At 33.9% G+C, this 72,089-nt stretch overlaps 5 protein-coding genes across 6 annotated transcripts; 3 read left to right on the top strand and 2 right to left on the bottom strand.

Moving 5' to 3' along the window:
• Positions 1-15,016: 15,016 nt before the first annotated feature.
• LOC133184954 (magnesium-dependent phosphatase 1-like) lies at positions 15,017-25,380 on the top strand. The gene is made up of 6 exons (XM_061320053.1): positions 15,017-15,070; positions 15,162-15,222; positions 15,500-15,610; positions 15,793-15,900; positions 23,122-23,207; positions 23,806-25,380. The coding sequence occupies exons 1-6, from the start codon at positions 15,034-15,036 to the stop codon at positions 23,898-23,900; spliced, it is 498 nt and encodes a 165-aa protein (XP_061176037.1). The 5' UTR covers positions 15,017-15,033; the 3' UTR covers positions 23,901-25,380.
• Positions 25,381-28,042: 2,662 nt separating this feature from the next.
• Positions 28,043-43,856, top strand: LOC133184793 (dnaJ homolog subfamily C member 5-like). 2 transcript variants are annotated; one of them, XM_061319958.1, is made up of 6 exons: positions 28,043-28,177; positions 28,668-28,749; positions 30,113-30,169; positions 37,520-37,672; positions 39,314-39,445; positions 41,631-43,856. In XM_061319958.1, the coding sequence occupies exons 1-6, from the start codon at positions 28,155-28,157 to the stop codon at positions 41,874-41,876; spliced, it is 693 nt and encodes a 230-aa protein (XP_061175942.1). In that variant the 5' UTR covers positions 28,043-28,154; the 3' UTR covers positions 41,877-43,856. The 2 variants fall into 2 exon arrangements, with proteins under 2 accessions (XP_061175942.1, XP_061175880.1); XM_061319896.1 differs by having other exon boundaries at positions 39,314-39,454.
• Positions 43,857-45,131: 1,275 nt separating this feature from the next.
• Positions 45,132-47,163, bottom strand: LOC133184686 (uncharacterized). The gene is made up of 4 exons (XM_061319795.1): positions 47,060-47,163; positions 46,046-46,657; positions 45,602-45,664; positions 45,132-45,251 (listed from the first exon to the last, which is right to left on the bottom strand). Exons 1-4 carry the CDS (start codon positions 47,108-47,110, stop codon positions 45,156-45,158), a joined length of 822 nt encoding a protein of 273 aa, XP_061175779.1. The 5' UTR covers positions 47,111-47,163; the 3' UTR covers positions 45,132-45,155.
• Positions 47,164-48,723: 1,560 nt separating this feature from the next.
• Positions 48,724-50,225, bottom strand: LOC133182252 (dopamine receptor 2-like). The gene has a single exon (XM_061317025.1). It carries the CDS (start codon positions 50,223-50,225, stop codon positions 48,804-48,806), a length of 1,422 nt encoding a protein of 473 aa, XP_061173009.1. The 3' UTR covers positions 48,724-48,803.
• A 6,324-nt stretch (positions 50,226-56,549) lies between these two features.
• LOC133184578 (uncharacterized) lies at positions 56,550-67,048 on the top strand. Its single transcript, XM_061319697.1, has 4 exons — positions 56,550-56,643; positions 65,165-65,773; positions 66,194-66,256; positions 66,657-67,048. Exons 1-4 carry the CDS (start codon positions 56,593-56,595, stop codon positions 66,750-66,752), a joined length of 819 nt encoding a protein of 272 aa, XP_061175681.1. The 5' UTR covers positions 56,550-56,592; the 3' UTR covers positions 66,753-67,048.
• The last annotated feature ends 5,041 nt before the right edge of the window (positions 67,049-72,089 follow it).

The raw sequence follows: 72,089 nt of genomic DNA, 5'->3' as shown, positions 1-72,089 counted from the left end.
AAATTTTTTTTTATACTTTTCAATTTTTTTTTCTGTGCAATACAACTGGTCCGACGGACTATTGGAGGGTGATAATTAGCTAGTCCCTCAAATAAACACAATGCCCCTGACCTCGGACCACCATATTTTTAAACCACTGTCAATTTTACTAAATGGAAAGCCTGCACCGTAACAGTTTGGCTCTCTGGACAAGATGCCCTCAAACCAAGTCAGTAAATGTATATTGGTATACATACACCTTTAAAAATTGCGCTTTCTTTCTATAAATCTATACCTATAAACTTATAAAGTATAAATTTTTCCAATGTATTATTGAGACTTTGGGCCGCTATCACGTTTTTACGTCATACTTTAGCGTAGGTAGGATCAGCTTATCTTAGTTGCATTCGTTGGTGTTCGATTGATTGATTGTAGGTTCGTAAGACGCAATTTCAGTTTTGGGAGGAGGAGGACCTAACAAATTCTTACAAGGAAAAAAAGTCATGTGACCTTTCTTGAGGGGTTACGACCGTAAATGAGCTAAGATTTCTCATGTATAGTTTACACTGGCAAAAACAATATTAAGGGTACACCTGTAAATTACTATAGTAAAGTGTATACTGACAAAGTTATTAGGAAGGTGGGGTTACCCCACCCCACCCCACCCCTTTCGGGTGCTACAGGCCTGGTATCATACCGGTGTATGTTATCTTCAACAGAGATGACTCTTTCAAGGAGAACAACACTGCTAAAAACTGGACAATATATTAAAATCAGAGCTGGAGCAAAACAGTTGGGGTATATGTGATAAATAAATGACCCCATTTAAAGGTCAAGGCTACAGTAACAATATAGATGACGTGCTTCTATCCTTCATTATTACAGTTTTAGTAATTAGACTGAAACGTAAATTGCATGTGTAATGAAAAAATTACATGTTTCAAGATAAAAGAATTTTTTTATAACACGTATTTTCATTACAACCCAGAATTTCTTTCAGATTTCTGTTAGAAACACTGGCCTATGGTCCACGCATTGTAGTCCTTTTTGAAGGGCAGCAACTTGTTTTGTACTTTTATGGGGTACAAATGTCAACATTTTTACAAAGCCGTTTCTAAGACTTCAGAGAACCTTGAATCAGATTTAAATGCATAAAATGAAAATTGTTGCACAAAAACCATAGCAAAAAACTATACTCAGAATAAGATGTGTTTGTGAAACACTGATGCCCCCGTATGGCGACTTACAGCAAAGGTAAACTTTCTCAAATGCAAATCAAATATGTTGGTACCCAAAGTAAGATCTAATCTCGAGGAATATACCTGTGAAATATGAGAGCCCTAGCAGAAACCATTGAATAGATATGGAAAAGGTGAAAGTTTTTCAAAAGTAAGTCAAACATCAAGGTCAAGGTCAAATTGTAAAAAATAATGGTGTCTAAGGAAAGGCCTTCTCACAAGAAATATACTGGTGAAATAGGAAAGTTGAAGGACCAATCGTTCAAAAGTTATGACCAAGGTTTAAGTTTTCCAAAAGTAGGTCAAACTCCAAGGTCAAGGTTAATGGATTACAATTTTTAGTATCCAAAGAAAGGTCTTGTCACAATGATTACATATGTAAAGTTTGAAAGCCCTAGCACCAATGGTTCAAAAGTTATGGCCAAGGTTAAAGTTTTCCAAAAGTAGGTCAAACTCCAAGGTCAAAGTTGTTGGTATTCAAAGGAAGGACTTGTCACAAGGATTACACATGTGAAGTATGAAAGCCCTAGCACCAATTGTTCAAAAGTTATGGCTAAGGTTAAAGTTTTTCAAAAGTAGGTCAATCTCCAAGTTCAAGGTCATAGGGTCAAAGTTGTTGGTATCCAAAGGAAGGTCTTGTCACAAGGATTACATATGTGAAGTATGAAAGCCCTAGCACCAACCGTTCAAAAGTTATGGCCAATGTTAAAGTTGTTCAAAAGTAGGTCAAACTCCAAGGTCAAAGGGTCAAAGTTGTTGGTATCCAAAGGAAGGCCTTCTCACAAGGATTACACATGTGAAGTATGAAAGCCCTAGCTCCAACTGTTCAAAAGTTATGGCCAAGGTTTAAGTTGGGTAAAATTTTGTAAAACTAGGTCAAACTCCAAGGTCAAGGTCAAAAGGTCAAATATGGTGGTACCCAAAGAAAGATCTTATCACAAGGAATACACATGTGAAATATGAAAGCCATAGCTCCAACTAATCAAAAGTTATGGGCAATGTTAAAGTGTTTGCGGACAAACAGATAAACAGACAAACAGACAGATAGACAGACGGACGGACAGGGCAAAAACTATATACCCCCGAATCTTCGATACAGGGGCATAAAAGGGGGGGCGGGCCCCTGCCTCCCCCCCCCCTCCCCGCGTTCTACGGGCATGTTCATTAAATATGGTCACGTGATAATTAATTAGTGAATTAAGTGTACGGGGGATTTTCCATGACTTTGTAACTTTATATATTGCCACTGTACATACACGACAAGCAAAGTGTTAGACTTACAAGGAATATACCGGTACTAGTATACATTTAGCAGAACATATTAAAAAAAATCCAGATAAAATGTATGATGAAATAGGACATGGACGTGTTTTATGTGTACATACATATGCATTAAGTAACAAAATTAAATGTGCATGTATATAGATCTGTGTTTTGACTTTTATATCCTATTAGATGTGTCATTTAGAATATGCATGCAAATTATATAACTCATGGTCGACTGTGGTATATAGTTCAAGAATCAAGATTCTGTTTAAAATGGAAACGCCCTAATTAATGATTAATTCTATATAAACTAATCAGTTTTAAAATACAATGTCGTGACATTTCATATTACATGTAGTCATACCACAGAGTCAAAAAATTGGTCCACAAAAAATACATTACGCCAAGCGCCTTACACTGTACCGTGTTATCATTGCATTACTTACATTGCCCTTTCGAATATTCCTATCCCAAACTACATGTACATGCAACAAAACACTGCTTGTGTAGTATTTTTCAACGAAATGTCCAAAATTATGTAATACACTGAGTGCCAAATTCTATATAAATAACTACTTTCACAGTTTTGATGTTTAAATACAGATTTTAAACAAATATACATTGTACGTCATATGTGTATCATAAGCTTCGTAAATCTTAACAAAAGTAAACGTCTACGCTTCTTAAAAAATACCTATAGGCAGAAAGCAAACAAACAAATCAATATCCATACTGTCACGTCAACATTTCAGAAAATGCCAAGAATTTTTAAAATAAATATTTATACCCTAAATGATTCATTTTAGGATGAACTGGGTTATGACATAGATAATTCAATTTGTTACACGAAACAGGCGGTTTCTTATATATTTTTAGCATTTAGAATGTCTGATTTGTCAACCGATCTTCTAAAAATACTAGTACTATCATTTGAATTCTGAGTTGTTGAAAGAAAAAAAATCGTCCTTACATCTAAACAACAGTAGATATTTGGTATTTTGAGCGTTGGTAGTTGTTTCTAAATCTAAGTCTGTGACTTTGTCTTGCAATGGAACTTTAACTTTTCTCAATTCCATAATAAAACAAATTTCAAATAGACTCTCTATCAACCACATTATACATCAAGTGTTTATCGTACATGTAACCTAAATGTTGCAGTTGCTGGCGATAGTTGTGTAATTTGATAATTATAGATATTTCTATTCTTTTGCGAAGGAAGGGTGTTATTAATTTGTGGAAACTCAGTTACATGTAGTCTTGGTATTTTGTAATAACCATATTTATTTTGACAATGATTAAGCAAAGCATCTTTTTTTGTCAAAAACATCTTTTTTGAATCCACTGTTGTTGGACCAATTTAGAAAAATTCAATTCGTGATCTCGAGCATTTGGCATTTCCTTTCTCCTGGAGTGTATACATGTACTTCTAGACAAAATGTTTATGATTTGGAATGCGCAAGCAAAATGCAGTCGAATAGAATGTAAGCAATAACTTTTACGTTTATAAACAGACTCCAAGGCATGACGTAATACGAACAATTAATTAAATTTTCTTTAAAAAAAAAGAAAGAAAAGAACACGTGCATTTACAGATGCACTGTGAGTGAGGCTGTTGAGGTGTTTCGACACATAAATTTCAGGGGCGGATCAAGGATCCCCCCGCGAGGGGGGGGGTGGGGTGTAAGAATTAAATGACAGAAGAAATTCACAACTCTTAAAGTTGGTGTGATCTTACAATAGAATAAATGTATCAAAACTTCCTTATTTTGCAGAAAAAAAATCTGACAGGTAATTTCAAATTTTACATAACAATATGACATCATATACTTGTATCAAAAATATAAAATATGACATGAACTACACTATTAATTCACCAGTATCCAACTTGCATGCATATTCTGCAATAAGCGCTATCATGTAGCTTATGCAGAATCAATGTTTGTTGCGATCCTCATTAATTACATTGTCGTCGTACATGTGTGTACAGAAGCAAGTATGTAAACTAGTTTTACTGTATACTTGTTTATATACCAGACAAAATGTCAGACTCATTGGACCCACCTGTCACTCTGATCGGTATGGATTGCAACAAATGTTTAATGCCCTGCACTTCTATACTATATGTGTAATAATATTATAATAATTTTACTGTAAATGGGGAAAATATGTATTCAAAAATAGTGAAAGAAACCAAATAAAACTGCATTTTTGTGATCAAATTGTATAGATATTGAGAGTCAGTTTCAATATACAAACTCAAAAACAGATTTTCGGTACAAGACAAAAGGGAAATGTACAATTTGTTTAACAAAAAGAATGAACTTTTATATGAAACTAAGGTTGCTCCTTTTGATAGCAGCGTACGTTTTATGCTATGCAGCGGAAGTGTTGGGTTTTCATAAGATTAAGCGCATCTGCAATAGAGATAGAATAATACTCCTAAAAATTGTAGAAAATGTGATTTTTGTACTATGGGCGATTTATAGAAGATGAACTCACTTAATTAATACTTATATACCAAAAGTATGAAATTTAATTACCGGTATGTCACAAAATGTGGGGTAGGGTCGTAGGGGTGTGACGGTACATATTGTCATTCTGTATAGTAGTATATTGTTTTGATAAAATGTGCCTACCTCCATTACACATATTATCACCCCATAGTTTTTTTTATTATAATTTATTTAATTCTGCATGCAAAGAAATTTCGTCAGGTTTAAGTTTAAGGTGAACTCTATAGAAGCGGAAGGAAGACCAATTAGTACTGATATTCCCCAAAGAGCAATGCGAGACAATTCATGGCAGCAGTATTGAGGAGCAGATTTTAAGATTTTCAGCTTTTTGTGATAGTCTAAAAGCAGAAGAAATTAAGATCCACTCTTCTAAGCTCGATAAGAATCGTTGATTGATTGTATATTGTTTTACGTCCCATTTCATTCATATAGAGATGTCACCATATACCAATTTAGTCCCACAGGTACTTGTGGACAGGAACCCCCCCCCCCCCATATTCAACCCCGGGGTTTGTTGGACATTTTTTTCACAAATTATTTATTGCACTTATTCATCATGTGTACCATAGGAAAAAATCGTGAAAACCCCAAAATAATCGTTCCACACAAAAAATACCCCACTTTACATCTCTCTTATAATGTATAGTGTGGTATTTTTGTGTGGAACGATTATTTGGGGGTTTTCACGACTTTTTCCTATGGTACACATGATGAATAAGTGCAATAAATATAATTTGTGAAAAAAAATGCCCAACAAGCCCCGGGGTTGAATATCGGGGGGGGGGGGGGGGTTCCTGTCCACAAGTACCTGTGTTTAGTCCTATACCCGACATTCAGGGTCATTGACCAGTGAAGGATCTTTATCGCACCTACGCCTACCGTGAGATGGGACCTCAGTGTTTTTGGTTTTATCCGAAAAACCCTGACTTTCACTTCTATTGCAGGGCGCTTGGCGACGAAATAGTCACTACCTATCTTGACGTCTTAGATTTGAGTTGACGCGGCGCGGCGAACAAGAATCGAACCCGAGTCTCTCGATCACGAAGCAAACGCCCTAAAACTAGGCTACCGTGACCAGTCTAAAGAATCGTTAAAACATGAAACATCTGCGATGGAACTCTTGACCTTTGACCTTAGAAAAATTGCTGATAGCAATGATGAAAGCAAGTAACTTTGACCTTGACCTTAGGGTTACAAGAAACCTTAAATCAGCTTTGATTTTTATCTAATTGTCGTTTGTTATATCTATAAGTTTTCCTTACTTTCAACTTAACCCCCGTTCCTTCTACTCAGCATAGAATATTTCTAAAAAAAAAAATTCAAACAAGACCTCGTATCGACACAAATGATCATTGAAATTAATCTTTAAAAAATTGAATAATTAAAATATTTCACAAGAACAAAAGTCATACTTAAATTAAATACAAAAAAGGACATTACAATAGTCTCTAAAATGTATTTTCATTAAAAAAAAATCATTTCAGTTCTAGAAATTTCTGTATGTCCTCTGAAGCCTCTCCTTCCTGTGGGTGAGAATTCCTGAAGTAAAATCAAAATTCATTTAAACAAAAATATTTTTTTCAAACATGATTGGGGGAAAAAAATACAACTAAACACGTTTACACATGATATCAACTATTAATACCTTTCTTGTTACAGATTCATAATTTTCCTCCAAAGTTCTTGAACAATCGTATGGACCAATCACTGTTTCTTTTGGCATAAAATTCCTACTCTACACGAGAGAGAGAGTTAGCCATATAAGCGTGTTTGTTATAATTCTGGAGACCTATACCAAAGGAAATCGTATTTTCAAAGTGTCACCTCTATGAGGCGAAGTTAGAATATATGTCAAATGTGTACATGGGAGTTTTCTTTGAAATAATTCACTTTGAAGAGAAAGAGCTTCCTTGGAACAAAACTTTCAGTGGTTTCATCGTTGTCATTTTAACTTCAAATTCACTTCCGGAGTTGAATGCCTTTTCATATGAAATAAAAACTTGAAAATGAAGAAGGAACTCATATGAATGTTAATCAAAGCATATATCTAATATCATGAAATATGGACACCTCCTCCACCTCCAAAAAAAAAAAAAAAAATTAAAGGTCTTTAATTGTTCTCTGAAGAATTGCTCCCAGCAGAGATATAAATAAAAAATGTTTTTAATGTCTCTGTTCCCAGTTTTAATTTTAAACATGTTATTGTTTATGTAGTCTTTCTAATTCTTTGATCACCTCCGATTTATTGAAAACGGAAGACATTTTTCCCTAGTAATTTTAGAAACAGATTTTTAGTCAATCAAAATCCAAAACATTTTACCGCCAGAGTTTAGTACAAACCACTTTCACGGTGTGAGACGATTTTTTCAGTCTTGACACTATTTACGGAGATCAAAGAAATTAAAGAAAAGAACATGTATGCCATATACGGTTGTGTAGATAAATTATCGTAGAAGAGAATATGGAAATAAACAGTTTGCCAACTGGTTCATTTTCTCTGAAAGTGTGACTGCGATTCTGAGGAGTTAGATATCTTGTTTTACTGTTATACTATTGGTTTGAAAAAAAAAAAATATTACAGAAAAATTATAATAATGAAGTGACTGTGGGCTTGTCCCAATATTTATCTTCGAACAATATTTACTATAAAATACACGTGTATTTTATCACTGTTTATAGTGTAGGGGTGGTCAAAAGCAAAAAAAAAAAAAAAAAAAAAAAAAAAAAAAAAAAAAAAAAAAAAAAAAGGACAAATTGATCGTAACAAGCCCCTCGACAAGTATCGAAAAGTTAAAAAAAAAAAAAAAAAAAAAAAAAAAAAGAGGGGGGTCGATAGATAAAAGGATAGATATAAACAACACTTTAATTTTCAGAGATTTAAACAAAAAAATACTAGTGGCTTTAGTCAACAGTAGGCAAAACAAGCACCTGACGTTACTTATTTTTCTTTTAATCAAAAATATACCCCCTACCTAATAAATTATGTAGGGGTATATATTTTTTTATTGAAAGAAAATTTAAAATAAGCAACGTGAGGTGCCTGTGATAGGCACATAGTTTTATTTTCCATAAAAACACTACGATGTAATTTTAATAATAAAACGTAAACAAATTTTGTTTTTCACTATTGGAAATGATTTTTTTCGTTTGCCGAAACAAGTGCCTGTGGACGAGTCCCTGTGACATACTAAAATAAACTTGCAATTGAGGTGATATTAAAAATAATGCATATAATGAATAATCATTTGACTAAGTTCTATAAGAGATGGTGTCGCATAATTTACGTTCCGGATACTTCGCGTTCCGGCCGGAACCTTAAAATCATAATGTTGGTTCCGGATTTTACTGTAAGTTTGGTTCCGGCCATGGCTGCAATCTTCGAATCGCGGTATCTCTCAATTATTATCTGCCAGATTTCATTCTACACTGAATCATAGAAGTAGTTTTTTCCTTGAGGATTAAGCATGGCGCAGCGGCATGCCATTCTCATGTGGCGCAATGTTCTTTTTATAAGGCGTCATGCCCTTTTTGTACAGCCATTTTAAAAAAATAAATGAATTAAATAGTCCAAGTAAAGATCGTGAAATACGCTTTCTGATACATATACACCGAATAAAATTTGGTCGCAAGAAAGGCTTTGTTTATCTAATGCATACAAATTAAGTCCCTTTGTTTATTTAGTGCATGTCAGGTGTGAATTTCTCGCTTGAATGCACGCTGACCCGGTATTTACAGGGTAATGAGGATAGAAGATAAACTAGACTGAGATTACAAAACCCTAGAAAGAAGCATAATGTCAAAGATAGATTTGATCAGTAAATTTTAATTTTATAATCTGATAAAGTAAAGAATTAAATACAAAATGTTATATGTATTTACAGAGATGCATTCTCTGTTTAAATGATATTACAAGTGTTGCAAATTCCACAATGTCGAGCCTCGAATACATGGCTTCCATTCCTCATAGATATTATCACTTGGCATGAAAATATGATTTATATTCCATTAGAAATAAACAAACATAAAAAATATAATTCACTGATGAAGATAGTTTTATAGTTTTGTGATAAATTAACAATGGCTATTTCAGGAATATGTGGTTTATTCTGCAATGAAACAAACATGAAAACATAACGATATGGTTTATTCCCTTAGAATGAACAAACACAAGTAATTAATGAAAATTATGTTGTTGTTGTTTTTTAAAGACCGTAGGAAGAAAAAAAACAAGGTTGAAATATGAAAAGTAAAGACCAGCAATGTTGATTTTGAAAATAGCAGTGAGGTAAACTGAATTAGCTCAAATATTTTAGTAAAATCAAGGTTTTAGCAAATTTTAAATGATTTTTTTTTTTTATGTTTTAAAGGCCTTCAAATGGACTTTTCTGTAACTTCGATGCATATCCTACCCACCCACCCCTTAAGATATTTGGGAAATAACTTTTATTCCTTGGTGTTTTTTATACATAAAACACAATAAGAAAATGACAATTTTCATGACACTTTAAAACTTTATCGTTTTATACATACCATTATGTTTAATGAATATCAAAATTTGTGGAGAAAAAAAAATTGAAAATACATGTAATTATACATGTAGGCAAAAGGCAAGCGGCAATAATGTAACACCCCTCCATTTTTTTAAGAATCTCAGCCCCCTCCCCCAAATTTGAAAAAAAGGAGGTTATAACAGCTCCAAAAATAAAAATTATTAAAAAAATTGTTAGTTAATTATCTGAGCCCCCCCCCCCCCTCCAAAAAAGGGAGGAGTTTAAATTATAGCATCTGCAAAAATGTAAAATTGTAAATTAATTTTTTTTTTTAATTAAAAATAATTATCATTCCAGGTTACAATTTCTGAGACTAATATCAAACATTTTTGTTTCCTGTTCATTGTATTCCACCTTATAAAAAGATAATAGTAAAATAAATTAAGACTTTTTTGTAACTAAGTTGTTTCTGTTTCACTTTATTACGAAGATAAAAAAGTCCGGAACCATAATTATTGTCAGAATTAACGTTCCGGGTTACAATTGCGGAGAGTATTTTCAAACATATTTGTTACATGTACTAGGTTGTTTCTTTTCCACTTTATTACAAAGAAAAAGTAGCCCGGAACCAAAATTATGGCCATAATTAACTTTCTGGGTTGGAAGTGCTGAGAGTATTTTCAAATATCTTTGTTATTAGGTTGTTTCTTTTCCACTTTATTACGAAGATAAAGTAGCCCGGAACTAAAATTATGGTCATAATTAACGTTCCGGGTTACAATTGCTATGTATTTTCAAATATTTTTGTTACAAGGTTGTTTCTTTTCAACTTTATTACAAAGATAAAGTAGCCCGGAACTAAAATTATGGTCATAATTAACGTTCCGGGTTACAATTGCTATATATTTTCAATCATATTTGTTACTAGGTTGTTTCTTTTTCACTTTATTAGAAAAATAAAGTAGCCCGGGACTAAAGTTATGGTCATAATTAACGTTCCGGGTTACAATTGCTATGTATTTTCAAATATCTTTGTTACTAGGTTGTTTCTTTTCCACTTTACTAGGAAGATAAAGTAGCCCGGAACTAAAATTATGGTCATAATTAACGTTCCGGGTTACAATTGCTGAGAGTATTTTCAAATATCTTTGTTACTAGGTTGTTTCTTTTCCACTTTATTACGAAGATAAAGTAGCCCGGAACTAAAATTATGATCATAATTAACGTTCCGGGTTACAATTGCTGAGAGTATTTTCAAATATCTTTGTTACTAGGTTGTTTCTTTTCCACTTTATTACGAAGATAAAGTAGCCCGGAACTAAAATTATGGTCATAATTAACGTTCCGGGTTACAATTGCTATGTATTTTCAAATATTTTTGTTACTAGGTTGTTTCTTTTCCACTTTATTACAAAGATAAAGTAGCCCGGAACTAAAATTATGGTCATAATTAACGTTCCGGGTTAGAATTGCTGAGAGTATTTTCAAATATCTTTGTTACTAGGTTGTTTCTTTTCCACTTTATTACGAAGATAAAGTAGCCCGGAACTAAAATTATGGTCATAATTAACGTTCCGGGTTAGAATTGCTGAGAGTATTTTCAAATATTTCTGTTACAAGGTTGTTTATTTTTCACTTTGTTACAAAGAAAAAGTAGCCCGGAACTTCAATTATGGTCATGATTAACGTTCCGGGTTGGAATTGCTGAGAGCATTTTCAAATATCTTTGTTACTAGGTCGTTCCTTTTCCACTTTATTACGAAGATAAAGTAGCCCGGAACTAAAATTATGGTCATAATTAACGTTCCGGGTAACAATTGCTGAGAGTATTTTCAAATATCTTTGTTACTAGGTTGTTTTTTTTCCACTTTATTACGAAGATAAAGTAGCCCGGAACTAAAATTATGGTCATAATTAACGTTCCGGGTAAGAATTGCTGAGAGTATTTTCAAATATCTTTGTTACTAGGTTGTTTCTTTTCCACTTTATTACGAAGATAAAGTAGCCCGGAACTAAAATTATGGTCATAATTAACGTTCCGGGTTAGAATTGCTGAGAGTATTTTCAAATATCTTTGTTACTAGGTTGTTTCTTTTCCACTTTATTACGAAGATAAAGTAGCCCGGAACTAAAATTATGGTCATAATTAACGTTCTGGGTTAGAATTGCTGAGAGTATTTTCAAATATCTTTGTTACTGGGTTGTTTCTTCCCCACTTTATTACGAAGGTTAAGTAGCCCGGAACCAATTTATGGTCATAATTAACTTTCTGGGTTGGAAGTGCTGAGAGTATTTTCAAATATCTTTGCTACTAGGTTGTTTCTTTTCCACTTTATTACGAAGATGAAGTAGCCCGGAACCACAAATAATTTTCCGGGTTACAATTTCTGATATTATACTTTCATGTAAATTAGTTAAAACTGATTCGTCGAGAAACATTATTTTGTTAAAAAAACACGATTACCCGCTGAATGATGAAGCCACGCATTCCAGCGTAGCAACATGCAACACTGTTATGTGTACATGTATTTGTATAAAAATTCAGTATAATATAATAAATATTGCATGTAGTTGCGTTTAACATTTAAAATTTTCACCTTTCGAAAACCATTGTCAACCTCGGCTGCGCCTCGATTGACAATGGTTTTCTTGGGGTGCATTCAACTATATGCAATATTTATATAAGAGTAATTTCAAAGTTATTTGTTACCTGTTCATTTTCTCCCACTTTATAACAAAGATAAAATAACCCGGGACCAAGTTAACGGTTATAGTAGACGTTCCAGGTTACAATAGCCAGAGTATATGTAATTTTAATTTCACAGGTGTATTTGTGTATGACAAGACTTTCTCTAGGATACCAACAATTTTGACCTTGACCTTGGAGTTTGAACTATTAAAAAAAAAACCTTTAATTTAACCTTGGCCATAACTTTTGACATTTGATGCTAAGGCTTTTATATTTCACATGTATATTTCATGTGACGGGTCCTTTCCCTGGGTATCATTGATTTTGACCCTTTGAGTTTGACCCACTTTTTAAAAACTATAACCTTGGCCATATATAACTTTTGAACGGTTGGTTCTTGGGCTTTCATATTTCACAGGTATTTTCATTGATACGGGTCCTTTTTTGGAAAACAACATTTTTGATCTCTTGACCTTGAGCTTAGAGTTTAACTTGCACTTTAGAAACTTTACCCTTCACAAAAGACTGCCGTGCGGGAGCATCAGTGTTTCACAAACGCATTTTGTTTTTTATTACGACTCACTTTACCTAATGTGTTTACGTTAAAGCGTTTGAACTTTTTTTTAACTATTAATCTAAAACAATTCCAGTATTTAATGTGAGTATGTAACCCTGTCTTTGACACATAATCTTTCAATTTTAGCCTTAAAAATATATTATTATCAATTGCTTTAGACATATATCTTATCGCATTTCAACAATAACAAACAATGCAAAATAATACACAATGGCATTGTATGGTAGTTTTTATAGATGACTCAACCGTAATATATAATTATATCATGGAGAATTACCATATCATATAAGAAAAAAACTTTTTCTCAACTTAAAGGCATAATGGATATATGTCCCAAAATTACAGAGATCATGGACCTTGTGAGCACTTAATAATTGTACAAATTTGAAAAAAAGACGACTTCTGTCAGTAATACTTCTCGACATATTTTTATAGAAGCTTTTCAAAATGCAGGCAATTTAAAACAAAATGGTATTCATCCTCTACTTCACCACTGCCCCCTCCCAGTTAAAGTTTTCGTTCGTACGTTATAACAACTCTCATTTCATCTTCAACATCCCCCCCCCCCCCCTGAATTATTTTTAGATCCACGCATGTTCACTTGAACACATTCTACACATTCCACTCTCCTTAAGTATTTTATTATGACGTCCTGTCTCATTTTCAAGATTACAAGATGAAAGCCTAATTCGTCTAACTTAAATGGAGCTGTGCAGTTTTAAACTAACGAAAATTACACGCCGCATTTTAGTTTCACGGGGGGAGGGGGATATTTTCCATTTTCCACTGCATTCTATAGCGGAAAACATGTTCCAACAGAATTACAGAATAATCTCTTCTTCTTCCCAAATAATTATTGTTTTGAAACTTCGTTTATTTATATAATATATCATTCAGATATGCCTTTTGAAAACTGAGTTCTGAATACATGGTATATAAATCTCGGCGTTCGACATTTTAGCGGGGAAAAATGGACGTTTTAGTGAAAAATGTGACATTTAAGCGGAAATCAAAATACATACTTACATTCAACAAATTGTTAAGTAAATTATAATTATATCTATGCCTCTTCCGTTAGCCAGTCGGGCTAAGTTTTCTGCCCCCTGTTGGGGGGGGGGGGGGTAGGATTTTGCGCAGGCTCAACAATACTATTAATTTCTCAGGATTGTAAAATACAAATCTGTATCTGTATTACATTTCCTCTTCAGAGTTATTATTACAAATGTTGATAAGTGCACTTACCTGTATAAATAAAAATGAGCTGAGTTTTATTCAATAGTTTTTAGCCGTGACCTTGAAACCTTTGCTAGAATCGGGATCTTAGAAATTTTAAAGTTCGTCATATTTTGCTGGCATTACATTGACTGTTTAAAAAATAAATTTTATCCGAGAAAAAAAAAATCCACAAAATTTTTTACTGAATTATTACAGGAAATTGCTTTTCTTCATATTAAATACTTTATAAATTTTCCGCTGAAATTAATGTTTATTCACACCTTTGCAAGTCCGTCGCCCACACATCTCCTATTATGTTCATTCACGTAATGTGATTTAATTATATAGTTGGCTTTACAAAAACGCAATGGGTGTTTGAAAAAATATATATAAAGATATCAAAATATTATCCAGTAATTTTTTTAATCGTAAATATAATTCATCTACTTGTATTTGCATTACCAGCTGATCGGGGTGCCCTTTGCCTAAAACTCATTTAAAATTGCGGAAGTGACATACAGCGATTCGCATGAATGCACATTGTATCGATAGAAGGGAGTCATAAAACAACATGAAGGGGTATATCAATGTAAACAAGTTTCACACCTTCGCGTTCTTTTGTTTACAAAGAAACAACATAATTACGTATAATTCCATGGATTATAGTATTGGTACATGTATTAAGACCGTATATTGGGACTTCTTCTAAATCGATATACGTGTAAATCCTGCTGCATCGTATAACCCGTTAAGAGAAAGAAAAAAATCCAAATTATTTGTAAATATTAATTATAAATAAAGTTTTTAAAAGGGTGCTTGGATGCCCGGAACGTTTATTATGGCCGGAACCAAACTTACGCGGGCCGGAACGTTTATTATAGCCCGGAACCAATATTATAGGTATTTAGCGTTCCGGCCGGAACGCTAAGTTACCCGGAACGTAAATTATGCGACAATGGCATCTTTAAACCGTATTTGGTTTAATGTTTTTCCTCTCGACCTCGAAAACATTTTGCTAGACTTGTCTAAAAGTCAACTTTCACTTCTACTTTCACTTTCTTTAAGGATGGAAAGAAAACCAAAATTACTTGTTTTTGACCTAGGTAAGCTTAACAACCAATTAAACTTTACTAAGTAGTCTGTGCTAGATGTAAATAATTATTTTTCAGATACTCTTATACATTGTTTTTGCAGATTACACGTTGTGGCCTTTTTGGATTGACACGCACTATGATGCACCTTTCAAGAAAATAAGGTAAGATGTTTTTTCTTGACGAAAAGTGGCGAAAAATTAATATATTTAAGGGTTGTAAAATCTGTATATTTCAATTTTCAAAATTCTTAAAATTAGAAGTCCATCATCTGAAGAATCTTCACTAAACATTCTCTCTCTCTCTCTTAACCCCCTTCTCTCTATCGATCAGTCGATTGACTATAGAATTTGGACAAAAACATTTGTACTGAAGATTGTGCAATAAATATTCAGCCATAATCAATAAAGTATTAATTGTAATAAACCATTTGTATTTCAGCAAAACAGATGTCAAAGATCGACATGGAAATAATGTGCCTTATTATGAAGCTGTACCTAGGATTTTAGAAAAGCTGAAGAGAGATGGATTTAAAGTGGGTGTGGCCTCAAGGTATTTACGAATAGTTGTCTTTCACAGAGCATACCAATATATTAATGACAGATCTGCTGTCAAAAAGGCAGGTGTTTAACTTATATATGTAATGGAAGATTTTGAAAGACATTTCATTGTCATGAAGAATACTTCAGTTAAGAAAGTGTGAATTAAATATAATATTTTTCTCTTCATCCTAGAACATCTTGCACCAGTGAAGCAAAGGAGTTAATCAAATGCTTTGAATGGGATCAGTACTTTGACTATGTACAAATTTATCCAGGAACCAAAACAACCCACCTAACACAGTAAGTCATAATGGAGAGATATCAGCGTCGGCAAGAAACAATCAACAGTTGAACTTCGGTATCTCAAACATGGATATCTCGAATACCGTGGATATGTCGAAGTGATTGGGAAATCCTTTACCCTGGATATTTCGAACCCTCAGATATCTCCAAGTTTTTTCTTGGTCCCATTGAGTTTGAGATAATGAGGTTTGACTGTATTTAAACATAGATTTAATGTTTTAATCGTCAAACAGAGGATGATTCCTGTGCAAGGTTTAGGGTACATGTACATGTATCTCCACCCTCATGATGTCATAGGTTTCTGCTTTATTAAGTAAATGTACTTACTTGATAGAAATATAAATCAGTTGTAGGAATATTTTGCAACTGGTACAATGAAAGCACAGGCACTTGCTTCTGTAGTAAATTTTTTACTCCCCAGTATACTCTGTTATAATAATACAAGGTATCTAACTCCGAATTACATGAAGTACCTCCCTCCCCAGGACTGCAGTCATTTGCACTTTCAGAGAAAATGCACTGGCAAACTGTTTCCATGGTATTTAAGATATTGATGTTCCAGAGAACGAAGTTTCAATTGTATGTATAAATATTAGGGATGTCAATGAGTACCCGGTTAACCGGGTACTCGATCGAACGTCTGAGTATCGAATACTAAAAATGGTACTCGGTTACTCGGATGTATATTTTTTATCAAAACTTTATCAAAAAATAACTTAAACTAGTGCTAATTGTAACGGGAACCGTTACAGATGTTCCCCAAACGACTCCCCAATTCCTTATGATGCCCCATTCCCTACAAGCTTCAATAAATTAGACAATACTTTTGTAGTATAGATGGACACTTTATTTATAAGGGTATTTCATTGGAAAACTACTCCGATATAGCCATATGGGTATTAGCCAATCAAATTTCAGCGCATGTGCTTGATTCTACATTTTTCACATTAATTTTCTTATAGTGTCTCACAATACATACATTTGTGTTAAATATTAAAGAATTTCATTGAAAAACAAGAGAGATGTAACCCTTTAAGTATTAGCCAATCAGAATTCAGCATACGCGCATGCATGGCCTTGCATTCAATTTTGATAGTATCATAATGTAGGAGCCCTATGAGCATATCCATGTCGTAAATTTAATCATGTTTTGTTGAAAACCAAATGAGTTATAGACATTTAAAGTCTCAGCCAATCAGATTGCAGCACACCTGCATGCGCGTGGTTTCAAGAGATTTCCTATGTAACATGTTGTAGCACCTTATAATATATACTTATATTTTAAATTTCAAGGTATTTCGTCAAAAAACAAGGAAATTATTGAGATTTTTGTATCAGCCAATCAGAGGAGAGCGCATGTGCATGCGCGTGAGTTCATGCTAATTTGACCATGTCAACTTGTCTAGACTACTAATATATCTTTATATTTTGAGTTTCAAAGCAATTCATCAAGAAATATAAAAGTTACGGCTTTATCAAGTATATCAGTCATTTCACTCAATGCACGCGCGCGCACGTGCATGCATGTGCGCGCAAAATGACCTTCGTTCCGCACACCTACACAACATGCCTATTAACCCTAAAAAGGTTTCATGTCAATCGGATGAGAGGTTCTATGAGAACACTCCCGGACAAAAAAGTACCGGAGAAGAAAGTAGAAAAAAAGAATAATAATAATAATAACTAGATGAGATCTCGTTGCGAGCAACGAGTAGGTCTTCCGTCCGATTTTTCGATAAGATGAGATATGATTTTGACTATGATCTTTGTTATAAGATAATAATATATATAGACTTCCCTAATTAGATTTCAATCCTTTGATTTTATATACATTATCAAAGAGCTATCGATGAATTGCTTTTGGCCCCTCTGAACCCCTAGTTTGAGGGGCAGCCCCTTTTTCTTGATATCAATTGAAAGGTCTTGTGATTTTGAAAACGTTTTGTTCAACAACTATTCAGAGATTTCTTTTCATTGTGGAGATATGCTGAATGGAAATATTTAGGGGCCACCCCTCCAAGTCCTTAATGGGGCCGTTTGACAGAAATTGAAAGGGTGCATATTGTTTAGAACATTATTCTGGCCATATTTTGTTCAGTATTGCTTTTCAAAATATTCCCCCTTTTCGAGATATAAAGCGTCAAAGATTGAGCATTCTGGCCCCTTGTGACCCCTTATTACGTAACATATGATCAGAATCTTATCATATATTGTTGTAAATCGTTAAGATAAGCATCTTTGCTTCAGTAATGTATTACAAATTATTGATCGTTAAAGAGTTATAGGTTGAAGACTTTTGGCCCCTCTGAGCCCTAATTTGAGGGGTCAGCCCCTTTTTCTTGATATCAAATGAAAGATCTTGTGATTTTGAAGACTTTTTGTTCAACAACTATTCAGAGATTTCTTTTCGTTGTGGAGATATGCTGAATGGAAATATTTAGGGGCCACCCCTCCAAGTCCATAATGGGGCCGTTTCACAAAAAATGAAAGGGTGCATATTGTTTAGAACATTATTCTGACCATCTTTTGTTCAGTATTGCTTATCAAAATATTCCCCCTTTTCGAGATATAAAGCGTCAAAGATTGAGCATTCTGGCCCCTTGTGACCCCTTATTACGTAACATATGATCAGAATCTTATCATATATTGTTGTAAATCGTTAAGATAAGCATCTTTGCTTCAGTAATGTATTACAAATTATTGATCGTTAAAGAGTTATAGGTTGAAGACTTTTGGCCCCTCTGAGCCCCTAATTTGAGGGGTCAGCCCCTTTTTCTTGATATCAAATGAAAGATCTTGTGATTTTGAAGACTTTTTGTTCAACAACTATTCTGAGATTTCTTTTCGTTATGGAGATATGCTGAATGGAAATATTTAGGGGCCACCCCTCCAAGTCCTTAATGGGGCCGTTTGACAAAAATTGAAAGGATGCATATTGTTTAGAACATTATTCTGACCATCTTTTGTTCAGTATTGCTTATCAAAATATTCCCCCTTTTCGAGATATAAAGCGTCAAAGATTGAGCATTCTGGCCCCTTGTGACCCCTTATTACGTAACATATGATCAGAATCTTATCATATATTGTCGTAAATCGTTAAGATAAGCATATTTGCTTCAGTAATGTATTACAAATTATTGATCGTTAAAGAGTTATAGGTTGATGACTGTTGGCCCCTCTGAGCCCCTAATTTTAGGGGTCAGCCCCTTTTTCTTGATATCAAATGAAAGGTCTTGTGATTTTGAAGACTTTTTGTTCAACAACTATTCAGAGATTTCTTTTCGTTGTGGAGATATGCTGAATGGAAATATTTAGGGGCCACCCCTCCAAGTCCATAATGGGGCCGTTTCACAAAAAATGAAAGGGTGCATATTGTTTAGAACATTATTCTGACCATCTTTTGTTCAGTATTGCTTATCAAAATATTCCCCCTTTTCGAGATATAAAGCGTCAAAGATTGAGCATTCTGGCCCCTTGTGACCCCTTATTACGTAACATATGATCAGAATCTTATCATATATTGTTGTAAATCGTTAAGATAAGCATCTTTGCTTCAGTAATGTATTACAAATTATTGATCGTTAAAGAGTTATAGGTTGAAGACTTTTGGCCCCTCTGAGCCCCTAATTTGAGGGGTCAGCCCCTTTTTCTTGATATCAAATGAAAGATCTTGTGATTTTGAAGACTTTTTGTTCAACAACTATTCTGAGATTTCTTTTCGTTATGGAGATATGCTGAATGGAAATATTTAGGGGCCACCCCTCCAAGTCCTTAATGGGGCCGTTTGACAAAAATTGAAAGGATGCATATTGTTTAGAACATTATTCTGACCATCTTTTGTTCAGTATTGCTTATCAAAATATTCCCCCTTTTCGAGATATAAAGCGTCAAAGATTGAGCATTCTGGCCCCTTGTGACCCCTTATTACGTAACATATGATCAGAATCTTATCATATATTGTCGTAAATCGTTAAGATAAGCATATTTGCTTCAGTAATGTATTACAAATTATTGATCGTTAAAGAGTTATAGGTTGATGACTGTTGGCCCCTCTGAGCCCCTAATTTTAGGGGTCAGCCCCTTTTTCTTGATATCAAATGAAAGATCTTGTGATTTTGAAGACTTTTTGTTCAACAACTATTCAGAGATTTCTTTTCGTTGTGGAGATATGCTGAATGGAAATATTTAGGGGCCACCCCTCCAAGTCCATAATGGGGCCGTTTCACAAAAAATGAAAGGGTGCATATTGTTTAGAACATTATTCTGACCATCTTTTGTTCAGTATTGCTTATCAAAATATTCCCCCTTTTCGAGATATAAAGCGTCAAAGATTGAGCATTCTGGCCCCTTGTGACCCCTTATTACGTAACATATGATCAGAATCTTATCATATATTGTTGTAAATCGTTAAGATAAGCATCTTTGCTTCAGTAATGTATTACAAATTATTGATCGTTAAAGAGTTATAGGTTGAAGACTTTTGGCCCCTCTGAGCCCCTAATTTGAGGGGTCAGCCCCTTTTTCTTGATATCAAATGAAAGATCTTGTGATTTTGAAGACTTTTTGTTCAACAACTATTCTGAGATTTCTTTTCGTTATGGAGATATGCTGAATGGAAATATTTAGGGGCCACCCCTCCAAGTCCTTAATGGGGCCGTTTGACAAAAATTGAAAGGATGCATATTGTTTAGAACATTATTCTGACCATCTTTTGTTCAGTATTGCTTATCAAAATATTCCCCCTTTTCGAGATATAAAGCGTCAAAGATTGAGCATTCTGGCCCCTTGTGACCCCTTATTACGTAACATATGATCAGAATCTTATCATATATTGTCGTAAATCGTTAAGATAAGCATCTTTGCTTCAGTAATGTATTACAAATTATTGATCGTTAAAGAGTTATAGGTTGAAGACTTTTGGCCCCTCTGAGCCCCTAATTTGAGGGGTCAGCCCCTTTTTCTTGATATCAAATGAAAGATCTTGTGATTTTGAAGACTTTTTGTTCAACAACTATTCTGAGATTTCTTTTCGTTATGGAGATATGCTGAATGGAAATATTTAGGGGCCACCCCTCCAAGTCCTTAATGGGGCCGTTTGACAAAAATTGAAAGGATGCATATTGTTTAGAACATTATTCTGACCATCTTTTGTTCAGTATTGCTTATCAAAATATTCCCCCTTTTCGAGATATAAAGCGTCAAAGATTGAGCATTCTGGCCCCTTGTGACCCCTTATTACGTAACATATGATCAGAATCTTATCATATATTGTCGTAAATCGTTAAGATAAGCATATTTGCTTCAGTAATGTATTACAAATTATTGATCGTTAAAGAGTTATAGGTTGATGACTGTTGGCCCCTCTGAGCCCCTAATTTTAGGGGTCAGCCCCTTTTTCTTGATATCAAATGAAAGGTCTTGTGATTTTGAAGACTTTTTGTTCAACAACTATTCAGAGATTTCTTTTCGTTATGGAGATATGCTGAATGGAAATATTTAGGGGCCACCCCTCCAAGTCCTTAATGGGGCCGTTTGACAAAAATTGAAAGGGTGCATATTGTTTAGAACATTATTCTGACCATCTTTTGTTCAGTATTGCTTATCAAAATATTCCCCCTTTTCGAGATATAAAGCGTCAAAGATTGAGCATTCTGGCCCCTTGTGACCCCTTATTACGTAATATATGATCAGAATCTTATCATATATTGTCGTAAATCGTTAAGATAAGCATATTTGCTTCAGTAATGTATTACAAATTATTGATCGTTAAAGAGTTATAGGTTGAAGACTGTTGGCCCCTCTGAGCCCCTAATTTTAGGGGTCAGCCCCTTTTTCTTGATATCAAATGAAAGGTCGTATCATTCTGCACAACTTTTCTTCTATATGTTTTAACAAATTCTTAACATATATGAAGATATGAAAGAAAAGGTGTAAAATTTTGTGAGATGTTTCTGAGACATGTTTTGAGCCCTACCGAGCTTCGGCGCCTTTTGCGCTAGAGAGATTTGGACACCTGCCTGCAAATCTACAAACCTTCCCCTACCTTCACTGAAAATCTTGACTCAATATCTGAAGTCGTTTCGGAGGAGTTTCCAGGACAAGCCGACCCTCTGAAAATCAGAAAATCCTAAATATCTCGAGATGGAAAGTGACGTCATCAACGAAAAAAATTTCCAATAAGGTTCAGATCAATACCTATCAGATCTGAAAGTTTCATGAAAATCGGTCCAGACGTTACCGAGAACTTGCGTGCACAAAATCGGTAAGAATAATAATAATAATAATAATAATAATAATAGGGAAAAAGAAACCGAACGAAAACAAGAAGGTCTTCCGTTGGAGACGGAAGACCTTAATAATAATAATAATAAGAAACAGAGTAAAAACAATATGTTCCCAAACTTCGTTTGGGGAACATAATAATGTATACGGTAAATAACGTGTCGTCATCTATACACCTGTAAAACACGCGTTATCGCCTGTGGCTGGGGTATGTACAGTAATTAGTGACCAATCACCCAGCTGTTCTCACCTTTTGCGGTCCTTAATTTTTGAATGGCTTCAATGATAGTTTTCATTGTACATCGTTTAAGTATGGTCTGTTATCTTCAAATCATTTTAAAATTATTTAGTTAATATACGGCAGCGAAATTAGACATGCATAGAAATGCTGTTTCCCATTCCAAAGTTAAGAAATATTTGGAAATAACGAAAGATTTAAAAAAAATGTTGAAGTCAGTTTGCGTAGTAGGTTTAGTGTATAATGTGGAAACAACCAACATATGAAAAAAAAATTAGATTAGCAATCCCAACAACGTTCCTCCTTCTCTTTCCCTAGTTTAATCATCACAAATCTGCATAACAGATTGTCCTCCTTTCTGCATTGCTCAAATAGATCCTAAATAAGAATTGTAAACCATTTGTAATTTTTGATGCATAAATTGTGTCGTTTGTGTTCATTTGATAAATAAATTTAGTACAAAAAAATCATTTCCATGGGAATCTATGTTTATATACGTTTATAAACGTGATAAAAACAGCTTTGGGGTTTGACAGAGCTTTATAACATGGCTAAAGAAAATTAACACACTTGTATTTACACTTTACCGAGTACCCGGGTACTCGATCGGAAAAATGTTCGAGTAACCGATTATCAAAAATTGACCGATCTGACATCCCTAATAAATATAAATTTTTACTCTTATTTACTTTTGACAGGATTAAAAAAGACAGTGGAATTGGGTTTCAGGACATGATTTTCTTTGATGATGAACACAGAAACATACGTGATGTATCAAAATTAGGTAGGAATTTGTTCTCATAATGTTAAAAAATACAGGTTTTAATTCTCTTCCTATCATATTAAATGCATGATATATAGTGTATATAGATGCTACATGTAACCAAAGAATTCAGGGTCTTACATGATAAAGATCTTATAATACATTGTATATATACAGTGAAACTTCATTATCTCTAACTTGACTGGACCAAGATAAAACTTAAAGATATCATCAGAACTGAGGTAACAAGGGTAAAAAAAAAATGTTGAGAAAAATTGGTTGGCACTGCCAATGCACTTCAGTGTAGCTCTATTAATCGAGATATTGGCATTTGGGATTATGAAGTTTTACTGTATTCTGTTAGACCCCTAACTCTGTGATTAGTGACTATATAGTATGATTGCAGCAATAAATAATGCATTGTACTATATCTAATTTGCAATTTACTCAACATTAAATGAAAACAAATGAAATACTGTAAATTTTAAGTGATAGAATATAATAACAGAATTGCATGGATTAATTATATAAATGAATTCTTTGTACCACAGAAGAAACAATTTGAGATGTTTTATTTTCTAACTAGATTTTTACCTAAAAATAAAATTTAATATTGTAGGTGTGACATGCTTTTTTGTTCATGAAGGAGTCACTAATGAAGTTATACGCTGTGGATTGGAAAACCATAAAAGCGGTGTCATACACAATCTATGATGTAGAAAATATTAAGATCCCATCCATTGATAAATCAGAACTTCAATTAAGAGCAGGTCTCCAAGTTTTATTTAACAAAATTATTGTATATATTTTCTATTTATTGACATGCACTTATCAATATAATATTTTTCAGGGAAAAAATTTGTTTGCATTTATATATTCTAATTATTTACATTGTGTTTTTTAGCTCTCCAGAGCTGAATTAAAGCTCAGGTGATCTTTTCTGATTACCATTTGTCTGGTGTTCATCCAACTGTCTGTTCATCTGGTTGTCCATTTTAAGTTCTTGGTCCATCCTGTCTGTCTGTAAACTTTTCACATTTTCAACTACTCCTGTAGAGCCACTGAGCCAATTTTAACCAAAGTTGCCACAAAGCATCCTTTGGTAAAGGGGAATTTAAATTATTCAAATGAAGGACCAAGCCCTCTTACAAAGGGAGATAATCAAAAAAGGCAAAAATAGGTTGGGATCATTCAAAAATCTTCTTCTCAAGAACCAGAACCACACGGCCAGAAAAGGTGAAACTGTTATGGAAGCTTCCCCGAGAAAGTGTAAATTCTAAATTGTTCAAATCATGACCCCCAGGTTTAGGGTGGGGCCACAATAGGGGATGAAAGTTTTACATTGAAATATATAAGAAAAGTCTTTTAAAATCTTCTCAAGAACCACTGGGCTCAAAAAATGAAACTTATGTAAAAGCTTCCAGACATATTGAAGATTGTAAATTGTTCAAATCATGGACCCTTTGGGTCCATAATAAAAGATCAAATTTTTACATTGAAATATATACGAAAAAATCTTTAAAAAATAATCTTCTCAAGAACCACTGGACCAGAAAAGGGGAAACTTATATGAAGGCTTCCTAAGGTAGTGTAAATTCTAAATTCTTCAACTCATGGTCCCCGGGGGTAGCGTGGGGCCACAATAGGGGATCAAAATTTCTTAAGGAACTAAATAAGGAATTTTTTTAAAAATCTTCTAAAGAAACCATTAATTTGCAAACATACTCAAGTTGTGTGAATTAATTTTTTTATTTATTTTTTATTTTTCATCATGGCTAAAATCAGGATCAAATTTTACAAAATGCATATATACAGGAAAAGAATTTTCTTGGCCATAACTGAAAGGCCATTTTGTAGTCATATTGATTTTGGAGCATCCCCATGGTGTGTGGACTCAGAGGCTCCAAGAGTTAAGGTGATGCCATGATATCGGGTGACCGTCTCAATTTTTCAAGGAAAATACATGTATACAATATAATTTTTAAGATCTTCTGAAGAACTAAAGTTAATCAGGTGAGCATTGTGGCCCTTGGGCCTTTTGTTTTTAATTAATCCTTTTTTTTTGAAAAAATAATACATATGTACCATCTTGTACAAGATACATTTGTGTGATATTATATTTCTGTATATAAAATGCATCAATGCATCTGTATTTTATTTGAAATCATGAAAATAAAATATTTTAACAGAGTGATGATTTCTTGATGCATATGGTCAAAGTCAAATTTAATATCAACGATCAAATTTTCATGTATGTCCTTTTCCAAACTAGGTCTGTGAAACATTTTTTTTAAGCTAGAATGATTTACATATAAAATTGTAAAAGTTTTCGTTTGACACCATTCAAGTTGAGACTAAGTCAAAAAGATTAACTGACATTTCATATTACATGTATATACCTTATGAAGAAGACAGTGGTTTTCTTGTCTTGTTGTAAAAATAGTTTTGTAAAGTTCCCAAGAGCGCCTTCCACACAAGACTGACTTTGTACAAATATTTTGGAGCTGGATTATCTAATCCCAACAGACAATACATATATATCAGGGACAATTTGACGAATTTTTGTTTTAAAAATATATATAGTGCATGATGTTTAAGATAGGATTTTATTGAACGAAAGTGCACTAAATATATTTGCGTGGATGTGTTAAACACACTCATTAAGTTTTGAAATTTCTGAAACGAAAGAATGACTTTGTGTCGAGAATTCTACCCCCCCCCCCCCAATACATGTAACATATCTGAAATTAAAGTAGCTGGAACATGTGATTTTTAAAATAAAACAATTATTCTTCGCTATTTTTTTTCTCGGGGGGTGGGGTTTGGTACATGTAATATAGATGTAATAAATTTAATGTCACTGCCTCCATTTTTTTTTTTATAATTTAAATGTCTGATAAGATAAAATATCGGAGAGGTCTACATTATTGAAACCCCGGGTTGGGGGGGGGGGGGGATTCATGCATAAAATTATCACGCGAGCAAACTGATTGATCATCATCATCATAAAACCAAAACAAAATCCTTATATTTACATTTTCTCATGATCCTTAATTCAATAAAAATATTTTTATTCAATAATGAGAAATCTCTGTAGGCCCCTCCTCCTGTATTACTAAGCAACACAGCGAGAAAGCATGGGGTTCCAGACGCGGATCCAGGATTTTTTCCAGTGGGGGGGGGGGGGGTCCACCCCAGTCAAAAAAAAAATTCCAACCTAGAAAATTCTTGACAAGCAAAAAAAAAAAAAAAGTAAACTCCTTTCCCAAGAGTGAAAAAAACTATTTCTGGAGGGGGGGGGGGGGGGGGGGTAGTCGTTTACTTCTTAAGCTTCATATACACAATGTACCTAAGACTTTTCGTACCAACTTTGTACAGATCCCCAGAGGGGGATCCGCGTTTTCTAGGGGGGCGGGGGTCCAAGATCACTTTAAGTTGGTTTAGTATATACCTTTAATAACTCTGTAAATTCCGGGGGGGGGTCCGGATCCCCCGACCCCCCTTTAGATCCGCGCATAGGTTCTGTCACGTGCTAGCTGAGCAACTCGCTTGATGAGGAGATAAAGCTGTTATCTTATTTGTAGATGAAACTACAAATAAGGTAACAGTTTCATCTCCTCATCAAGCGAGTTGCTCAGCTAGCACGTGACAGAACCTATGCGTCTACAAATAAGGTAACAGTTTTATCTCCTCATCAAGCGAGTTGCTCAGCTAGCACGTGACAGAACCTATGCGCGGATCTACAGAGACAACGACTTTTAAAAATGTAAATATTTACGTTTAACCTCAAAAGCATATAAAAACCTAGGGCATGATCCGTGTGTGTGTGTGGGGGGGGGGGGATGTTATACATGTAGCTGGCGACTGCAAGCTTCTCATTTTTACACACATGCGGAACGGCCAATTTGATCTTTTAAACTGTAAAAATGTATTGTCTGTTTTTTTTTTCAGTTCTGTTTCAGTAAATTTTTTGAAGGGTGGGAGTGGGAAGAATTGGTTGGTTGTGCAAACATGTACAATTCAATTACTTGCAGCCGAATAGATTTATATAAAATCATGTATGCACATACTCGGATCTAGAAGGGGAACCCCGACAACCCCCTTCCCCGAAATTTTAATTCAATTATTAATTAAGTTTATATAGTAGAAAATTATTTTAAAAATCAGTTCCTTTGGATCCTCCCACCCCACCCCCCTTTCTCACTAGAAAATATGTATCCCCTGGCAAAATGGTAAGAGTTATCTATATGAAGGAAAGCGACTTATCAATCCTTCTAACCCCCCCCCCTCCCGAATAGGTTTTTGGGTTTGGAGACGTTGATTTATTTATTTATTTATTTATTTATTTATTTATTTATTTATTTATTTATTTATTTATTTATTTATTTATTTATTTATTTATTTATTTATTTATTTATTTATTTATTTATTTATTTATTTATTTATATTTTTGTCTTTGCCCCAAAAAATCGCTGTCAGATTTTTTTTTATAAGTTTATATGAACCCACCCCAGGGAAAAAATTCCTGGATCCCTGCATGATATACATTGATATCTGGAACCAGAGACATAAATAACATTATTTATATCCGTGCTGGAACGAAAAAATCTCAGGGCGACCTTACTTAAGGACGAAATAACGAAACACCTTCTTCTATGTAAAATTCGAACTGGAAACGAGAAAAACGTGTTGCTTGTAAAGCGAAACATTTTTTTGTTAATGCACTTTATCTGTTTTTCCTAATTTTATTTAACAATTAAAACCATTTATGAGTAAATACAATAGAGATTTTAATTTCATTGAACATATTTCAAGGTTGCGAAATAAAGTCTTTCCGGAACGGCTGCCGCATCCTGTACATTGGCATGAGCACTAATATTATTGATTTTGAGATGGTTAAGTGTGAATCCGCCGACCAGATCCATTGATTACGGATAAAAATATTATCAGACACTTTTGAAGGATATAATGAATCGTCCAAGACATCTGTCGTAAGTAAATCTTATCTTAAATGTTGGAAAAGGGGAGTGCCCAAAAATGAATTCGATGTATGTCACTAGCCTATATCATATGTGCTACTTTATGTAATAGAACTGGATAAACAGAGACGTTTTTATGAATAGGTGTAGATCTTCTGTTTTTCTATACATTTAATATTCTTCTTAACACTGGACACATATCGAAATTTGGGAATCAATACAAGTAAAAAAGAAAAAAGAAGTAGTAAAAAAGAAATATTTGATAAACTCAGTATTATTAAGAAAGAGAAAATACTCTTTCTTGCCCCACAGACTCAGAGCAGGTCTGTTTATCATGTGGACATAATGGTAATAAGTTGCATTTATTAGGATGTGTTGTAATTGTGGAGAGGTCAACACAGATAATGCTAAATTAATAGATAATTTTACAAAACATGAAGACTAAGGTATACAATTTTTTTTGGACAAACTGTTTGATTTGTGAATTTTTATTTATTAACAGAAAATCAGGAAACAGTTTGTATGAGTTACTGGGAGTTGAAAAGGGTGCACCACATGAAGAAATAAGAAAGACATATAGAAGGGTAAGTTAGGAGTTTATATTGTCATGGTGGTAACACAGATTTATAATATTACCGGGCGCAAGATACCTCAGTTTGTAGAACACCTGTCTAGAGTTCAGAGGGATTAGGACAATGCCACTCGATTTACCATCTGAATACCCTGGACCGCTTTAGTAATACATGTACTTGCTGTTCCAATGCAGCCAAAAATCTCACCGAAGATTTCAGAGGCAAAAAGCTGATCTGTTGGCCCAAAGGTTACCAGAACGTGACCTGAATTGGGTTGCTTTCGATCCTCTCATGAGTGACAAATAGAAAACGAAGAGTGTACTGGTGATGAATGGTCTACTGGTAATTAAAAAAAAAAAAAATAGATTCAAAACTTGGCTTAGTCTGTCAGATTTTTCTTCTTTCTGTTACATTTGGTGCTGCCCTTTGTCCTGAAAGTGACTGGTGGGGGCATTCCAGAGAAAGAATAGGTTGGTGTTATGATGGTTGAAGACATTTAGATATGAGAAGGAGAAAATTTATGACTGGAAAGGGAAGCATACCCCATGGACTCCTGTATTGCCGGTACTAGTCAGGTTTTCTAGCTACTGAGCTATCAAGGTTGATAGACGTGGTCCATATAGCCCAACCACTACATTCCTCCCTTCTTAAATTTTCTTTGCCCTCAAAGAGGCAACCCACAAAATTTCTTTCTGTAAGCCCAAGTAGAACTTTCACCTGCATGTCCAGGGATGGTCAGCATGGTCAATGGCACCAAGTGTAAGCAGGGAAGGTCTAGGCTGGAAATTGAGTCTTGGACCCCTGCATTACTATCAGGTACTCCAAACACTGAGCCACTCAGGCTAGCACCCCCCCCCCATTCCACACAGCCCAAAGCACCACATTTTCATATCCTAGGTACATGGCACCAAATGTAACAGGAAAGGGGATAATTTATGACTGGACTGGGAATTTGAATCTAGGTCATTCTTGGACCTGAATATTACAAATCAAATGCTCTAACTAACTACAGAGATATCCAAGCCGATAGCCACTGTCCATATTACACCAACCACTAGAAGTACAATGATATACAACAGTAGAATTTCATGTTTTTTGTGCAAATTCATATGTAAACTACCCAGTACAGTAAAAAAAACTCAATTTGACAATCACAAACTTCTAGTTTATAAGTCAGAAGCTTGAGATGATTTTTCATAATTTATCATATGTTTAAACATTTACAAAACAACTCAGAATCTTAATAGGCATTTTATAAATTTGAGAATTTTCATAAAAAAAAAGTGAATTGTTATAAATGTGAAAATATGAATAGAAATTCTCATTGTGTTGAAGTTACTCTGATTCATTTAACTCAGTTATTATTTTTTTACAGTTAGCATTAAAATGTCACCCAGACAAGAATCCTGATGACCCAGAGGCAGCAGAAAAGGTATATTACATTTCATTTTAACCGCAATATCTTGAACCATTAAATACCTCAACATTTTTATTCTTGGTCCCATTTAGTTCAAGATAACAAGATAAGGTTTGACTGTGTATGCATTTTTAAACACATATTCTTAATATATACCCAAAATAAACACAAGAAAGAAAGTGTGGTTATGAATGAAATTCAAGCTCATTGTAATTATTGTTAGCTCACCTGAGCCGAAGGCTCAAGTGAGCTTTTCTGATCAAAATTTGTCCGTTGTCTGTTGTCGTTGTTCATGTTGTCGCCGTTGTTAACTTTTCACAATATTATCTTCTCCAGAACCAATGGGCCAATTTGACCAAACTTGCCACATAGCATCCTTGGGTGAAGGGGATTCAAGTTTGTTCAAATGAAGGGCCACACCCTCTTTCAAGGGGAGATAATTAAGATTTAGTAAAAAGAGCTAGGTTCACTTTATGCATAAAATGGCCCTATCCTTATATTAATTAATTGACTATCAACCCCTGTCCAATTTCATATATCAAAATAAAGTAGAAACGTAGTGTTTTCATGTCCTATAACATAATTTCTTTTTGAGAATACATGTATTGGAAAACAGGCTGTGAAAATGCATTGTTCTTGAATTTAGCAGAAAACAGGCATATTTGACAACCTTTAGCAAAGAATTTAAATATGAGCACAGCCCTCGATCCAAAAATTAAAACAAGTTTTATGATCTTCACAGAGAGATCTTTCCTTGTGTAATTGCATATTTTGGATCAGAGGTTGTGCTCTATATGAAATATTGAAAAAAATACTTCATCTTTTGGCCATTTTTAATGAAATTTACAGGATATGGGAAAAATGACGCATTTCATGACGTCTTAATACATTGACCAGAGAGAAAATTATGTCATGTTCAATAGATAGACAGTCAACAAGAGTCCAAATGATAAATACTGCATTGTCAACCAAAACTGAGCAGTTTTGATTTTTCAAAAATTCACAGGGCCAAAAAAGGCTTTAAGTGGCTCTTGCTCTTTGGTGGGGTGTTTTAAAAATCTTCTTCTTCAGAACCATAGGGCCAGGAAAGATGAAACTTATATGGTAACATCCTCAGGTAGTGTAATTCAAGTTTGTTCAAACCATGGCCCCTTGGGTGCATGGGGCGGGGCCACAATGGACGATCAAAGTTTTACATAGGAATACATAGGAAAAATTGTTAAAAATCTTCTTCTCAAGAACAGCAGAGCCATGATTAGAAATATTTATATGGAAGCATCCTCATGTAGTGTAGATTCAAGTTTGTTCAAATCTCGACCCCCGGGGGTAGGAAGAGGCCACAATGGATGATAAAAGTTTTACATAGGAATACATGCGAAAAATCTTAAAAAATCTTCTTCTCAAGAACAGCAGAGCCATGATTAGAAATATTTATATGGAAGCATCCTGAGTTAGTGTAGATTCAAGTTTGTTCAAATCATCCCCCCTTCTGTTAGGGGTAGGTTAATACTACTTATACTGAACTCCTAGCCAAATGCTCAGGTGAGCGATTTGGCCCATGGGCCTCTTGTTTTGATCATCATGATCATAGGTGTGTGAAAGAGCTTTTAATTTTTAAATTACCTAACGCCATTTTCACAGTATTTGTGATTTTTCATACTCACTAATGTTATAATGCACTCTGCATCAAAATATATGATTAAACTCTTAACAAGTATGACCAAATTATGACCAAATGGTACCCCTAACAAGTTAAATGATATACAACACTCCTATCTTTTATACAATAAAAATATTGAAGATTTACTACTGAAAATATGGGGTATATTATGTGTTATGCTGTTGCAGCTGAAAAATGGCTTTGTTATCCAGTTTTTGTTTCAGAAGATTTACAATAGAAACTCTTAGTCATAGATGTCAAATCATTGTGAAATTATCCCTCTTTTATATGCAATTTACTTTATGTAAATCAACAAAATATTAACGAAATAATGTTGAAATATGTGAAAATGCAGATACGTTATGAAATTTTATGTAATTCTACTGTTTGAACTTGCAATTATAAAAAAATATGTTAATGCATTACTATTACTTTAGGTTCTTTTTAAAAATAGAGTTAAATGATAAATGAAACTGTATAGAAAAGTTTGAGTGGATTCTTCGAAACTTTAGAAAATGACACATTTTCTTCTTACTGGCATAAAAATGTCCCAAAATTCTGTAGTGTCCGCAACATGTGCTTATTTTGGAATGCATTATGAATTATATTTCTTTTATTTTACATATAAGAAGCCAGTGCAGCTACTAATCTATCTACCAAAAAATATTAGACTTTAACTCAGTGTTGCTTGGAATTCTGGCAGATATATTGTGTTTTGTAGAGTCCGCAACGCTGTAGAGTCCGCAACAGCTTTTTTAATTCAAAGTTTTTTTCAAGGAAATGTAACATGATTTCAATTGACCATCACTATAATTATCCAAATATTCAATTCAACATGTAAGGTTACAAAACTTAATTGAACTATAACTTCAGACTTTGAATAACACCCCATAACGACATGTTAATACATATTATTCAAAATCTTTCAATTGTCAGTTTTATGTTATATATTGAAAGTCAATTTTCATGTGGTATTTAAAACTGAGTAAGAGGAACCTTAAGAATATATCAATATGTTAATTGTTAATTAATAAGTCTAGTTCTAACTAATGCAGTTGTGTTGTGGACACTACGTTAATAACTATATAACACATTCATGTATTATTTTCACTTTTTATTTCATTAAATATTTCTGAAATATGAAATACTTCTCTGATATTTAGCTCCTTTGATAATAAAGTTTGTTAATTGGATTAAGATAACAAATGGTGATTTTTGTACAAGATAACACTTCAAACTTACTGGTATATATATGGGTTTTATTTTCTAGGCCAAAATACCATTTTTGACTAGCCTTTTTTATTTCCCTATAATATAATACCATTTACCGTACATATAGAACTAGTTGGAGATTAAGATGTTCAGTTTACTCCATTCAAACCAAATATGGTGTCATTTAGCAATATTTCAATATATTGTAGTGTCCGCAACAATTTCAATACTGAAAAAAAATTATAGATACCTCAGAAAATTCTTTAATTCATTGAATTTATCTATAAAACTGTTTGTTATAATTTTTGAATTGTATTAACATAAGTGAAATCATAGACATTTTTTTAAACTGCATAACAATTATACATCAAGAAATATTTAATAGTCCTTGTTATGTGGTTATTTTCATCTCAGTAAACCACATTCTACATCTTTTAATATTGTCCATTTTCAAGAGTTGATCCTGTGGTATGTAATTCAGCCTAGAAATGAACATTTATCAACAATTATTTTTATAAAAATGACAAAAGATTGTTCTTATGGTCACTTGTAGTGTCCACAACAAAAATGCCATGCATTTTCAAAGCTAGACAAGATGCAAACAAAGATATCCAGGATGTTATGACAGATGTATTTGAAATTTAGAATCATTCAATTTAATTTTCACATGATAATTATATAGGTCTTATGTGTAATTGTAAAGGTAGATAAACTTAAGGATGGGAGATAAATTAGGCAACAAAATTAGCAAGTCATTAATGTGAATAAAATTTTTGTTTTCAAAGAGAACCATAACATTTTTCTTTTATTTCACTGCAATCATATATATAATTGAAACCTGCAAGAATTTTGGAATAAATAAATATCTTTAATATTTTATTTTAGATGTAACAGGTGTAATGTAGTGTCCGCAACACTAGATCTTACCCAAAATTTGACTTCTCATAACTTTTTTCATAAGAATGCTTATATTAAAAAAATTTGGGACTCGCGTGCAGAGGTATTGTACTTTCTAGAAAACATGTCAATAATGTGCTATATGACTTTTTATTTTTTGGTCCAAGTGCAACACAATTAGCACAAATACTGTGAAAATGGCGTAAGGTAGCTTTAGTCTTTAGTAATAGGCTGGAACACTGATGATAATCAGGAAATATAATAACATGGGTAAAATTTTATCACAGTTTTTTAATGATATGTAGGAGTCAAGGAGGAAATTTCATGATATAATGCAATATTCACACACTAGTCAATGTATTGACTATACATATTAACCAATCATGTGTATATCATTTTCTGCTTTTCATTATTATTTTATCATTTTTAAGAGGTAGAGTATGCCATAAGCCAGACCAACTTTTCTTCTCTAATTTTGTAAATTGTTCATTTCACTAATTCAACAAATGTGACTTTCTTGTTTATTGTTATTATTTAGTAAACATGCTGTAAGAAAAAGAAAATACATTTTAACTTATTAAGATTTCTTCATGTATTTTTCTTGAGAAGATAAGAAATCCAAACACCGCAGTCTAGGGAGAAACTGAAAGGGAGAAAAACACATAGTTAGTAGCATAAATATGAGCTTTGAGATTAGTTAACTGCTTGTTGTACAGTGCAGGAAACTAATTTTGTTACAGCATCAATGCTGATTTGAATGCTTCCTTTGCTTGCTGATTTGAATGCTTCCTTTGCTTGCTGATTTAATGCTAGTGATCCTTATCCTGATGCTGTTTTATAATTAGGTCATTGCTACCGGAAGTAGCATCATGCTACCGGAAGTACATGTAGATAATGAATTTCAGCATTGCCGTTTAAAGCAATAAAAGTGCCTTTTACAATTATTTGATCATAATATCTCACTATGTATCAATAATGTGAATACTTTAACCAATATTCTTTCTTTCTTTTTTAATTTTTTACTGAATTAAACTCACTGATTTTCTGATGCTAGTAGGATAATGCTGATTTTATGTAGGTCAATGCTGGTTTATCCTTTGCTTGCTGATGCTGATCCTGGTAATGCTTTTTTTTAAATGCTGATCCTGATGCTAGCTCGATCCTGATGCTACTAATGCTTATGCTGATGCTGGTTTATGTAACAAAATTAGTTCCCTGCACTGTAATAAGGTTAAAGTGACATTCCTCACTGCCTAGTTTTATATTTGACATTATTATCTGCTAGCAGCCCCTGAAGCAGAAAATCAATGTTATTCTACCAGTAATCCTATCCCACTGGACTCTCACAATTCAGGCAGGGGTCTAGGTGATCTGTAAAATAAACAAATTAGGTTATGATAACCATTGCACACATTTTAGTTTTCGTGAAATATGTGCATGTATATTACATGTAAGGTATACATGTCATATATTGTTCATGTTTTCTTCAGTTATGATATTTTGTCAGAATACTGACACCAACAAAAAAAAAATTGATTGAAATTGATACTTTTTCATTTTTCCATGGTTTATCACTAAATGTATTCTTTCTACAGTGTGTTTGGGCAGTTCAATATTAGCCGTGCATGTTAAGGAGTTGAATTACCTACTATAGGGTGCGATATGGTTACTCCCACTTGTAAGCACTTGCCTATTTATGCCTAGCCCATATTGATATTATCTGCAGTTAATCAAATGTTATACATTTTGTATGTCCTCATAGGAATGTGTAATCAATATGTTTGGGAAGTAATTTAACAGCTCACTTGTTTTAGCATGCAGTAGTGTTTGGAAGTGGCTTATCCAGGAATTGGTATCATACTCAAATTTTATGTATAGATCTATAAATTTCCTATACATTATGGATTCACAAAGCTATGAGGACATTTATTTTTAAATTTATGTCATTTTCAAGTTTAGAGAATAGTGAGAAATAAGGAGTCTGCAAGACTAAATTTCAACGAAATACTAGCATAGTAAATTAATTAAGAGAATATATTACCCTTCTAGTTAATTCAAAAGCCAGGAAATGGTTTAAGTCACATGGATAAATTTCTATAACTGTTTTATTATAATTAACCTAGAGATCAGCAGTATCATTTTGCGTTGAACTATATTTGATATCAAACATTCTGATTCAGCTTTATTAACAGGACCAAACATTATTTCTTAAAATTGGAAATTGAAATTAGTTATACACTCATATAGTACATGGAATTTGACATTAAAGAGACACAGCATAATATATAGTTATGCCCCCTTCGAAGAAGGTAGGGCATATTGCTTTGCTGCTGTCTGTCGGTCTGTCAGTAAGTCTTTCTGTTGGTCCACCAACAGTTTCCGTTCATTTTCTTTGCAAAGGTTGCACATACTGAAATGAAATTTGGTTTACAGATTTATCATAGAATATCTAGGTCAAGTTCTGTTTTGGGTACGATCGAGCAATTTTTGACAGAGTTATGCCCCTTGGACTTAGAAAAATTCCAGTTATTTGGGGAGGGGGTGGGGGGGGGGGAGAGATAAGTGTTTCACAAACATCTCTTGTTTATACATGTTATAATAGCTGTGAATTTTAAAACAGGAAAAAATGAAAATGTGTCATATTATTAAGTATGTCTTTTTCTACAATTCTAAATTAATGAAGATATCAAGAACATAATATTGATCAGCGATGAAATGAAACTGCAAATCAATAAAGGAGAATAACTAAGAGGAAACTCGTTTTGGAAATGCTGAAAGAAAATCAGAATAATAAATACAATTTGCTGCCAAACATTACATGTACAGGGGTCTCTGTTTTGTATGGATCAGTGAAAAATTCCTCTTGAGCCCTAAATCAACTGTTTAACATATCTCTTGAGGAATATGTTTATATCTTCATGTACCTATAAAGTCATCAACTGATGAGGAGAGAGAATCTTGTTGTATAAATATATACTTAATGATGTGCTGATAGATTTCCTGTTTTTTGTGAAATCATTAACGCATGACCTACATGAGAAATTTTTTGTGACAGAAATAGCCATATTTTTTACCTTTGACCCCGTTAAGTACAATGCAGTTATGTAATTTCAATAATTTTAAATAATTTTAAAGTTTGGGTATCTCAAAATTTGATATCTCCAATATATGTAGCAAGAATTTGTCAAAGTGAGGTAAATTCGTGAAAATCCCTACCACCTTTCTTTATGCATTTTAACTTTAGGCTAGCTCATGTCTTGAATCCCTGGATATCTATCCATCCCATCAAGTTCAGTTTGCAGATGTATGATTTGTAATAGATATCTATACTTCTTAAAGCTTTCATGTCTACTGAAATGACTAATTAAACAATACTATCTGGGAGGTCTTTAAATGACATTTTGCTACCAGCTTCAACAGAAAAGGGAAGGAAACACCAAAAATTTCATCACAGGATACCCACGGGTGATCTCGTATTTTACTCATCAGATGAGATCGCCCGTGGGTATCCGATGATGCAAAAAATTTTTGCAATTTCAATCTAATTAGATCATCTTAATGATTTTTTTCTTTATGTTTTTCCACAACCTTTCCAGTTCAAAGAAATCAGTCGAGCACATACCATTCTGACAGACACAACCAAGAGACAGATTTATGATGAGTATGGATCTCTGGGAATCTGGGCTGCTGACCAGTTTGGGGAGGAGAATGCCACTACCTACCTTCTATTGACCAGTGGCTGGTGCAAGGCTAGTATATATTCTAACATTCGCTCCTTTCACTGTTGCGATATTATTACTTTTGATACAGTTCCAAATGTACCTAACATATTTCCATGAAGAGAATTTCGTATAAATTTCACCCAAAATTCATGTGGAAATTTTTTTTCTGATTTCTCATTTTGTGCATTTATTAGATGAATTTCACATGAGAATTCTTGTTATGCACTAATATTTATTTATGAATTTGGTGTTGGGGTAGCCCTAGATCTTTCTTGATCTCCATTAATTATTTCACCCCTGCAAACAGTTTTGGGAGGTATATATACATGTATAGGAAACACCTTTTTCGTCCATCCATCAGTATATCTATGAAATCATATCCAGACTGAAACATTGGAAGCTCATGCAATAGGACTCAGAGATTGCTTATGATCTGAGGGTGTTTTGTAACCTTTATTCAAGGTAATTTGGTCAAGTACAAGGTCACTGGCAGAGAAAATTTATAGTTGATGTCTAATCCAAAATTTTCAAACATTGAAAGTTAATTCATACTTTATACAACTGTCCAGAAGACACTATGACAAGGACATTTGTACAAGCTTGAAGTGACTTTTATATAATTCTTGTCCTAGCCATACATTGTAATAGAAAAATATTAGAAAAAAATCCTACATACTTGAAAAGAAAAAAAGATTGCTTATGACTTGAGGATGTGCCATGACCTTGACCCAAGTCATTTAGCAATTCAAGTTCACTGTCAGAAAAAAAAGTGAAACGTTTTTGTCAGCATGGTGTGTAACTTTTGGGGTATCATATCACATACAAGTACCTCTAGTTTTACATGTAATTGGTGAAAGTAAGTAATATTGTGAAAGCACTAATTTTCATGGGGGGGGGGGGGGGGGGGGGTAAATTTTCATTGTTTTCATGATATGAAGAGACCCAAGAATTCATGTCCTCCATGAAATGTAAAAATTTCAAACTTCAGTATCTTGTCCTTAACTCTTCATCTATAAAATCCAATCCCCGCAAACCAGTATTTTTCCTGAAATGACAAAAAACTTACCCCACTAAAATAAGTGATTTTACAGTACTTATCAAATGTAATTTATATAGGTGTATGTCTTCTTGTTTGAATATAGAAATATTTTTTTTTGTACTTGTCATGAAATATTTTTATATAGAGTAAGAATTATTTACTTAAATACAACTTATACATATATCATGATGTTTGAGTAGGAGGTAATTATAACCCCCTTGTTTTGAGATTTTACTTACAAAAGATATCTCGATACATAAAGTTATAAGGAAGAAAAGACCTATACAGAATTGAAGATTATTATCACAGATTGTTTTTAAAGATTATATAACCATAAACAGGAAGTTCAATGAAATACTTTAAGTGAATTGTATAATGTGAAATGTATGTGACTAAACCCTTTAAACCAAAGTGAAAGTTTATTACACTGTACATATTAATTTTATAATACAGATAGTGATTTAATAAAAAAAAAAATCAATGTCATTATATATTTAAATACTCTGTTATTATATTTAAATACTATGTGAAATTTGTTTTGCCTGCCAATTTCTACCTTAACTTTCTAGTATTTTATGTTAAAATGAACAGTATGTAATATATCATATGTTCTAATTATAATTTTGTAGGGTTTGTTTATTTTCTGTGGTATCATCACTGGTTGCTACTGCTGCTGCTGTTGCTGTTGTTGCTGTAATTTCTGCTGTGGCAAATGGAAGCCACCGAATCCAGAGGAGGACGGAGAATACGCAAATCTACATGTACGTCGTGTAAGACCCCCTTAGTGATTTCTTGCTGTGCGAAGCTTGTATCTTAACCACGTAGACACCTGACACACGCTGATGCAAATATTTTTATCACTATGCTGCTATAATCATGCTTTTGTAGATCCACTACTAACACTGTGTATTTCCAACGTCTCTTATTTTAGATATAAGTAGAATATACAGGGGCTGACAAATATAAATTTTAGGCACTTGTCCAAGGGCAAGTGCATGGTCAAAATTCACTTGCCCTACATGAATTTTTGCTTGCCCCACCATGAACTAACACTGTATTTATTTAAGAAATAATGTATCATTTTTAAACATCTGTCGGGATATAAATACGGGTTGGTCATGAGATCAAATTCCATAAAGCCCGAAGGGCTTTATGATAAATTTGATCTCGTACCAACCCGTATTTATATCCCGATAGATGTTTAAAAATGATACATTATTACTTATATTTACATTTATGACTTACTTATAGTTTATATTTTCCTGATTATGATCTTTAGAGTGTGAAATGTTTTATTTTTCAAACTCAACGGCACATATTTGATCCATTGATTCAACGTCAACCCTTTATGACGTCACTGAGAAATAACGTCAAACGTTTTTGACGCAAGGAACCCGTGTTTATACGGATATAGATACGCGTTGCTTTTAATAGTCTTATTTAAAGGAAAACATTTGCAAATGTAAATATATATATTTAAAAAAATATGAAGACAATTACTGAGTAGATCATGCAAGCCCCTAAGCCCAGCTTTAAATCTGTGACATCCATATTGAATTTATTTTTTTTTTTCAGTCCCTTGCCCACGGGCAAGTGGTTGGTAAAATTTCACTTGCTCATCCCTAAAATCCACTAGCCCCAGGCGTCGGGCAATGGGATTTGTCAGCTCATGATATACTGTAAATTTATCTTTTTCCACAGGGTCATAATTCCTTGGAATAACAATTTCTGTTCAATCCATCGCTCGAAAATTACATGGATTTCTTGGATTATTGTTATGTGTCTTAAATGCATTTTACGTAAGCTGTGACAAATTTTCTGGAAAATTTGTGACAGTGCTAGCGTACACAGTTTAAATTAATCCCATGTGAAGAAATGTACAGTATTAATGAAATGAATTATCCCACCAGTAAGTGTGATCCTCAATAACGCAACTTGTAAGGACTTAATTGCCTGTTTCAAGGAGAATCATTTTTTTTTCTAACAATGAGTCGCACCTAAGAATCACCTTTTTTGTTGACAGAAGAGTTATGTTCCCTTTACTCTAAAATTAATTGACTTTCAGTGTATTAAATTTATAAATATTCTAACTATTCTAAATATGGGGAAAATTATCTAATTAATTTATTTGCATATTGCAGGTAAGCAATTAGAAGACACTTTAAAGCATGTAGGAAAAAAAGAGATAGCTTGTGCCACCAGTTGGCTCACTCCCTCTTCACACTGTTTTTTTAATGCACAAAATGAATGTGTAGCTTTAAAGAGGCTGGGGGGTTGTGGCCATTTTTAGAAGAAGAGCTCCATATGAAGATATAGAAAATGATCAAATTTTAAAACTAAAATTTTTGAAATTTTTCTTTGCCAAATGATAGTTGACAGCTTAAGATATCATATCTAAAAAATTAAGTTAAATCTGGTGGTTAATTTGTGGTTAATTTGTTGACCCCCCAGCCTCCTTAATATGGTCACTGTAATTTCACATTTACAAATCCATACACTACCCAGGATTGTTGAACAGTGTCCATAGATACAGTGTAGCTTTCCACCTGTAGTGTATAAAGGTGTTTGTAAGTGAGCAGTATTGTTATGAAGTTTTAAGTGAATTTTTAAGAGAATTTTACCAAAGATGGGGTTTTGTTCTTAGGATTTTGACAGGAATCATGAAAGAATTTAGACAAAGGGAAGTAACTCCGGACACTACTCTAAAATTTTCAGTAACAAGCCTTAATGCACTTGCTGAATGCTTTATAAAGTTTATATTTCGAAGTAAGATAATTATGATATCAAAATACCTATATATAATTTCCTTTATAATTGTATTTGTTAGTGAGTAATTTAATTTAAAGAATATTTTTGTCTTCTTTGAAATTAAAATAAGTAGAGAGACAATGTTAATATAAATTGATTCATGTTGAATTTTGTGTGAAAATTAAATTTATCTTTTAGGATGAATTTAGCAGTCCTGAAAATAGCTCTCCAGAACATGTGGTGACGGAACAACCAAAAACAGATGGGGCATCTCCAATTGTGTTAGGTCCACCCCCAGAGGCCAACAATGAGTCTACGAAACTAAATTCAGATAACAAGGTATCATACGGAGCTAGCTACAGTGATACAGACTCTGCTTCACATCCTCTAGAACAAACGGACAGACCGTCAAACCAAGAAGAGAATATACCAAGATCAAATTAGATAGGAGTTTTAAATTTCAATTTTTCACCAGCATTCTTCATGCATTTTCCCTCTTAATTGTCATTATTATGTAGAAGTGGACCAATGTTGACTTATGTAAAAGGCTCAATTTCAATGTATTTATAAAATAATTTTTGCATTAGCACAAGTAAAAATAGTGCAAGTTGTACATGTAGATATAATATGTTTGTATGTAATGATGTACATGCAGTAAACATGTACACTGTAATGCATGTTATATTTATGTTAAATGTTTAATACTTGCAGCTCATTCCACTGTAGTGCAATGTATTGTAAAATCCTCAAGTTCGGCTACTTATTATAAATACATTGTAACTCGCTAAATTTTCAAGACACAAAGTACAGGGTTAACAATACGTGAATGTTGGATTTGAAAGAAATGTTGTATATTTCAGCAATTTTGACATTGTGTAGTGCACAGGGTTGTCCCTAAGAATTAAAATAGCAGGGGACATTAAAAAAATAGGAGATCTTGGATTCCTCCTTTAACGAGGAATGAGGGGGAATATCAGAGTAACCGGGGGGATTATATCATCATAGGTGGGGAAAATTCCCCGGCCCCCGGGTCTTAGGGACAACCCTGAGTGCATATACTTAATGTATGTTATTCTTTCTTTTGACAAACTTGTATTTTTCCCAAGTGTTCAAGACATGTTTTTGATTTTTTTTTTTTTTTGGAAAGACTGAAATGGTTTATGATTTATCTTATTTTATTATATTTTGGAAATCTTTTCAAATATTTAGAATGTTGAGTGACAATCAAGATAGAAATGCTGATTAATTTTTAAAAATCTTGTCAAGAATCATGTGGTATGCAAATGGTCTTATGTAATAATGAAGGTATTCAACTGTTTATAAAGTCATATTTCTTGATGCATCTTAGAAATGTAGTCATAGCTTTCATATCTTCCAAACATTCATTTCAGCAACCAAACAATGCTTTATTATATAAGTCATTTATAAAATTCATTTTTCCAAGTTATTCGGAATGTAATTCTCTATCTGTAATTGAAAGTACTGAATGTTTTCACATAGTTTATGGTTTTATAATATATATATATATGTATATATACATTTCGATGATTAGCAATTTCATTTATGTATGAACATAATTATATGAATGCGAAAGTCCAAAACAAAAAAGCTGAATCAATTAATATTAATTCTGGGGATTTGATTTTGAAGTCTTTCTGGTATTCTGAATGTTTTTGGCATGAAGCAAAATTAATTGAAGGTTCTTTTTTTCATGTGCTTGTAACCCCTTCCCACATTCCAGATATGTCCAGTATGTATCTAACATTTCTCATCTCAGGGGACTTTAACTATTGTCCACATGTAGTTTTCCATAGATACATGTAATTGACAGTGTAAACTATGTGTGTGTATTTTTCTCCTTACGTGTTAAAGCAAAGTTTACACTGACTGTAAAATCATATTTTTTTGAGGGGTCAAATTTTTGTGGTTTGAGGAAATCATTTTCGTTTGTTGTGATCTGATTTCATGGTTGAAAAAGTGTTGAGTTGTCATATAAATGAAATTTTACATTTTGTGGAGGACCACAGGCCTTTGGATCGCTTAAATCTCACTTTTAAAAAAATTGGGATGTATAAGAGAGATATTTAACACCCCAATGTTTTTGTAAGTCAGATTAAAGCGACCTAAAGGCCTATGTGGAGGACATGAAGTTGTGGGTGTCTTCAGACCACGAAAACAACGAAAATTAAACCCCCACAAAAATTAGTGATTTCACAGTGTGTATGAACCATCTCATGCTGTTAAGTCACAATGGTAGAGGACTATTTTTTCCAAAAAAAGCTTTTACAAGTATTCAGTCATTGTTAAGATCAGAAACACATTTGATGCACATTTATAGTCTATATAGGTATGAAATAATGATGTAGGTTTAATGAATGAATAGTGGAAACTCTCCAAACATATTAAAACTTAACTAAAATGAAATATTCTTTTGTTTTGTTGTTATGTGTCATTTCAATTTATTTTTATAGGTTTACACTTCTGAATGGGTTTAAAGTACATGTAACCTGATTCTTGCATTTTTAAATTCCAAAATTTTGGCAGTTTTGGGTCACCGATTATTATGCAAAATCATTAATTGGAGCAGTCTGCTTGTTTTATAATGCAGTTGAACTTCGGTGTCTCAAACTCTGATATCTCAAATACCATGAATATGTCAAAGTGATTTGGAAATCCAACTACTTATTCTTTAAGTATTTTACCTTCAATATCTTGGATCCTCGGATATGTCAAAGTTTTTTTTCTTTCACATTGAGTTTGAGATAACGAGGTTTGACTGTATATATAAAATTACATTTACCCACCATGGACTGTGCATCTCTCTTTCAAAAGAACTAAAACAGAGACCCCCCCCCTCCCCCCGTTTGCGGGGAAAATCAACAGAAAAAAGCCTTTTATAAAGAAATCAGCGAGAGTTATCCCTCTTATCAGAGGATCGATGAACCTCACGTTCTACTTAAATCAATAATATTAATAAGAGAACAAGGTTGGCAACGTCGATAAATAATTTTCGACACGTTCTTTTTTAGTATCAGAAAGTGTGAATTTTTTATAAAATGCTAGTTTTAGGTTATATTTTAGATCTTTCAGATGTAATACTTTGTGAAGAAGTCATAGAAAAATATTTTATTTTTAAAAAAGTCAAAGAACCCTTGGGGTACGGAAAAAGGGGGGGTGTCCGTCCCAAAGCACCTGTCTGTATAATAAGGTTTCTTTAGAAAGAAAACAGCAGACAAATAATTTAAAACAAATTTATTTTTATAACAATTATAATATTTACAAGTAATTAAAGCATGCGGAATCACCTCTAAACGGCCACTTTGATATACAGTCAAACCAATACCGTCTTCCAACGTTAAATTTAAGATACGTTTGGTGCAAAAAAAAGAGAAAAAAATATTAATAATTATGATATTTACAATGACCAACATCAAAATGTTTCATACGATAGCACACAGTGCTTACTGAATATTCTGTCTGCCAAAAATGTTTCATCGCAAACATTATTTTGATGAGAAAAAAACTGTCAAACCAACTAATATATACATTAAAAATGAAAATAAATAAATAAATAAAAAAGCTTTTCATGTATAAAAAGTTAAAAATGTCCTGAAAGAAAAACGACATGCAGATATGGATCGTCACAGAGTGACCAAAATTTATAGCTCCACAACGAGGACGAACGAGGACCATTAATAACTGTCCCATTAAGGTTCGTGCTGCTCATAGAAAATCCCACTCTTTGTAGTCTGGCTCGTTGAAGTCTAGCATTTTCCACTTCCGCTCGTGTCTGAATTTCACACGCTCAGACCACTCCAACTGAAAAAAAAATCAATCAATGTTAAACAAGTCTCCCTTAGAGCCCCCCCCCCCCTCCTCTCCACATACGCGGTGGTGTAGACTTATTTGCTAATTGCTATTATGAACACTGGAATCCCCCCCCCTTTTTTTTTTTACAAAAAAAAGTTGCGCCACAAATTTTAGGTTCCGCCACTTTTCAACAATTGAAAGCCCATTCCAGATGTAATAATGATACAGACATACATTAAGAATGTTGATATTCTTTTCATGATATTTTGGGAATGAATATTAATTTTCATTACTTTATTAGCAAAAATCTCTCGTTGTATGTACTGAATGAAGATAGGTAAAGTCAAGGAGATGCTTACCAGATGAGAGGGATATTTCAGTAGATGAGCCTCTCTCCGATCAACATCCATAGTCGCATAATACTGAAAAGAAAGTATCAAGATAAATGTAAATGTAAATATAGCTATATACAATTCTGAAAGAATTAAACAACTCCGATGGGGGTCACCCCACGATTTGTAATATACAAGACCCCATCTAAACCCCTAGGCCACAACCCTGAAATTTACCCGTACAAAAAAGTAAAGGCTAGGAAAAAATATCGAGTACATTTATATCAATACAATTTAACTGCAGGTTTCTTACCCAGTTCTCAAGCTTTTCCTTGATTCTCTCAGAAAAAGACTTGGAAATGAACTGTTGCTAAGAAAGAGAAGACAGATATAGAAAATAGATAGAACCTTGTTTGAGAGCGAGAGAGAGAGGAAAGAGAGAAATAGAAATAGAGAGAAGTACTGACTTACCGAATAGTTGGTGTTGTCTTTGTTCTGCTCAGAATGGTCAGGGTTGTCGTGAACAGTGCACACCATTTGAGAGTCTGTTGTAGCAGTACTTCCAGCTGCTGGTACCAGTGACATGTACACCTGATTTTGAGGGCCTACCAAGTACATGGAGGAACCGTCTGACACCACATGAAAAGGTTGCTCCTGTGGAGGCACCTCTGCTAGGTTGTACGTGTTGATCAATCCTTGCAACAATCCAAGAATGTCTGTTTGTGAGAGAATGCATGCATCGTTGTTGTTTTCACTGATTGTACCATCAACTGATTGAAAGTCTTGTTGCAGCTCCGCTGCAACATTTGCATCGCCTGCAACCTCATTGTTGTCAAGAGAGTTTGCAGCACAGAGCTCAGTCTGAGAAACTACACAAACAGTTTCTGAATCATATATCTCCTGAGAAATTAATGCGTATTCCTCAGCAACTGATAGTTTGCCTGCAGTTTCACTGTTGTGGCAAGAGGTGTTTGTATCAGAAACACACGACTGAGTTCGGGGAACTTTTGAGGAGACAGAAGACGAATGAGAACTATGTTTCCTCCCGCCTTTCTTTCCTCGTCTGGTTTTTCGTTTCTTTGCCTAAAATATCAGAGAATATTTTGAATTTCTTAGTAATTGCACTTGGACTCAATGTTTGTAATTTATTTATTTCTTTATTTTTATTTGTTTTTCTTTTCAACAGCACTTATTTGTATTAAATTCATTATGAATATTGTATTGGTTCAATTTGCAGGAAGTCTCATTTCAGTATTGATGTTTTATTTTCCGCTAAATAACAAAGCTGAAATTTCGACCTTTCATTATTTGTTGTAGAGAATATAAATGGAATCGTTAGGATGTGTTTCTGGCTAAATTGAACCAAAACTTTCCTTTCGAGTTTTGACTCAGATGCATTTGCATTCCTGTAAATTTTGCTGCTTATAATATCTCCGTTTTCTGAGGTTAAAAAAATAAGAGAATATTCATAAAGGTAATTTATACCATTATGTTCCCTTCAGTACAGGAATCCTCAGATGAAAGTCGTCGTTTCATTGTCAATTTTCAGTTTTTTCGCTCTGAAATTTTTGCACGTCCGTTCGCTACGACTGATGCCGTTACTATGAGCTGTAGTCACAACGCAACGCATCACCTCGCATCACCCATAGCAACGTTATAGCAAAAATTTTCGTAAAATTTATCTTAAAGTAATATTTCTTTTTTTTAAAGTAAGAATGAACTCTGAAATCAATTTATAAAATTTAAGAAAGGTACAAGTTACACTGGGTTTTTCTTCACAGAATGTTCTAGTTTCGTAATAATATTACTTTTTGTATATCTCTTTACAAATATTTACTTAAAATACTACTTAGTTCACTTACCTGATCACAATAACTAAAAATGCTTTAAAACCATAATAGGAGCAAATGTCACATATTCCAAATGTACCGGATTTATAACGTAATTAATATTAAGATTTATTACGTCACAGAAAAAAAGTTGACACGCGCCAATGTCTGCGCGATCTTGTGTGAATTTTCAAAATATTAAGAGAAGTTTAGAATTAAATCACTTTTTAAAAAAGCTTGTGCTAGCAATTTTTATATCTTTTCATAACACATAATCATTCTTTTCTTGTGTGTAAAAAGTGTATGTTCGAAGATTTAAAAAAGTCTTTAGTATCGCTTATTCAATATACTGCTTTAGAGACAAATTCTTCCTTGCCTTTTTTTTGTTTTTTATTTAATAATATAGAATTGTGTGGTTTTTATTTATTTAATTTTCATCTTGAAACGCTGAAATTTTTTTGTACAATACTTTTTTATTTAAATTTAATAATATATGTGGTTTTTATTCATTTATTATTAATCTTGAAACGCTGAGAATTTTTTGTACAAAACTTTTTTATGGGTATTCCGCGAAAAGTCTTTATTCAATTTTAGAAATATTTGAAAAATTAAAGAAAACATCCTGAAAGATCGAGTAAGAGTTTCAAAGGTTCACTAGAGCATCCAAACAATGTAGAGCATTATGCTTGTATCTGAAACCCACATTTATGTCAGTTTTATATATCTCTAATGGTATTAAATCGAATTTTGTTTAGAATTTAGAACATATTGATTTATTAAGGGTAATATTGTAGATCGTCTCATGTAGATACATTTCATTCACCCTCTTTAAAGTTGGTCCTTTTTAGAACTATTAGCAAAGGTGTGTATAGTCAGCAGCAAAAATAATTGAATTTTGATCCAATTCTTTACTTTAAAAATTTGTTTATTTAAAGAGTTTTAAAGCCGTTACCGGTAAATTCAATAAAAACGAAAGTTATGGACAAATACATTTTATTTCGTAACATTTCAAAACAGTTTTCTTTCAAATCAGTCATAATGTAAAAAAGCAACATCCACTGCAGACTTCGAAAGAAACCTTTTGTCAAATGATTAAGGGCAAAATTAGACTTGGTTTAAATCTACATGTATTTAAAAAAGTAGTAAATTAAATTCTTTTCAGTACATAAATACCACTTTAATTATCTGAAGCCAGGTTGAAATGGTCCTGTAATCAAGACAATAAAAAAAATTAAACACAAAGTTTGGTAAATGAAAAAGAACAAACTTAATGAACATAAGTTATGAGCAAGTGAACCGCTGTTAAGTATGTTCCAAGTTCAAGATGCTCAGGCGAGATGGACACCTGAGTGTATAGTAATCGCTCAGGCTTATTATTTCTTGCATTGATCACTGCAAAGTTAGTTTCTTTTAAAAAGTGAAAACAGTCGTTTGTAAAATCTAAAAACACAAGTTTTGAATCGATGGTCGAAAACACCGTAAATAAAACAATTAATAACATCATTGACATATACAAGTCTCATTGCTAAACGATAAAACGTTAGTTCTACGTCATTCATGTTCTCACGGAATTTATCTTTCAATGCCAAAAACACTCCAAGAATTAGATATGGCGTGTACATGATTATAAACACCAAAGTGACCACGAAAAAAACTTTCGTGTGTTTTTTCGCCTGGCTATTAATACTGGCTCTTTTCTTTTTAATGTTATTTTTGACCTCGGACTGGGTCGTTGAGCAAGAATTGCGATTATTATCCTCATCATCATGTACGTCGCTAAAGTCGTTGTCTGCTTCGGGTGTCTGCGTTGTTTTACTCTTTTGTTTATCATATTTTGAGATTTCATTGTCATGTTCTTTAGGATCATCACCAGACATTTCCATCTTTTCTTTTATATCAATGATACTTATGGACAAAGTTTTTACGCTGTCCATATCACTAAGGGATGAATGATTGCTAAGGCTATTCAAATTCTCAGAACAAACTTTTTTGATTTTTGATCGTTTTATTTGAAACTGCGTCATTTTAGCCCGCTTTCTGGCGTGCTTCCTGATTGCTAATCCTATTGAAAGGTAAGAAAACACTAAAACCAACTCCGACACCACTGCCACTAGTTGTAAAACAACCAAATACATCAGAGGGTACAAACTTCCCTTCACATTGTCGTCAAAGAAACATTTCTGTACGTGTACTCCAGCGGCAATCTCTGTCGTGTGAGGTCCAAAAACGAAAATAACCGGGATAGCTAGAAAAGTCGCGACACTTATAACGGTCACAATAAGTATTCTTGACTTTTTAATGGACCATTGAATTTTCAAAGGGTGACAAACTCGTTTATATCTGTCAACTGCAATAAGAAGAAGAAGAAAGACGGAACTCATCGACAGACCAGCATTTGACGATCTGAATACTTTACAAAACGATCCACTAAAAAGACCGTACGGATAAAGAAGATCCAAAATTTCAAAAGGAATTTCTATACTGCACATCAGGAAGTTTATTACTGCCAAAGAAAACACAAACGTCACATACGTGGAACTCTTCTGGAAATTAAGACCAAAAACAGCCAAAACATGGATATTTCCTATTACTCCTATTACCATTAGAATCACAAGCATTACGACGGTAGCACCGGTTCCATTTACTAGTTGGTCGTATTTGGCGGTGGCTGATCCATTCTCTACAGGGTTATTTGTTGTGATAGATCCATTCACCAGTTGGTTATATACTGTGGCATCTGTCACATTTGGTGTGCTGTTTGCCGACAGCAACGTTGTCAAAGCTGCAACACTTGTGTTCACTCTAGGAAATGTCGTGTTCATATTCACATCTGAAATAAAAAAAAAAACATGTACTGTATGTTTTTTTTTTTAAAATAACTGTCAGTCAGATTTTCGTTATTCACTTTTCTTTTTCGATTTTAAAACCAAACATTATGCTATCAACCCGCTATTCCCACCGTAAAGAATAACTACAAACCAAATGGCATCCCACTAAAAAGTGAGTCCACAAAAAAGTTGTACAGTAGTCAATCTTTGATTCTTTATTTTAAATCTTTTACGACGACCTGATGTCTCTCAATTGCAATTCAAAAGTATCGCCAATTGCTAATCAATAAGCATTTGACAAGATGACAAAAACTGTTTCAAACATTAATCAATCCTAATTTTAACGGACAATTTTCTCCACATTATTGATTATTACTAAGCTCTCTTTTTGTGTTTTCTTTGTTTTTTATTTTAATCAATCAACAATTTCAATTAAATGGTTTAAAAATATTTTCTTCGGCATTTTTTATTTACCTGCAAAACACGAGTTAGAAAACATCGAAATCACATTAACTGTTAAGCTTCTTTTGTAACATTCCGTCGAAGTACTGCTATGTTACAAAACATGCTTTTGATTAAAAGCACTACGCAGTAGTCTACATTGACTGTTAAATGTTTATATATACATGAATCCTGTACATTAATAATAATTAAATTATAATAATGATATGTCGAAATCTGGTTTTTACGCAATTCTAAGCAGATATGTATCATTGTCAATCAGAAAAAAAGAATTTCCGACCACAGTATTCCCGTGTGAAGAAGGATAATTAAAGTAATTAAACAATGTACGATCTTTATAAGGTACCCATTTCTGATAATCTTTATTCTTTTCTTCAAAGTATTCAAAAGTAGCTCTTTAACTTTTTTAAGTAAACGTGAAACATTATACGTCATGCATAAGATGAAAGTTGTGATATATTTATTTTATTTATGTCTTAATTATAGAGCAATATCACCAATTAAACACCTACTCTGGCATTCACCGACATTTTAAAGGACATATCCAAAGTACGCTCCAATAAAGTTAACCGAAAGTTGTTCATGAGACGTAAAACATTTGCTAAAATTAAAAGAAGATAATTAAATTTATTTTAATTATAGCCTTTTCTCTCTTCTGTTTTATTGTATACGGCATGTACACGTCAAATACAGTCGGGACCCTTTAATTTCTCCAGTCTTTTCATAACCAATATCGAAAAAAATAAAGCATATGCAGTGAGCGTCATATAGTCGACTTAATGTAGCTGCAGAACTGTAGCGTTATGGTTTTATATTTTAGTTTTTGACCATAACGCTACAGATCCCGTCGTGTAAATAAAGTGCAATTTACGGCGCAAGATTTTCTGCCACTTTGGGGATGTATTTCTCTACAGACAAATAAACTCGCTTGTTGTGAATTTGTTGTCGGATGGCATAACGAGTTTATTGGTCTGTAGAGAAGACTATATGAAGGGTAAGGAGGTGGATAAAATGTACAGGTTGATTATAGAATATGTCTAGAATTAGGGGGATGAAAGGTCGTTGATTGGGGTGCGTATCATTACCACTACATTTTCAAAATTTTCATTACCGCTACATGCATATTACCTCTACAAAAAAGGTTACATTACCGCTACATTTAAAAGTATACATTACCGCTACATTGCCTCTTTCGTTAGTCAGCGTCTTATGCGTGTACAGTACAACATATACATGCATAAGATCTGTTTCCCCTGCTCACCACAGGGAGATGAAAGTAGGACTTGGCATGATGGTTTTTTTTTCATTTTTTATTTAAAAACTACCTTATTTCATAAAACATTTTTATTTAAAAAGTTTAAAATCAAGAAATGATTTGATTAGAATTAAGATCCAAATTGTACTTCACTACATGGTGAGTGAATTATATTGAATGGAACTTTGCTGGCTGATTCGATATGTAGCGATAATGAATTGTTTTCGGCATTAGTGCTTTTGATAAAATGTAGCGGTAATGATCGCCCGAAAATTTGAGAAAATGTAGCGGTAATGAGTTGAAATTTTTCGCAATGTCGCGGTAATGTTGACCTCCCGTTGATTGACCAATGCTGGAAAGTGGCAAAATACATCCCCAAATTGCGTAGAAAATCTTGCGCCTTAAATTGCACTTTATTTACATTATGGGATCTGTAGCATTATGGTCAAAGACTAAAATATAAACCATAACGCTACAGTTCTGCAGCTAGACTAAATGATGTTATGAAATACGTAAAAATTCAAAGTTTATGAACATACCTTACACGGAACAAAGGACCTCTTAAAATTCCATTCATACCCGACTTAAAAAAAAGATGGTCGCACAAAACTGATCGCTCCCCGAGGGCAAGAGTTTATCTTTTCACTATGGTAATTGTTCTGGAAAGGTATACCGAGAAAACGTGGATTACCGTTAGGAAAATCACTGAAGAGTTCAGTAATAAAATAAGAAATGTTACACATTCATTTCACGTATCACAACAGAAAATTCAGAATGAAACTTTGTTATTATATTTAAGTACTTTAGCTGGATAACTACGATTTGAAATTTTTAATTAGAAATTGTCAACAAAAAAGATTGGATATTATTTATTATCACCATTATTTGGTAAAGTTTTTTTTAAACATTAGTATTGTGCCGAAGTACATGTACTACAATGTTGACTGAGTGATATTTTTTTTCTATAGTCGGAATAATTTTTCATACATACCTGTTGAGTAATGGTTGTTGGAGAGTGATAAAGTTGGGAAGCCTAGTGAATCGTGAGTAAAAATACATTTTTTTGACAGCGTGAGAAAAATCGTGTCACTTTCTGGATAAACACAAAACGACAAACTCGATAGGTCCACAGATGTCACTGAGCAATTAAATACTTGAGTACCTGTACTAACAATTATGCAATTAATATATACCGTTTTTGAGGTAATTGACTTAGATTTAGATTCCCGAGGAATACAATATTCACCGATTCCGAAGGGCGAGATAAATGTTGCTTTTAAAGGTTGCTTAATCATCATACTGACTTAAAAATCATCAATATTCGATGATTGTATGAACCAATGATTGTGAGAAGGAAATATCGCCATTGTTCTTGGTCGCTTCCAAGTCTTATATAGCCGAATTTTGTAAGAGACAGATGGTAAAAATAATCATAACTAATCGTATCAATTAAGAAGTTCCCGATCTGTTTTTGGTCTGATGTAGAAAAAAAAAGCATTTCAAGATTAAAAGTAAATAAAAACCATATATATTTTGAGTTTCATGTTTTGTCGTCTTACCTGTACAGAAATGTTCAAAAAAGTAAAAGTAACTAAGGCCTTATTACAAATGTATGTCAAGAGTAGAGATCAGTTATGTCTAATATATATATATATATATATATATATATATATATATATATATATATATATATATATATATATATATATATATATATATATATATATATATATATATATATAAAATTAAGGTAGTCCGATCCTCAGGTTCTGAAAATCAGCAGGTAAGTATTTGAAAATGCTCACAAAAACGTCAAGTAATGTTTTTTTTACACATGGTACATTTGATTTCTTCAAAGTTTATCATTATTATAATAGTTAATCATATTATATAGGGAAAATCTCAAATATAATTTCAGGAACCACGAATGAAAACACCAGCTATGCATTTTCCTATTGCAAATTAAAAAACAAATATATTTCAGATAAAAAAATCACCCTGTAGATATCCAGGCATTCGGGAAAAATTGCATGGTTTTTACACTTACACTGTATTTTAATACTTTTATTTACTTCGCTTGTTATATAACAACACACAGTGTATAAAGCTTGTGCTATCACTGGAAGCCATCGCAGATATTAACTTTCTAATTTCATATTATGCTAATAAGCATTCATTTGGTATCTAAGGCTTGATTACAGGAAATTTTATTTCTCTAAAAATGTATTTATTTTTTGTACCTTAAGGTGCAAATGTCAATTTTTTTTTACAATACAGTTTCTAAGACTTCAAAGAACCTTGAATCATATTGAGATGCATGAAATAAATGAGAATAGTTGCAGGAAAAGATTTAATTCAATGTCAAGCTCTATTTTGAGAATCAATTAAACAATAATTCTAAGAGTTATCCTTCCTGGCTGAGGAGCGGTTTCTTCCTAGTCTCGTTCAACTGACGTTTCAAACAACCGTTTCCGTAAATCATCGAGGAGCTGCTCGTCAAAGATTTACGGAGATAGCCGAGTGTCTGGTTTCCGGCAAGCTCGGAATTGATTTTCCGAGTTGCTGGAAAGACCCCATTAGATGTACTTGCTACAAAAAAGGTCACACTGAATATTTCAAGCTAGATGCTTATTGGTTCTACCAATATCTTCAAATAATTTTTTCTCCTCAAAATTTAAATTACAGTGAACTACGGAATACTTAAAGCACATTGATACCATTGGCGACGTGAAGCTCACTCGGGTTTCATCATTCTTAATTGAGACCCCCCCCCCCTCCTATACACCACCCCAGTGCTCCACTGCGTCTTCCTATTAATAGTTAACCGATTCAGCAGAATAAATCAAGGGTTCAGAAATCTACTTCTGTGTATTATAATGGCTAGAGCGCTAGCTCACTTATCTTTTTGTACTTTCTGGAATGTTGCAATCATTTAATTTCTATAAAATAATTGATTCTGATTGGATAAAAAATTCTTTTGATAACTGCATCAATAGAATTTGGAGTTTGCTTGCACTTTGCAACCGGAACTACTTTGGTTGTCTTTACATGTATATTTCCCGCTTCAAGAAGTTCATGAAGGAACAATTAAATACTTTTTCTCTAATGGATATTTTCCTGAATTTCGAAACTTGTCCGTTACGTTCCTGACTTATTTTCTACTTTCGTTTCTTTTTGAATTATCCCCCTTTGCTAAACAAATCAGATCGTCTGCATGACAACAATACAGTAATGGGAAAGAAGGAAAGAAATCAGCATACCTATATTAAATGTTTGACTTTTAGATAACTGGTATGAACAATAGAACTGTGAAGAAATGTTTTTTATGCTACCAAAGCGGGGAAATGTCGTTAATCTGTTAATTCTTAGGAATCGAATGATCGAGAAAAACGACATTGCATGAATGAGGACGGAATATTCTTCCAATGTTAAACAGTAGGCTACAGACTCTTTCAGATTTTACAGCATGGACAGGTTGTGATACATATTTATATGTTTGAAATTCAGATGAAGAGATGCACAAATGAAATCCAAAATTTCTGTGACCTAGCTATAGAAAGAGTTGTTAGGATATCTGAGTAACATCCCTTTAAATTTACGAACCTAGATAGCTTACCGGGGAAAATATACCCATTGGGATATAGCAAAAAATTAATAACACAACAGGTAAGTTTTGTGACACGACAATATTTGAGAACGTTGTTTCTTCGTTAGGCCTGTAGCCATTTTGAATTTCAGCAACATTGTTGTGATATATTCCTACGCATTGTTTTTGATGCGTAAATTTAATTAGCCCTTTCACGATAACTGCGGCACTACTCTTTTGCAGGGCAAATTAATAACGTTTGGTGATATTTTTGTTGACAGATAATTAAATGACGTATATTTAACAGTTACTTTTACGTCATATTTCACCAAAATATATCATTTTGCCCTGCAAAAGAGCAGTACCACAGTTATCGTGAAACAGTCTATAACTGAAGGAAAGTTTCATTTTACTATTTCAAAATCATAATTAAATGATAAGAAATGAAAGTAACATTTTTTCTTTGACCGACGTATCAAAGAAAAAAATTTGGACAGAAAACGTTTTCCGTCCAAATTTTTTCTTTGATACGTCGGTCAAAGAAAAAAAATATTACATCATTCATTTCTTAATTTAAACAAGATCGCGCAGATATTGGCGCGCGTCAACTTTTCTTCTGTGACGTAATAAATCGTTATATTATTTACCTTATAAATATGGAACGTTTGGAATATATGACATTTGCTTCTATTATGATCTTAAAGCGTTTCTAGTGAATGCGGTCAGGTAAGTAAACTAATTAGTATTTTAGATGAATATTTGTGAAGAGATATACAAGAAATGAATAAAAATTTTATTATGAAACTAGAAGATTTTGAAGGCACCGATGTAATTTGTACCTTTCTTTAAATTTTATAAATTGATTTCAATGTTCATTCTTACTTAAAAAAAAAAAAGAAATATTACTTGGAGATTAATTTTACGAAAATTTTTGCTATGACGTTGCTATTGGTGATGCGAGGTGAGGCGTTGCGTTGTGACTACAGCTCATAGTAACGGCATCAGTCATAGCGAACGGACGTGCAAAAATTTCAGAGCGAAAAAACTGAAAATTGACAATGAAACGACGACTTTCATCTGAGGATTCCTGTACTGAAGGGAACATAATGGTATAAATTATCTTTATGAATACTGTTATGAACCCATTGTGACAGTAATAGTTGTTTATTGATTTATTTATTGTTGATATTGTTGAAATATATATTATATTAATGGGAATAATAGTAGTTAATAATTATTCCTGAGATATGAAGAAGTTACAGTTGTCATGTGTATTGATGTTTACTTTTGTGCGGTACTGTACTAGAGTGCATGTAAACAAGGATCAAACAATTCTTGTATCCAGCAAGAAATACAACCCCAAGATGATTCAACAATTAGTTAGAGGTGCAGAGACAACTATTTATCAACTTTGTCTGTCAGCAACTTGTTATATAGAATTACTATGCGTAATTACCCAGCTGACAGTCAGCTATAATTATGTCAACACGTGCTCAGCACATCGTCACCTCGGAGAGATGATTCAGCTTTAAATACCATTTATCATGATTTACAGACTTAATAAACAGAATCTACATGATTTAATTACTCACATATGAAGGTTAAGACATCGTTAAATACTTTGTATAAGCTGTATCGGTCGTCATCTCTAGGGAGAATTCAGCAATGTTTTCATTCGCAGACGGCCATGTTCCTTCATGAATAATAATGAAGGGTCACGTGATAAACACTATATAAGGCCGATCCCGACCTGAAATCATCACTTCGGTCATCAAAATGAGCCAGCAGCAGCTTTTCCAGCCAGACCATCCGGCTCCGAAGGTGAATATTTTGCACCTTCTCTATTAGTTACATAGATTTGAACATACATTCCATTCATGATCTATTGATGTTTAGTAGGAACACCATCACCACCTTCTGTATCATATTCAGCATCCCTACTCACCTTCCCTAGAAGGTGCAACTAGAGAGAGTTCAACACCTTCCATCACCTTTTATCAACTTCTACTAGAATTATAACTGCAATTATATAGCCTTTATATTATCTACACTATATGTACCTTGGTTAGGTACCATAGTTAAGTACACCTTCAGTTGATAGGTCACCTTCTACACCTTCTCTGTACCAAGTGTACCTTCTAGTTATCAACAGAGATTATCACCTTCTCAGAACTTCTACACCTTCTTATGAATAGCCAGGCATCACCCCGAGAAAACATCAAACCTTGAGACCTGAACTACATTAAAGAGCGCGTTTGACTTTGTGCTTTTTAACTTAATAAATTCATAGATATTTTTAATCATCTTGGTCATTACTTGATTTCTGACAGGTACAGGAGGGCTCACAAACTTTGAAACGTCTGCAACCTTTACTCATAAAATAGTGGGTCATTATAATACTACAGGTTTCAGCAGGTGTATGCGTTTCAATTGGCGCCCAACGTGGGGCCCTCAGTTATTCTGTACTTGTGAAATTAAGTAGTTTGACAAGATGTCTACATCAAGCATAGAAGGTACATCAACTCTAGAAGGTACTGTCTCAGCACCTACAATAGATTCTAGTGAAGAGGTGATATTTAATCCTAGACATCATTCATCTCAGCATCCATTGTATTTTGATAAAGAATTATACACATCCCCAAATGTATCTCAAAACATCCAAGGTGCATATGATGCAGAAGGTGATGGTCCTGCTCAGAGGGGAGGTAACTCCACCATCCTCCAAGAGTTACTATCTTTAAAGCAGAGCTTAAAACTTGAAATTAGAAATGCTTGTTCAGAAACTACAGAGATCTGTTATGATATGCAGCATAGGTTAGGTAGAGATGTTGCAGATCTGCGTTCAGACTTAGAAAATCAACTGTCATACTTGAAAAATAGACTTGCACAAATTGAGAATCAACACCTGAGCAATCATAACACCAAATCATATGAAGTTAGGCAAACAAACAAAACACTGACTTCTACAAATCATAGCTGCCAAACCAACACCATAATGACCAAGTCACCACAAATTGAAACAATTGTACCAAATGTACAGAGTTCTAATCAAACATCACATCCCCATGACTCATCTCCACACAATACAAGGGGGAGAACTCTGACACAATCACCTGACACATTTGGGCAAATTGGGGGTTCATATTATATTCAACCAAGAGTTTGCAATCAAAGGGAGACAACTCCTACACTACCATCACCTGAAACAAACAGGGAAAATAGGGACATATTTCATCCCTCTCATTCTTCAATTCACAATCAAAGGGCAACAACTCATACAAAACCACAACTTTATGATGGTAGTGAAGATCTTGAAGAGTACCTTACCCAATTTGAAATAATTTCTGAAATAAATGGGTGGGACTACACAAGCAAATCTCTTCACTTAGCAGGATGCTTAAAAGGCCCTGCACGTTCCATTTTAAGTGAACTCAGTCAAATAGAACGACGAGATTACAAAAGCATAGTACGCTCTCTAAATACTAGATATGGCTCAGAGCAAAGAGCTGAGATTTTCCGTGCCAGACTTCAAACTCGTGTCAGAGGAAAGGAGGAATCCATACCAGAGCTAGCACAAGCTATAAGAAAATTGACCAGGCAAGCATACCCCAACGCTCCAGCTGATATCACAGATATATTGGCAATTGATCATTTTGTAGACGCTTTGCCTGACATAGATATGAGACTAAGAATAAGAGAAGCTCATCCTAAAAACATCGGTGAAGCAGAGTCACAAGCAATCCGCTTGGAAACTTTCAGATTAGCAGACAAACAGAGAGGGCGCCTCGTCAGAACTCTACAGAAAGAAACAGATTTTCGTAGCAGTACTGATTCCTCCAGAATTACAAAACAGTCACCAGATGATATATGCAAAACAATAAAGGATGAATTCTCCAGTGTGAGGAGTGAACTGAAATCAGTATGTCAAGATCTTAAACAGGTTGTAAACAGTTTGAAGCCAACTCTTCCACACAGATACTATCAACAAAATAGGACAAGAGATTCTAATTTTCAAAATAGAGCTGGGGGAGGATATTACAACAATCAATCTTATCAGCCTATGAATCAGCATAGAAGAGAGCCAGAAAACTACCAGAGACAACAAAACAATGCAAATCGAACACCCCCAAGAAACAACAATCAGAATGGAACTTCAGCACAGAACAGCAGTAATCAGGGAAACGGAAGAGCGTCGGACTCGAGGGCCAGAGGTCGACCCCAGATGTAAAATGGCCCAACACCATCATCATAAATGAATCTTGGTCAAAGAATGAGGGATTATTTGTTAAAGTGAAGGTGCAAAATGAAGATATCGCCATGCTTGTTGACACAGGTGCAAATGTCACCTTGTTGAGTGAAAAATTTATCAACAGATTAGATAATTCTTTGAAACCAGATATTAGACCAGCCAACACCAGTCTAGTAACAGCAACAGGAGAAAGTACTCCATTTCATGGACAGTGCAAAGTTACTCTGTCGATTGGTTCTACCTGCTATGATCACAATGTACTGATCGCAAACATCGACAATGATGGAATTTTGGGATTAGATTTCCTGGTCAAGCACAATTGTAATGTCAACTTAGCCAAAGAAATTTTGAACATAGGATTGGAGGGTGAAGAAGTACCCTGCCATAGATTTGCAAACAATGTTTTGTCAACTTGTTGTAAAGTTGCGATTTCAGAAGATATTGAAATTCCCCCTAGAAGTGAAATGATTGTACCTGGCACCACAGCAGATGGTTATCTACCAGGACACTCCGCTTTCATTGAGGGCACACAAAAATTTATTGAACGAAAAGGACTTCTAGTAGCCAAGTCACTTATAAATGCCAGCAAAGATATAGTACCATTACGAGTTATAAACTTATTCGATCAACCCTGTAAGCTTTATAAAGGCACCATTGCTGCTACATGTGAGAATGTAGAAACTGATGATATCTTCACTTTTAACAAAGTTCAAAGTATTTCAAAGAAGGAGACAAATCCCTTGGAAACAAAATCCCAGCAAGTTCCTGAGCACCTTAAAGACCTGATTGAAAGATCAAGCATTCATTTAGCTCCAGAAGAACAACACAAACTTAAAGACCTCCTTTGCTCATACCAACAACTATTTTCAAAGAACTCTTCAGATTTGGGCCACACAACTTTGGTAAAACATGAAATCAACACCGGAAACTACAGACCAATAAAACAAAGACCAAGAAGAATACCTTTGGCAAAACTGAAAGAAGCTAATGAGGAAATCTCTAAAATGAGGTCAGAGGGCATCATAGAGCCATCCATGAGCCCTTGGTCATCCAACATTGTACTTGTGAAAAAGAAAGATGGATCTCTTAGATTTTGCGTTGATTTTCGCCAGTTAAATGACATCACCATAAAAGACTCGCATCCTTTACCTAGAATTGACGACACCTTAGACGCACTGTCAGGGTCAAAATACTACAGTACACTTGACTTAAAGTCAGGTTACTGGAAAGTTGGTCTATCAGAGGATGCCAAACAGAAAACAGCATTTTCTTATCCGGGGGGAGGACTTTATCAATTTACTGTAATGGCATTCGGGCTATGTAATGCCCCTGCCACATTTGAGAGGCTTATGGAGAGAATTCTACATGGTTTGTCATATGATATTTGCCTTGTCTACTTAGACGACATTATTGTTCATTCGAAAACATTTGATGAGCAAATTGAAAACCTAAAACTGGTGTTTGATCGATTAAGAGAAGCCAACCTAAAGTTGAGTCCAGATAAATGTCAACTCTGTCAGAATGAAGTACTCTTCTTAGGTCACAAAGTCAGTGAAAATGGTCTTTCAACAGATCCAAACAAAATCAAAGCAGTCAAAGAATGTCCAACACCAAAGTCTACAAAAGAAGTAAGGAGCTTTCTTGGATTGACATCCTACTACAGGAAATTCATATTGCATTATGCAGATAAAGCAAAGCCCTTACACAGATTAACAGAAAAATCAACAAGATTTCAATGGAACGAAGAATGTCAACAGTCATTTGAAACTTTGAAGAATGCTTTAATTACAGCCCCAATTCTGTCTTACCCCATTGAGGAAGGCACTTTTATCCTGGACACTGATGCTAGTTTAGCTGGGTTGGGTGCAGTATTATCTCAGGTCCAGGAGGGGTCAGAAAAAGTTATTTCATACTACAGTAGAACCTTTACAAAACCAGAGAGGAGTTATTGTGTCACTAGACGAGAGCTTCTTGCCATAGTTAGCTCTCTGAAATACTTTCATCACTATATGTATGGACGTCACATTATTATTAGAACAGATCATGGAGCACTTAGATGGCTCCTCAACTTCAAGAGTCCTGAGGGACAAATGGCCAGATGGTTTGAGGTACTAGCTACATACGATTTTGAAATTCAACACCGTGCAGGTAGAAGTCACAACAATGCGGATGCTCTTAGTCGCAGACCCTGTGTTGAACCAGGATGTTCACACTGTACCAGAATAGAAAATAAAGAGTTAAAAGAAGAACAGAGAGAAACGACAACTTCTAGAAAAGTAGTAAATGCAATTACAAGATCAAAACAAAGGATTACAACACCACAAATAGCCACTGAAGATTCCGCAACATTGAAGGAACAACAGAGAAATGATCCCATACTGAAATTCATTATAGATGCTAAAGAGAAAGGTCATAAACCTGAATGGGCAGATATTGCTGCAATGGGCAATACTTTGAAATTCTACTGGCAGAGATGGGATTCTTTAGAACTGAAAGACGATATTTTATATTACAGGTTTGAAAACACAAGAGGTTTTACCTCTTGGTTAGTCTTAATACCTGAATCAGCGAAAGAGACAATTCTTAGACAATTACATGATGGAATCACTGGGGGACATTTAGGAATTAAGAAAACTTTACTTAAAGTTCAGCAGAGATATTACTGGCATCGCTTGAAGAAAGACGTAGAGAGCTGGTGTCGCAATTGTCATTTTTGTGGAAGCAAGAAGCCACCTCCAAAGAAATGGAGGGCGCATTTACAACAATATAATGTTGGAGCACCTTTTGAACGTGTAGGCATGGATATTTTGGGTCCATTTCCTAGAACTAATAAAGGAAATAAATATTTGTTAGTAATCGGTGATTACTTCACTAAGTGGTTAGAAGCCATCCCCATAAAGGATCAAGAGGCTATCACAATAGCGAAAGCTTTTGTCAATAGAATAGTGTCCATATTTGGAACACCTTTACAGCTCCATACCGATCAAGGTACGAGTTTTGAGTCTACAGTTTTCAAGCAAGTGTGCACCTTGCTAGGAATTCAGAAAACTAGAACGACTCCCCTGCATCCCCAATCTGATGGAATGGTCGAGAGAGGAAATCAAACCATAAACCACATGTTGTCAGCTTTTGTTTCAGAGAATCAAAGAGACTGGGATGAACATATATACTTATTAGTGTTAGCCTACAGATCATCAGTGCATGAAACGACCAAAGTTACCCCCAATGAGATGATGTTTGGTCGACAAGTCACCTTACCTATAGAATTGCTATATGGTACCCCTATAGTAGATAGCAATCTTCCAGACTATAGCGAAGAATATGCGTTTCAACTCCAGCTACGAATAGAGAAAATTCATCAATTTGCGAGAGAAAACCTCCAACTATCTTCAGAGAACATGAAGCGGCGTTACGACAAACAGTCAAATGTATTACAACTAGAACCTAATGCATTAGTATGGCTTTTCAACCCCAAAAGGTCTAAGGGCCTCTGTCCCAAACTACAATGTAAATGGGAGGGTCCCTACACCATCATACAAAAATTGAATGACGTCATTTTCAAAATCCAGAAAAAAACAAACACTCAAAGCCCAAGATTGTACATCATGACCGCCTCAAACCATATGTGAACAACCATCAATAGAAAGCTGAACTCCATGAAGAAGACTGATTATGTCATTTGAGGACAAATGATTTTTCGAAGGAGGGGGGTAATGTTATGAACCCATTGTGACAGTAATAGTTGTTTATTGATTTATTTATTGTTGATATTGTTGAAATATATATTATATTAATGGGAATAATAGTAGTTAATAATTATTCCTGAGATATGAAGAAGTTACAGTTGTCATGTGTATTGATGTTTACTTTTGTGCGGTACTGTACTAGAGTGCATGTAAACAAGGATCAAACAATTCTTGTATCCAGCAAGAAATACAACCCCAAGATGATTCAACAATTAGTTAGAGGTGCAGAGACAACTATTTATCAACTTTGTCTGTCAGCAACTTGTTATATAGAATTACTATGCGTAATTACCCAGCTGACAGTCAGCTATAATTATGTCAACACGTGCTCAGCACATCGTCACCTCGGAGAGATGATTCAGCTTTAAATACCATTTATCATGATTTACAGACTTAATAAACAGAATCTACATGATTTAATTACTCACATATGAAGGTTAAGACATCGTTAAATACTTTGTATAAGCTGTATCGGTCGTCATCTCTAGGGAGAATTCAGCAATGTTTTCATTCGCAGACGGCCATGTTCCTTCATGAATAATAATGAAGGGTCACGTGATAAACACTATATAAGGCCGATCCCGACCTGAAATCATCACTTCGGTCATCAAAATGAGCCAGCAGCAGCTTTTCCAGCCAGACCATCCGGCTCCGAAGGTGAATATTTTGCACCTTCTCTATTAGTTACATAGATTTGAACATACATTCCATTCATGATCTATTGATGTTTAGTAGGAACACCATCACCACCTTCTGTATCATATTCAGCATCCCTACTCACCTTCCCTAGAAGGTGCAACTAGAGAGAGTTCAACACCTTCCATCACCTTTTATCAACTTCTACTAGAATTATAACTGCAATTATATAGCCTTTATATTATCTACACTATATGTACCTTGGTTAGGTACCATAGTTAAGTACACCTTCAGTTGATAGGTCACCTTCTACACCTTCTCTGTACCAAGTGTACCTTCTAGTTATCAACAGAGATTATCACCTTCTCAGAACTTCTACACCTTCTTATGAATAGCCAGGCATCACCCCGAGAAAACATCAAACCTTGAGACCTGAACTACATTAAAGAGCGCGTTTGACTTTGTGCTTTTTAACTTAATAAATTCATAGATATTTTTAATCATCTTGGTCATTACTTGATTTCTGACAGGTACAGGAGGGCTCACAAACTTTGAAACGTCTGCAACCTTTACTCATAAAATAGTGGGTCATTATAATACTACAGGTTTCAGCAGGTGTATGCGTTTCAATACTCTTTTCTTTTTTTATCCTCAGAAAACGGAGATATTATAGGAAGTAAACTTTACACGAATAGAAATGCATCTGAGTCAAAACTCGAAAGAAAAGTTTGAGTTCAATTTAGCCAGAGACATATGCTATTGATTCCAATTACACTCTCGACAACAAATAATGAAAGGTCGAAATCCCAGCTTTGTTATTTAGCGGAAAATGAAAAATAAATAGTGAAATGAGACTTCCCACAAATTGAACCCGTACAATATTTATAATGAATTTAATAAAAATGAAGTGCAGTTGAAAACAAAAACAAAATAAATAAATTACAAATACTGAATCCAAAAATTACTTTAAAAAATTCAAAATTTTCTCTGATATTTTAGGTAAAGAAACGAAAAACCAGTCGAGGAAAGAAAGGCGGGAGGAAACATAGTTCTCGTTCGTCCTCTGTCTCCTCAAAAGTTCCCCGAACTCAGTCATGTGTGTCTGATACTAACACCTCTTGCCACAACAGTGAAACTGCAGGCAAACTATCAGTTGCTGAGGAATACGCATTAATTTCTCAGGAGATATATGATTCAGAAACTGTTTGTGAAGTTTCTCAGACTGAACTCTGTGCTGCAAACTCTTTTGACAACAATGAGGTTGCGGGCAGTTCAAATGTTGCAGAGGAGCCGCAACAAGGCTTTCAATCAGTTGATGTTGCAATCAGTGAAAACAATGATGCATGCATTCTCTCAAAAACAGACATTCTTGGATTGTTGCAAGGATTGAGCAACACGTACAATCTAGCAGAGGTGCCTCCGCAGGAACAACCTTTTCATGTGGTGTCAGACGGTTCCTCCATGTACTTGGTAGGCTCTCAGAATCAGGTGTACATGTCACTGGTACCAGCAGCTGGAAGTACTGCTACAACAGACTCTCAAATGGTGTGCACTGTTCACGACAACCCTGACCATTCTGAGCAGAACAAAGACAACATCAACTATTCGGTAAGTCATTTCTTCTCTCTAATTCTCTCTCTCTCTCTCTCAACCAAAGTTCTTTCTATTTTCTATTTCTGTCTTGTCTTTCTTAGCAACAGTTCATTTCCAAGTCTTTTTCTGAGAGAATCAAGGAAAAGCTTGAGAACTGGGTAAGAAATCTCCAGTCAAATTGTTTTGATATAAATGTACTCGACATTATGTCCCAGCATTTTTTGCAAGGGAAAATTTCGGGGTTGTGGTCTTTGGGGTTAGGTGGGGTAGGATGGGATGTGTTCCAATCCGTGGGGTGATCCCACTGGTGTTCATTGTTCAATTCTTTCAGAATTGTAAATAACTGTAAAAATTACTCTGAAATCCCTAATCTTAAAATGATCCTCTGTATCATTCGAACTTACATTTAAATTTATTTTGACACTTTCTTTTCAGTATTATGCGACTATGGATGTTGATCGGAGAGAGGCTCATCTACTGAAATATCCCTCTCATCTGGTAAGTATCTCCCTTATTTCACCTTTTTTCATTCAGTACAGGCAACGACAGATTTTTGCTAATAAAGGAATGAAAATAATATTCATACCCAAAATATTATAAAAAGAATATCAACATTATTAATGTATGTCTGTATCATTATTACATTTCGAATGGGCTATCAATTGATGAAAAGTGGCGGAACATAAAATTTGTAGCGCATTTTTTTTTTTTTTTTTTTTTTTTTTTTTTTTTTTTTTTTATGAAAGGGAGACTGAATTCCAGAGTTCTTTGTAGCAATTAGTAAATAAGGCGATGATAGGCACATCTTTCTCCCTGTAAACCCCCACCCACCCCACCCCACTGTGATGGTGTAGAATTAGTTTGAAACTGGTTAATAAGTTATTTTTTTTCTTCCCAGTTGGAATGGTCTGAGCGTGTGAAATTCAGACACGAGCGGAAGTGGAAAATGCTAGACTTCCATGAGCCACACTACAGTGAGTGGGATTTTGTGTGAGCAGCACGCACCTTTACCATGACGGGACAGTTATTGTGTGTTGTGGTTCTATAAATTTTGATCAATCTGTGACGATCCATATCATCCTGTCATTTGTCTTTCAGGACATTTTTAACTTTTTGTACATGAAAAACTTTTTAATTTTCTTATTCATTATTTTTTCATATTTGATTGATTTATTAATTGGTTTGCATTTTTTTCCACATCAAAATTATGTTTGCAATGAAACATTTCTGGCAGACAGAATATTTAGTAAGCACTGTGTGCTATCGTATGAAACATTTTGATGAATTATGTTTGTCTCCATAAATATCATATTTTAATTTTTTTTTTCATTTTTTCCTCGTTTTTTTTTTTGGGGGGGGGGGGGCATCAAGTATATCTTAAAATTTAACGTTGGAAGACGGTATTGGTTCGACTTTAAATCCAATTGGCCGTTTAGAGTTGATCTCGCATGCTTTAATTACTTGTAAATATTATGACTGTTATGAAAATAAATGTGTTTTACATTACCTTTCTCAGATTGTTCTCTTTCTAAAGAAACCTTATTATACACAGACAAGAATTTAAAATGAAACTCCACAATATGTGTACTAATATATCATAGAATAATACAAACCTATTATTACTAATCTAAAAGAATAACATCTCCTTTTTTGTGACTTAAGTCTGTCAACTAGCGTATAGGTTCTTAATTTATTCATGTACACGTAATTACTGTGGCTTGAACAAAGGAAAACCTCAATCGCATCTTCTCGTCAAATATCTTAATTTATTAGGTTCAACTCAAGGTTTAAAGTTTATTGTAAATGCTTTATGTCTAATTTGGATATTGAAAAATTTCGGCGTCTTTGGGTTTCTGCACTGGCCTTAAATCTGAAAATCCTCTTTGTACAAAGGAGTCCAAGGTGCGTTATGATTCGCTATTATATCATGTTTTTACAATGCAGACTATATTGTGTGCGTTACAACAAGATAAAGAAATGTTTAATTCTGTATCTATGTCTAATTATCTATTTTGATTTCATACGGAAATATGAAAAAAAAAATTAATATTGAAATTTGGCCATTTTTAAAAGAATGTTTGTTTGTCCTCTCCCGACTCAGGATAAAAGAAATTGGGTCGGTAGGTAGGTGGAAATTTTTTTTTCCTCAAGAAAATTTCAACATACTAGTTGACGAGATGAGAAAATTATGGGAAAAAGGAATTTAAAACAAATTCTAAATTATTTCTTGCAGGTTGAAAAAAAGTTTTGAGTCGGGCCATTTTTAGCCAGTCGGTCGGGAGAGGGCAAACAAACAATTTTTTAAAGATGGCCTTAGTTATGTTTTTCGATGTGTAGATGTACAGAATAACGTTTTGAAATTTAAATCTATATCAATTCACATCTTCAAAAAAGTGTGTGTGTGGGGGGGGGGGGGGGGGGTTAGGCCTTTCTTTAACTTTTCGGTTTTTTGCTGGCATTGCCTATGTTGACTGTACATCCACATAAAGTGGTGAAGGGGAGGGGTCAAGTAACATCCAGATCAAAATTACAGCAAATGACTATTCTCAGAAAAAGTATGGGTATCCCCTCCTCCCGCATACTAATTATAAGGGAATGCCAAAAAAATGCCGATCCTACATTCAGAGCCCTACGGCATCAGGAAAGAGTGGAAAGAAAGAGGACTAATATCGGTTTTTTTTCAGCTCAGAAGTCGAGTCAAAATATTTTATCCTCAATAGTCTTTTTATGAGTTCATCCAAGTGATTGTATAATTTACTGTATATGTTTTAAGTCCTGTACTGGCCTGGAGGTTATAAAACGTTTTGAGTACGTACTCCGTGCTCAAACTCATACTCCGTACTCCAAAACCATACTCATGCTCCAAAATTCCATTCTAAGTTGTATATAAATTTTGAGTATGTTTATGGTATCGGAGAATGGAGTATGAGTTTAAGCACGGAGTATATACTCAAAAAATTTTATAACCTCCAGGCCTGGTCTTTGAAAAAGTTCACATTTGGGTTTCTGCACTGGCCTTATATCTTGATGTCCGTGGAGCAGATTTTCTGCATTACGATAAATTCAAGTAATATCTAATTAAGTATTTGTGTTTAATTTTTCTATGTTGATTTCATCAGGAAATATGAAAATTTAATTTTATAAATAGTGATTTTTTTTTTTTAGATAAACAGAATAATGTGTCTTAATTCACATTAAAATAATCAATGAAGATCCTTTTTTTGTCCAGCAAGTTTATTCAAAATGTCATATTTCAAACACCGAAATGTACGCATAAAAACATATGGGTACTTTCATTATGGAAGTCATGTTCTGACTCAATGCTGTAGAATAAATTTCCCCTGGGGGGGGGGGGGGGGGGGGCACAACCAAACAAGCAAAAACAAAAATATCGTTAAGTGTGCACGACCGCAAATTTTAGCTATATAGTAAATAGGAAGGATTGAACAGTCATTTGTCAAGATCTATTATCTAACCTCTTTACTTCCAATTTTCAATTACAAAGTCTTGTAACAGAAAAAAAATGTATACATTTATATGCGGTACCGGTGCATATAACTATCAGATGCATAATTCATTTCATTAATCATTTTGTCCTAATGGAAATGTAAAATCTTAATCAAAACTCGTCACTCATACTGTGCTTTTTGATTCATTATTACAGCCCGGAGGACCGGGTTGCTCTATACAAAAAAGTTTAAATTTTGATGTATGGGATTGAAATCACAGCATGGAGCTCCTGCCTTAATTCCAACATTATCTTTAAAGACGTAACTATAATTAGAATTGCCCAAAAGAATATTTTAAAACTTCCGTGGCACCAGACTAAGTTCACAATACAGGCCCGAAGCTACGGTTTCAAAAATCTGACAAGCTAAAAAATAATAACTTTAACTATCCAACTTAACTCCCCCAAAAATCTGACAACCAAAAAAAAAAAAAAAACAAAAAAACAACAACCAAACGAAAAACAAATTTCCAAACCCAAAAATCCTCGAAATCACAGCTGAAATATCTCTGAATGTACACTCGAATCCTATGAAAACTGAACTTAATCATACTGTCCATAGCATATCAAATTCTTACATCACGCAAAGAAAGTAAAATTCAAAACATGCATAATCATTGTAACAACTTGGAATTCTAGGATATGAACGTAATACCGAGTTGCCTCGTGCTTGTTTCTGTCATGAGTTCATTGTTTTATTTGCGAATTCACCTTAGTTTTTATACTGTCAAGCAATAGGGGCAAGTGTACAATTTAGAAATAAGAGTGGATTTTAAAAAAAAAGAAGACTAATATAAGTTGTTACAACTTGTTGCCTTGCCGAATCCTATTGTAAACGTTTTTTTTGTTACCGTCTTCCTTGGAAGGCGGTATACAGAGTTGAAGTATTTTACAGTCTTCGGACTATGCACTTCCTCTCTTTTGTGATTGGTAGAAATTGCATGATGAAAAAATTTTCAATTATTTCATTGGTTGAAATGCTGTTCAAGGCAAGGGAGATAATTTTCTGATGATCTAATTTTCGTACGACTTAACAATTTTTCAAGATTTTTAATCGTAAAAAAATATGACAAAACGAACAGTGGAAATTGGCAGAAATTAATTCGAAATAACATGCTAGTTTTTTTTTAAAGCAATTACCAAAAAAATTCTGTATTTTCATTGTTAACAGAATTGATCTTTATTGCATGCAAGCTTTACAGCTTGTATGTATCTTTTTCCCTTTGTTTTTCACTGTCTTTCTAATCTCGGCAGCATTCGGCAACATCTCGGCCGATTCGTACCTCAACTACATATCACAAAGGATGGAATCAGCCGAGGTTTGCCGAATGCTCTCGGAAGCAGATTCGAAGTTTACGGAGACAGTCGAGCATCTGTTAACTTTTCACTTGGTAGGGTTTATGTCAGGAAAAAAACTTAGGAAGAAATTCAAAGCCAAGTAATTTTCAAGAATTATACGGCCTGATAGGTTTAGGTCAGTTTACTGTTTAAGATTGTTGCTAAAGACGGTAAGCTTTTTTGAAAAAGCTCTACTTGTATTACATGTTATTGCCTGACGCCACGTGCGTCAGGCAGTATTTCCATGGTCCGAAACTATAAGCGACCATACTTCGTGAGCTAGATTTTGTGCAAGCTGATTTACATCGGAATTTGTTTCCTGCATTTTAACACGGTTTGCAGAAGAATGAATCATTTTACTGATGCAAAATAATGATGTGTTTACTTCCTTCAGTTTTTTTGCATGCACCTGTTTTTTCTTTGCGATTCTTTATACGGATATGTCCGTGTAACGTTTTTTCTGCGTTTCTTAACTACTGGATCAGTCCATTTGTCTTCTACGAAAGGGGTGATACAATCATTTCGCGCCAAATGTCACAATTATCTTCGCGCCTTTTTCTGAGATTGTTCTATTGAATAAAGTTTGTTCTTTTAACCTGATTCTTAAGTAAGCTTCAGATTTTTTTTATAAACTGCAAATTTCATTTCATTTTTTTAAAATTACACATTATATTTTGTAACGACGAAAAGTGACCCCCGTAGAATATTGACCGGGGATCATTTGTCTACGTAGAAATTTGTCCCCCTGGTCAATATTCTACATAGAAAAATGACCCACTTTTTTGTAGAAATTATGGCCTTGGGGTCATTTTTCTCCACGTGGATTGTAAAAAAATGACCCTGTAGAATAATGACCCTGTGTCATTTTTTGATACCAGAAAAAAATGCATGGTTTTGGTAGGAAAATTCTTGTTAGGCAAATACACAGGGGTTAGATCACGCAGCCTTATGATACGAAGTGTTCATTTCTACAATGTAAAAGTTTTAAAGTTTAAATGACAAAATTAAAAGGTTATACTATACTTTCCATTAATAATACAAGATGTTTTATCCCCATTAAAGGAAAGCCTAACAAGGCTATAATGATGTTTTATCACTGTTACAGCAAGAATACATGACCGTACATTCTTTGATTTGTTTTATCACATTTAATAAAATAAGTTTCCACAGCTGTAATTATTTTAAAAATCAAGATAATTTTCTTAGCCGGTGTAAGAAAGAGACACATATAAATAAAAAATGTATAGCTTCCATAATTGTAATCCTCTTTGATTTTACTCTGGGAAAATAATGTGCAACAAATAAAAATATGGTCTTACTTTTTTCTTCAGAAGTTATAAGAAAGATTAACGTTTTGGAACACTACCCAAATATATTTGCGTGAAAAAAAACAACGGAAGATTGATAAGAAATTCGATCTCGTAAATATCTTTGATTTTCTATGAATAAAGTCTCAAACTTCTCATAAAAAAAAGTTGAAGATTA

This window comes from Saccostrea echinata, unplaced genomic scaffold, assembly GCF_033153115.1.
Source record: "Saccostrea echinata isolate AGI-Se365-2 ecotype Australia unplaced genomic scaffold, CSIRO_AGI_Sech_v1 ptg000001l, whole genome shotgun sequence".
NCBI classification, from domain to species: domain Eukaryota; kingdom Metazoa; phylum Mollusca; class Bivalvia; order Ostreida; family Ostreidae; genus Saccostrea; species Saccostrea echinata.
Note: the sequence above shows the minus strand (reverse complement) of the source record. Positions and strands in the feature narration are given on the sequence as shown.

Excerpts from the sequence above, each read along its gene's own strand:
- LOC133184954 (XM_061320053.1), top strand. The coding sequence starts at position 15,034 with ATGGAAAGAAAACCAAAATTACTTGTTTTTGACCTAG. Across the intron at positions 15,071-15,161 it reads ATTACTTGTTTTTGACCTAG|ATTACACGTTGTGGCCTTTT; the intron begins GTAAGCTTAACA and ends TTGTTTTTGCAG. Across the intron at positions 15,901-23,121 it reads AAAACAACCCACCTAACACA|GATTAAAAAAGACAGTGGAA; the intron begins GTAAGTCATAAT and ends TACTTTTGACAG.
- LOC133184793 (XM_061319896.1), top strand. The coding sequence starts at position 28,155 with ATGAATCGTCCAAGACATCTGTC. Across the intron at positions 28,750-30,112 it reads TAAGAAAGACATATAGAAGG|TTAGCATTAAAATGTCACCC; the intron begins GTAAGTTAGGAG and ends ATTTTTTTACAG. Across the intron at positions 37,673-39,313 it reads TGACCAGTGGCTGGTGCAAG|GGTTTGTTTATTTTCTGTGG; the intron begins GCTAGTATATAT and ends ATAATTTTGTAG.
- LOC133184686 (XM_061319795.1), bottom strand. The coding sequence starts at position 47,110 with ATGAAACGACGACTTTCATCTGAGGATTCCTGTACTGAAGGGAACATA. Across the intron at positions 46,658-47,059 it reads GTACTGAAGGGAACATAATG|GCAAAGAAACGAAAAACCAG; the intron begins GTATAAATTACC and ends CTGATATTTTAG. Across the intron at positions 45,252-45,601 it reads TGAAATATCCCTCTCATCTG|TTGGAGTGGTCTGAGCGTGT; the intron begins GTAAGCATCTCC and ends TTTTTTTTTCAG.
- LOC133182252 (XM_061317025.1), bottom strand. The coding sequence starts at position 50,225 with ATGAACACGACATTTCCTAGAGTGAACACAAGTGTTGCAGCTTTGACA.
- LOC133184578 (XM_061319697.1), top strand. The coding sequence starts at position 56,593 with ATGAAACGACGACTTTCATCTGAGGATTCCTGTACTGAAGGGAACATA. Across the intron at positions 65,774-66,193 it reads AAGACAACATCAACTATTCG|TATTATGCGACTATGGATGT; the intron begins GTAAGTCATTTC and ends CTTTCTTTTCAG. Across the intron at positions 66,257-66,656 it reads TGAAATATCCCTCTCATCTG|TTGGAATGGTCTGAGCGTGT; the intron begins GTAAGTATCTCC and ends TTTTCTTCCCAG.